Genomic DNA, 64,465 nt, shown 5'->3' on the forward strand with positions numbered 1-64,465 from the left:
TTATTATTATTATTATAAATATCATTATTATAATAATAATAATTATAATAATATCTCTCCCCCTTTTAGACTGTGAGCCCACTGTTGGGTAGGGACTGTCTCTATATGTTGCCAATTTGTACTTCCCAAGCGCTTAGTACAGTGCTCTGCACATAGTAAGCGCTCAAGAAATACGATTGATGATGAAGATGATGACAAGTGGCAGAGCTGGGATTCGAACCCATGACCTCTGACTCCGAAGCCCGTGATCTTCCCACTAAGCCACAGCTGCTTCTGTAGACTGCAAACTCACTGTGGACAGGGAATGTGTCTGTTTTTGTGCTGTACTCTCCCAAGCGTTTAGTACAGTGCTCGGCACACAGTGACTGCTCATAAATACTATTGAGTGAATGAAACTCCTTGCGGGCAGGGAGCAAGTCTACCAAATTGGTTATTTGGTACTCTCCCAAGCGCTTAGTACAGTGCTCCCAACCCTTAGCCCCATACCACTTATGTCCATACCCGTCATTTATCTATATTAATGTTACTCTCCTCTAGACCGTAAGGTTGTTGTGGGCAGGGAGCGTGTCCACCAAATCGGTTCAGTCGGGCCCTCCCAAGCGCTTAGTACAGTGCTCTGCACTCAGTAAACGCTCAGTATATTCATTCAATCATATTTATTGAGCGCTTACTGTGTGCAGAGCACTGTACTAAGCGCTTGAGAAGTACAAGTTGGCAACATATAGAGACGGTCCCTACCCAACAACGGGCTCACAGTCTAGGAGTGGGGGGACAGAGAACAAAACAAAACATGTGGATGGGTGTCAAGTCGTCAGAACAAATAGAATTAAAGCTAAATGCACATCATTTACAAAATAAATACGGTAGTAAATATGCACAAGTAAAATAAAGTAAATAAAATAAATAAATACAGTAAACAAAATAAAATAAAGTAAATACGATTGAATGAGTGAAGCTCGTTGTGGGCAGGGAACGTGTCTACCCAATCGGTTCTATCGTCTTCCCCCAAGCGCTTAGTCCAGGGCTGGGCCCGCAGTAAGCGCTTAGTAAATAGGATCATTGGATGATTGGATGGATGGATGGATGATTGGATGAATGGATGGATGATTGGATGAATGGATGGATGATTGGATTGATGGATGGATGATTGGATTGATGGATGATTGGATGGATGGATGGATGGATGGATGGATGACTTGATGGATGGATGGATGATTGGATGGATGTATGGATGGATGATTGGATTGATGGATGGATGATTGGATTGATGGATGGATGATTGGATGATAGATGATTGGATGGATGATTGGATGGATGATTGGATGGATGGATGGATGGATGATTGGATGAATGGATGATTGGATGGATGGATGACTGGATGAATGGATGGATGATTGAATGGATGGATGAATGGATGATTGGATTGATGGATGGATGATTGGATGGATGGATGATTGGATTGATGGATGGATGATTGGATTGATGGATGGATGATAGATGATTGGATGGATGGATGGATGATTGGATGGATGGATGGATGGATGATTGGATGAATGGATGATTGGATGGATGGATGATTGGATGGATGGATGGATGATTGGATGAATGGACGGATGATTGGATGGCTGTATGGATGGATGATTGGATTGATGGATGGATGATTGGATGATGGATGATTGGATGGATGCATTGATGGATGATTGGATGGATGGATGGATGGAGTGCGGTTGGAGTCCGGAGGACTCAGTCGGGGGTGGGCCGGGGTCCCTCCCCCCGGGCTGAGCTCAACGCCCCTGCCCAGAGCCCGGCACGGAGGAGAGCTTCCTGCTGGAGCTGAGCGGGCTGCTGCGGGAGCTCCACTGCCCCGATCCCGTGCTCACCGCCGGGGAGCCCGCCGTGTGCCTCCGCCAGCCCTGCACCCGACTGCGCCTGCTCCGTGAGTGGCACCGATGGGGGGGCCGGACCTGGGGGGTGGGCAGAGCCCAGGGGCGGGCAGAGCTGTGGGGAGGGGCCTGGGAGATGAGAAGAGCGGGAAGGGAGCGGGGCCGGGGCTGGGGGGGGTGGGGATGGGCAGTGCCAGGGAGGAGGTGGGGCCTGGACCATTGGCAGAGCCAAGGAGGGGGTGGTAATAATAATAATAATGGTATTTGTTAAGTGCTTATTATGTGCCAAGGACTGTTCTAAGCACTGGTGTAGATATAAGATAATCAAGTTGTCCCACGTGGGGCTCACGGTCTTAATCCTCATTTTACAGATGAGGTAACTGAGGCACAGGGAAATTAAGTGGCTTGCCCAAGGTCACCCAGCAGACAAGTGGTGAATAATAATAATAATGATGGTGTTTGTTATGCGCTTACTATGTGCAAAGCACTGTTCTAAGCGTTGGGGGGTACACAAGGTGATCAGGTTGTCCCATTAGGGGCTCATAGTCTTCATCTCTATTTTACGGGTGAGGGAATTGAGGCACAGAGAAGTTAAGTGGCTTGCTCAAGGTCACCCAGCAGACAAGTGGCAAATAATAATAATAATGATGGTGTTTGTTATGCGCTTACTATGTGCAAAGCACTGTTCTAAACGCTGGGGGGTATACAGGGTGATCAGGTTGTCCCATGAGGGGCTCACAGTCTTCATCCCCATTTTACAGATGAGGGAACTGAGGCACAGAGAAGTGAAGTGACTCACCCAAAGTCATGCAACTAAGTGGCGGAGCCGGGATTAGAACCCGTGACCCCTGACTCCCAAGCCTGGGCTCTTTCCACTGAGCCACGCTGTATATATGTATATATGTTTGTACGTATTTATTACTCTATTTATTTTACTTGTACATATCTATTCTATTTATTTTATTTTGTTAATATGTTTGGTTTTGGTCTTCTAGACTGTGAGCCCACCGTTGGGTAGGGACCGTCTCTATATGTTGCCAACTTGTACTTCCCAAGCGCTCAGTACAGTTCTCTGCACACAGGAAGCGCTCAGTAAATACGATTGATTGATTTTCTTCTCTGCCTCCCCCTTCTAGACTGCGAGCCCACTGTTGGGTAGGGACCGTCTCTGTATGTTGCCAACTTGGACTTCCCAAGTGCTTAGTGCAGTGCTCTGCGCACAGGAAGCGCTCAGTCATCATTATCATCATCATCATCAATCGTATTTATTGAGCACTTACTGTGCAGAGCACTGTACTAAGCGCTTGGGAAATACAAGTTGGCAACATATAGAGACAGTCCCTACCCAACAGTGGGCTCACAGTCTAGAAGGGGGAGAAATCAATCAATCAATCAATCAGTTGTATTTATTGAGCACTTACTGTGCGCAGAGCACTGGACTAAGCGCTTGGGAAGTCCAAGTCGGCAACACACAGAGACAGTCCCTACCCAACAGTGGGCTCACAGTCTAGAAGGGGGAGAAATCAATCAATCAATCAATCAATCGTATTTATTGAGCACTTACTGTGAGCAGAGCACTGGACTAAGCGCTTGGGAAGTCCAAGTCGGCAACACACAGAGACAGTCCCTACCCAACAGTGGGCTCGCAGTCTAAAAGGGGGAGACAGAGAACAAAACCAGACATACTAACAAAATGAAATCAATAGAATAGATATGTACAAGTAAAATAAATAGAGTAATAATAATAATAATGGCATTTATTAAGCGCTTATTATGTGCAAAGCACTGTTCTAAGCGCTGGATAATAAGCGCTAAGTAATAAATCTGTACAGACATATATACATATATACAGGTGCTGTGGGGAAGGGAAGGAGGTGAGATGGGGGGGGATGGGGCTAGGGGACTGGCAGGGACCGGGGACGGGGGTGGAGCCGGGTGGCGAGGATGCCCGGATCCAGGGCAGCGCGGTGGGCGGTCCTCTCTTCCCGTCCCTTCCCGTCCCTTCCCGTCTCCATCCCTCCAGGTTTTCTCTGCTCAGAGGTCCAGGCGGCCCGACTGCTCCGTCGCAAGACGCCCCGGGTCCGGTCGCAGGAGGAAGGGGAGCGGCTCTGGAAAACCAGGGAGGAACTGACCCTCATCTGCGAGGCCTTAGGAATGCCCTCTCCCCAGCCTGGCACCGCCCCCAGCCAACTGTTTCAGGAGCTGCTCGCTAAGGTGAGGAGCCTGGACTCGTTCATTTGATCATATCATAATAATAATAATAATGATATTAAGCGCTTACTATGTGCCAAGCACTCTTCTAAGCGCTGGGGAGGTTACAAGGTGATCAGGTTGGCCCACTGGGGGGCTCACAGTCTTCAACCCCATTTTCCGGATGAGGGAACTGAGGCACAGAGAAGTGAAGTGAGCCCACTGTTGGGTAGGGACTGTCTCTATATGTTGCCAATTTGTACTTCCCAAGCGCTTAGTACAGTGCTCTGCACACAGTAAGCGCTCAATAAATACGATTGATGATGATGATGATGAAGTTTATTTATTTATTTTACTTGTACATATCTATTCTATTTATTTTATTTTGTTGGTCTGTTTGGTTTTGTTCTCTGTCTCCCCCTTTTAGACTGTGAGCCCACTGTTGGGTAGGGACTGTCTCTATATGTTGCCAACTTGGACCTCCCAAGTGCTTAGTACAGTGCTCTGCACACAGTAAATGCTCAATAAATACGATTGATTGATTGATTGTCTCCCTGTTCTAGACTGTGAGCCCACTGTTGGGTAGGGATTGTCTCTATATGTTGCCAACTTGGACTTCCCAAGTGCTTAGTCCAGTGCTCTGCACACAGTAAGCGCTCAATAAATACGATTGATTGATTGAAGTGACACAGCTGACAATTGGCGGAGCCGGGATTTGAACCTCTGACCTCTGACGCCAAAGCCCTTTCCACTGCGCTTACTGTGTACTAAGCGCTTGGGAGGTACAACTTTGAGACACATGGAATTGTGCTGTATATTGGCTTAGTTGATGGAGCACGGTCATGGGTTCAAATCCCAGCTCCGCCAATTAATAATAATAGTAATAATTATGGCATTTATTAAGCACTTACTATGTGCCAAGCACTGTTTTAAGCGCTGGGGAGGTTACAAGGTGATCAGGTTGTCCCACAGGGGGCTCACAGTCTTAATCCCCATTTTACAGATGAGGTCACTGAGGCACAGTGAAGTGAAGTGACTCCCCTCGTCCCCCTCTCCATCCCCCCATCTTACCTCCTTCCCTTCCCCACAGCACCTGTATATATGTATATATGTTTGTACAGATTTATTACTCTATTTATTTATTTATTTATTTATTTTACTTGTACCTATCTATTTTATTTTATTTTGTTAGTATGTTTGGTTTTGTTCTCTGTCTCCCCCTTTTAGACTGTGAGCCCGCTGTTGGGTAGGGACTGTCTCTCTATGTTGCCAACTTGGACTTCCCAAGCGCTTAGTACAGTGCTCTGCACACAGTAAGCGCTCAATAAATACGATTGATTGATTGATTGAAGTGACACAGCTGACAGTTGGCGGAGCCGGGATTTGAACCTCTGACCTCTGGCTCCAAAGCCCATGCCCTTTCCACTGCGCTTTCTGTGTACTAAACGCTTGGGAGGTACAACTTTGAGACACATCGAACTGTGCTGTATATTGGCTTAGTTGATAGAGCACGGTCATGGGTTCAAATCCCAGCTCTGCCAATTAATAATAATAATAATAATTATGGCATTTATTAAGCACTTACTATGTGCCAAGCACTCTTCTAAGCGCTGGGGAGGTTACAGGGTGATCAGGTTGTCCCACGGGGGCTCACAGTCTTCATCCCCATTTTACAGATGAGGGAACTGAGGCCCAGAGAAGTGAAGTGACTTGCCCAAAGTCACACAGCTGACAATTGACAGAGCCGGGATTTGAACCTCTGACCTCTGACTCCAAAGCCCATGCCCTTTCCACTGCGCTTACTGTGTGCAGAGCACTGTACTAGGCGCTTGGGAGGTACAACTTTGAGACACATGGAACTGTGCTGTATATTGGCTTAGTTGATAGAGCACGGTCATGGGTTCAAATCCCACTCCGCCAATTAATAATAATAATAATAATGGGATTTATTAAGCACTTACTATGTGCCAAGCACTCTTCTAAGCGCTGGGGAGGTTACAGCGTGATCAGGGTTGTCCCACGGGGGGCTCACAGTCTTCATCCCCATTTTACAGATGAGGGAACTGAGGCCCAGAGAAGTGAAGTGACTTGCCCAAAGTCACACAGCTGACAAGTGGTGGAGGCGGGATTTGAACCCATGACCTCTGACTCCAAAGCTCCTGCTCTTTTCCCACTGAGCCACGCTGCTTCTCTAAGCTGCTTCTCTAAGCGCTAGGGGGGATACGAGGCTCAGTAGGAAGAGCCCAGGCTTGGGAGTCAGAGGTTGTGGGTTCTAATCCCGGCTCCACCACTTGTCGGCTGTATGACTTTGGGAAGGGGCAAGGTTGAAAGACCTCCTCCCCCAATTATAATTATAATTATTATTCAAGATATTATTATTCAAGAGAAGCAAGGCTCAGTAGAAAGAGCCCAGGCTTGGGAGTCAGAGGTTGTGGGTTCTAATCCCGGCTCCGCCACTTGTCGGCTGTATGACTTTGGGAAGGGGCAAGGCTGAAAGACCTCCTCCCCCAATTATAATTATAATTATTATAATTATTAATATCAAAATATTATTATTATTATTATTATTATCATTATTATTCAAGAGAAGCAAGGCTCAGTAGAAAGAGCCCGGGCTTGGGAGTCAGAGGTTGTGGGTTCTAATCCCGGCTCCGCCACTTGTCAGCTGTATGACTTTGGGAAGGGCCAAGGCTCTTGGGGGAGGGAGGCTCTTGGGCTCTTGGGGGAGGGAAAGACCTCCTCCCCCAATTATAATTATAATTATTATTCAAGATATTATTATTATTATTCAAGAGAAGCGAGGCTCAGTAGAAAGAGCCCGGGCTTGGGAGTCATAGGTTGTGGGTTCTAATCCCGGCTCTGCCACTTGTCGGCTGTATGACTTTGGGCCAGTCACTTTCATTCATTCATTCATTCATTCATTCAGTCGTATTTATTGAGCGCTTACTGTGTGCAGAGCACTGGACTGAGCGCTTGGGAAGTACAAGTTGGCAACATCTAGAGACGGTCCCTACCCAACAGTGGGCTCACAGTCTAGAAGGGGGAGACAGACAACAAAACATATTAACAAAATAAAATAAATAGAATAAATATGTACAAATAAAATAGAGTAATAAATACGTACAAACATATATACATATATAGAGGTGCTGTGGGGAGGGGAAGGAGGTAACGTGGGGGGGATGGGGTTCTCTGTGCCTCAGTTCCCTCATCTGGAAAATGGGGAGGAATCAATCCATCAATCAATCGTATTTATTGAGCGCTTACTGTGTGCAGAGCACTGTACTAAGCTCTTGGGAAGTCCAAGTTGGCAACGTCTAGAGACGGTCCCTACCCAACAGTGGGCTCACAGTCTAGAGGAAGACTGTGAGCCCCACATGGGACAACCTGATGACCTTGTATCTATCCCTGCGCTGAGAACTGTGAGCCCACTGTTGGGTAGGGACTGTCTCTATATGTTGCCAACTTGGACTTCCCAAGCACTTAGTCCAGTGCTCTGCACACAGTAAGCGCTCAATAAATACGATTGATGATGATGACAACAGTGCCTGGCACATAGTAAGCGCTTAACAAATACCATCGTTGTTGTTATTTACCCAGATCTCAGAGCTGCTGCCCTTGCTGCCACCTGGACACCTGGCTCCTCTTCTGACCAGCTCCCTGGACTCTGCCCGCTGGGTATGACCCCCCCGGGGACAACCTGACCACCTTGTATCCCCCCCCCAGCGCTTAGAACAGTGCTTTGCACATAGTAAGCGCTTAACAAATGCCATCATTATTATTATTATTATTACAAAAAAGTGATCAGGTTGTCCCACGGGGGGCTTAGTCTTAATCCCCATTTTACAGATGAGGTAACTGAGCCCCTTCCTTCCTCTCCCCCCCGGTCCCCCTCTCCATCCCCTGCCTCTTACCTCCTTCCCTTCCCCACAGCACCTGTATAGATGCATATATGTTTGTACATATTTATTACTCTATTTATTTATTTTACTTGTACCTATCTATTCCATTTATTTTAGTTTGTTAGTATGTTTGGTTTTGTTCTCTGTCTCCCCCTTCTAGACTTTGAGCCCACTGTTGGGTAGGGACTGTCTCTATATGTTGCCATCTTGTACGTCCCAAGCGCTTAGTCCAGTGCCCTGCACAAAATAAGCGCTCAATAAGTACGATTGATTAATTGATTGGTGGTACCCCAGGCTGGAGGGGTTTATCTGGGCTCCGGGGGGGAGGAAGGCGGCCGAACCGAAGGCGGCACAGAGAAGTTAAGTGGCTTCCCCAAAGTCACACAGCTGATAAGCGGCGGAGCCGGGATTAGAATCCACAGCTTCTGTCTCCCAAGCCTATGCTCTTTCCACTAAGCCCCGCCGAAGTGATGTTCATTCATTCATTCGTATTTATTGAGCACTTACTGTATGCAGAGCACTGTACTAAGCGCTTGGGAAGTACAAATCGGCAACATATAGAGACGGTCCCTACCCAACAACGGGCTCACAGTCTAGAAGGGGGAGACGGACAACAGAATAAAACAAGTAGACAGGACTTGCCCAAGGGCAAACAGCAGACAAGTGGCGGATCAGACTGTAATAATAATAATAATAATAATAATAATGATGGTATTTGCTAAGCGCTTACTATGTGCAAAGCACTGTTCTGAGCGCTGGGGAAGATACAAGGTTATCAGGTTGTCCCACATGGGGCTCCCAGTCTTAGTCCCCATTTTACAGATGAGGGAACTGAGGCCCAGAGAAGTGAAGTGACTTGCCCAAAGTCACACAGCTGACATCTGGAAAATGGGGATTGAGATTGTGGGGGGCCCCCCCCGGGGGACAGCCTGATCGCCTTGTAGACTCCCCAGCGCTTGGAACGGCGCTTTGCACATAGTGGGTGCTTGATAAATGCCGTCATTATTGTTATTATTATAAATGCCATTATTATTATTATTATAAATGCCATTATTATTATTATAAATGCCATTATTATTATTATAAATGCCATCATTATTATTGTTGTTATAAAGGCCATTATTATTATTATGAATGCCATTATTATTATTATTAAATGCCATTATTATTATTATTATAAATGCCATTATTATTATGAATGACATTATTATTATTATAAATGCCATTATTATTATAAATGCCATTATTATTATAAATGCCATTATTATTATTATAAATGCCATTATTATTATTATTATAAATATCATTATTATAATAATAATAATTATAATAATATCTCTCCCCCTTTTAGACTGTGAGCCCACTGTTGGGTAGGGACTGTCTCTATATGTTGCCAATTTGTACTTCCCAAGCGCTTAGTACAGTGCTCTGCACATAGTAAGCGCTCAAGAAATACGATTGATGATGAAGATGATGACAAGTGGCAGAGCTGGGATTCGAACCCATGACCTCTGACTCCGAAGCCCGTGATCTTCCCACTAAGCCACAGCTGCTTCTGTAGACTGCAAACTCACTGTGGACAGGGAATGTGTCTGTTTTTGTGCTGTACTCTCCCAAGCGTTTAGTACAGTGCTCGGCACACAGTGACTGCTCATAAATACTATTGAGTGAATGAAACTCCTTGCGGGCAGGGAGCAAGTCTACCAAATTGGTTATTTGGTACTCTCCCAAGCGCTTAGTACAGTGCTCCCAACCCTTAGCCCCATACCACTTATGTCCATACCCGTCATTTATCTATATTAATGTTACTCTCCTCTAGACCGTAAGGTTGTTGTGGGCAGGGAGCGTGTCCACCAAATCGGTTCAGTCGGGCCCTCCCAAGCGCTTAGTACAGTGCTCTGCACTCAGTAAACGCTCAGTATATTCATTCAATCATATTTATTGAGCGCTTACTGTGTGCAGAGCACTGTACTAAGCGCTTGAGAAGTACAAGTTGGCAACATATAGAGACGGTCCCTACCCAACAACGGGCTCACAGTCTAGGAGTGGGGGGACAGAGAACAAAACAAAACATGTGGATGGGTGTCAAGTCGTCAGAACAAATAGAATTAAAGCTAAATGCACATCATTTACAAAATAAATACGGTAGTAAATATGCACAAGTAAAATAAAGTAAATAAAATAAATAAATACAGTAAACAAAATAAAATAAAGTAAATACGATTGAATGAGTGAAGCTCGTTGTGGGCAGGGAACGTGTCTACCCAATCGGTTCTATCGTCTTCCCCCAAGCGCTTAGTCCAGGGCTGGGCCCGCAGTAAGCGCTTAGTAAATAGGATCATTGGATGATTGGATGGATGGATGGATGATTGGATGAATGGATGGATGATTGGATGAATGGATGGATGATTGGATTGATGGATGGATGATTGGATTGATGGATGATTGGATGGATGGATGGATGGATGGATGGATGACTTGATGGATGGATGGATGATTGGATGGATGTATGGATGGATGATTGGATTGATGGATGGATGATTGGATTGATGGATGGATGATTGGATGATAGATGATTGGATGGATGATTGGATGGATGATTGGATGGATGGATGGATGGATGATTGGATGAATGGATGATTGGATGGATGGATGACTGGATGAATGGATGGATGATTGAATGGATGGATGAATGGATGATTGGATTGATGGATGGATGATTGGATGGATGGATGATTGGATTGATGGATGGATGATTGGATTGATGGATGGATGATAGATGATTGGATGGATGGATGGATGATTGGATGGATGGATGGATGGATGATTGGATGAATGGATGATTGGATGGATGGATGATTGGATGGATGGATGGATGATTGGATGAATGGACGGATGATTGGATGGCTGTATGGATGGATGATTGGATTGATGGATGGATGATTGGATGATGGATGATTGGATGGATGCATTGATGGATGATTGGATGGATGGATGGATGGAGTGCGGTTGGAGTCCGGAGGACTCAGTCGGGGGTGGGCCGGGGTCCCTCCCCCCCGGGCTGAGCTCAACGCCCCTGCCCAGAGCCCGGCACGGAGGAGAGCTTCCTGCTGGAGCTGAGCGGGCTGCTGCGGGAGCTCCACTGCCCCGATCCCGTGCTCACCGCCGGGGAGCCCGCCGTGTGCCTCCGCCAGCCCTGCACCCGACTGCGCCTGCTCCGTGAGTGGCACCGATGGGGGGCCGGACCTGGGGGGTGGGCAGAGCCCAGGGGCGGGCAGAGCTGTGGGGAGGGGCCTGGGAGATGAGAAGAGCGGGAAGGGAGCGGGGCCGGGGCTGGGGGGGTGGGGATGGGCAGTGCCAGGGAGGAGGTGGGGCCTGGACCATTGGCAGAGCCAAGGAGGGGGGTGGAATAATAATAATAATGGTATTTGTTAAGTGCTTATTATGTGCCAAGGACTGTTCTAAGCACTGGTGTAGATATAAGATAATCAAGTTGTCCCACGTGGGGCTCACGGTCTTAATCCTCATTTTACAGATGAGGTAACTGAGGCACAGGGAAATTAAGTGGCTTGCCCAAGGTCACCCAGCAGACAAGTGGTGAATAATAATAATAATGATGGTGTTTGTTATGCGCTTACTATGTGCAAAGCACTGTTCTAAGCGTTGGGGGGTACACAAGGTGATCAGGTTGTCCCATTAGGGGCTCATAGTCTTCATCTCTATTTTACGGGTGAGGGAATTGAGGCACAGAGAAGTTAAGTGGCTTGCTCAAGGTCACCCAGCAGACAAGTGGCAAATAATAATAATAATGATGGTGTTTGTTATGCGCTTACTATGTGCAAAGCACTGTTCTAAACGCTGGGGGGGTATACAGGGTGATCAGGTTGTCCCATGAGGGGCTCACAGTCTTCATCCCCATTTTACAGATGAGGGAACTGAGGCACAGAGAAGTGAAGTGACTCACCCAAAGTCATGCAACTAAGTGGCGGAGCCGGGATTAGAACCCGTGACCCCTGACTCCCAAGCCTGGGCTCTTTCCACTGAGCCACGCTGTATATATGTATATATGTTTGTACGTATTTATTACTCTATTTATTTTACTTGTACATATCTATTCTATTTATTTTATTTTGTTAATATGTTTGGTTTTGGTCTTCTAGACTGTGAGCCCACCGTTGGGTAGGGACCGTCTCTATATGTTGCCAACTTGTACTTCCCAAGCGCTCAGTACAGTTCTCTGCACACAGGAAGCGCTCAGTAAATACGATTGATTGATTTTCTTCTCTGCCTCCCCCTTCTAGACTGCGAGCCCACTGTTGGGTAGGGACCGTCTCTGTATGTTGCCAACTTGGACTTCCCAAGTGCTTAGTGCAGTGCTCTGCGCACAGGAAGCGCTCAGTCATCATTATCATCATCATCATCAATCGTATTTATTGAGCACTTACTGTGCAGAGCACTGTACTAAGCGCTTGGGAAATACAAGTTGGCAACATATAGAGACAGTCCCTACCCAACAGTGGGCTCACAGTCTAGAAGGGGGAGAAATCAATCAATCAATCAATCAGTTGTATTTATTGAGCACTTACTGTGCGCAGAGCACTGGACTAAGCGCTTGGGAAGTCCAAGTCGGCAACACACAGAGACAGTCCCTACCCAACAGTGGGCTCACAGTCTAGAAGGGGGAGAAATCAATCAATCAATCAATCAATCGTATTTATTGAGCACTTACTGTGAGCAGAGCACTGGACTAAGCGCTTGGGAAGTCCAAGTCGGCAACACACAGAGACAGTCCCTACCCAACAGTGGGCTCGCAGTCTAAAAGGGGGAGACAGAGAACAAAACCAGACATACTAACAAAATGAAATCAATAGAATAGATATGTACAAGTAAAATAAATAGAGTAATAATAATAATAATGGCATTTATTAAGCGCTTATTATGTGCAAAGCACTGTTCTAAGCGCTGGATAATAAGCGCTAAGTAATAAATCTGTACAGACATATATACATATATACAGGTGCTGTGGGGAAGGGAAGGAGGTGAGATGGGGGGGATGGGGCTAGGGGACTGGCAGGACCGGGGACGGGGTGGAGCCGGGTGGCGAGGATGCCCGGATCCAGGGCAGCGCGGTGGGCGGTCCTCTCTTCCCGTCCCTTCCCGTCCCTTCCCGTCTCCATCCCTCCAGGTTTTCTCTGCTCAGAGGTCCAGGCGGCCCGACTGCTCCGTCGCAAGACGCCCCGGGTCCGGTCGCAGGAGGAAGGGGAGCGGCTCTGGAAAACCAGGGAGGAACTGACCCTCATCTGCGAGGCCTTAGGAATGCCCTCTCCCCAGCCTGGCACCGCCCCCAGCCAACTGTTTCAGGAGCTGCTCGCTAAGGTGAGGAGCCTGGACTCGTTCATTTGATCATATCATAATAATAATAATAATGATATTAAGCGCTTACTATGTGCCAAGCACTCTTCTAAGCGCTGGGGAGGTTACAAGGTGATCAGGTTGGCCCACTGGGGGTTCACAGTCTTCAACCCCATTTTCCGGATGAGGGAACTGAGGCACAGAGAAGTGAAGTGAGCCCACTGTTGGGTAGGGACTGTCTCTATATGTTGCCAATTTGTACTTCCCAAGCACTTAGTACAGTGCTCTGCACACAGTAAGCGCTCAATAAATACGATTGATGATGATGATGATGAAGTTTATTTATTTATTTTACTTGTACATATCCTATTTATTTTATTTTGTTGGTCTGTTTGGTTTTGTTCTCTGTCTCCCCCTTCTAGACTGTGAGCCCACTGTTGGGTAGGGACTGTCTCTAGATGTTGCCAACTTGGACCTCCCAAGTGCTTAGTACAGTGCTCTGCACACAGTAAATGCTCAATAAATACGATTGATTGATTGATTGTCTCCCCGTTCTAGACTGTGAGCCCACTGTTGGGTAGGGATTGTCTCTATATGTTGCCAACTTGGACTTCCCAAGTGCTTAGTCCAGTGCTCTGCACACAGTAAGCGCTCAATAAATACGATTGATTGATTGAAGTGACACAGCTGACAATTGGCGGAGCCGGGATTTGAACCTCTGACCTCTGACGCCAAAGCCCATGCCCTTTCCGCTGCGCTTACTGTGTACTAAGCGCTTGGGAGGTACAACTTTGAGACACATGGAATTGTGCTGTATATTGGCTTAGTTGATGGAGCACGGTCATGGGTTCAAATCCCAGCTCCGCCAATTAATAATAATAGTAATAATTATGGCATTTATTAAGCACTTACTATGTGCCAAGCACTGTTTTAAGCGCTGGGGAGGTTACAAGGTGATCAGGTTGTCCCACGGGGGGCTCACAGTCTTAATCCCCATTTTACAGATGAGGTCACTGAGGCACAGTGAAGTGAAGTGACTCCCCTCGTCCCCCTCTCCATCCCCCCATCTTACCTCCTTCCCTTCCCCACAGCACCTGTATATATGTATATATGTTTGTACAGATTTATTACTCTATTTATTTATTTATTTATTTATTTTACTTGTACCTATCTATTTTATTTTATTTTGTTAGTATGTTTGGTTTTGTTCTCTGTCTCCCCCTTTTAGACTGTGAGCCCGCTGTTGGGTAGGGACTGTCTCTCTATGTTGCCAACTTGGACTTCCCAAGCGCTTAGTACAGTGCTCTGCACACAGTAAGCGCTCAATAAATACGATTGATTGATTGATTGAAGTGACACAGCTGACAGTTGGCGGAGCCGGGATTTGAACCTCTGACCTCTGGCTCCAAAGCCCATGCCCTTTCCACTGCGCTTTCTGTGTACTAAACGCTTGGGAGGTACAACTTTGAGACACATCGAACTGTGCTGTATATTGGGTTAGTTGATAGAGCACGGTCATGGGTTCAAATCCCAGCTCTGCCAATTAATAATAATAATAATAATTATGGCATTTATTAAGCACTTACTATGTGCCAAGCACTCTTCTAAGCGCTGGGGAGGTTACAGGGTGATCAGGTTGTCCCACAGGGGGCTCACAGTCTTCATCCCCATTTTACAGATGAGGGAACTGAGGCGCAGAGAAGTGAAGTGACTTGCCCAAAGTCACACAGCTGACAATTGACAGAGCCGGGATTTGAACCTCTGACCTCTGACTCCAAAGCCCATGCCCTTTCCACTGCGCTTACTGTGTGCAGAGCACTGTACTAGGCGCTTGGGAGGTACAACTTTGAGACACATGGAACTGTGCTGTATATTGGCTTAGTTGATAGAGCACAGTCATGGGTTCAAATCCCACTCCGCCAATTAATAATAATAATAATGGCATTTATTAAGCCCTTACTATGTGCCAAGCACTCTTCTAAGCGCTGGGGAGGTTACAACGTGATCAGGTTGTCCCACGGGGGGCTCACAGTCTTCATCCCCATTTTACAGATGAGGGAACTGAGGCCCAGAGAAGTGAAGTGACTTGCCCAAAGTCACACAGCTGACAAGTGGTGGAGGCGGGATTTGAACCCATGACCTCTGACTCCAAAGCTCCTGCTCTTTTCCACTGAGCCACGCTGCTTCTCTGAGCTGCTTCTCTAAGCGCTAGGGGGGATACGAGGCTCAGTAGGAAGAGCCCAGGCTTGGGAGTCAGAGGTTGTGGGTTCTAATCCCGGCTCCACCACTTGTCGGCTGTATGACTTTGGGAAGGGGCAAGGTTGAAAGACCTCCTCCCCCAATTATAATTATAATTATTATTCAAGATATTATTATTCAAGAGAAGCAAGGCTCAGTAGAAAGAGCCCAGGCTTGGGAGTCAGAGGTTGTGGGTTCTAATCCCGGCTCCGCCACTTGTCGGCTGTATGACTTTGGGAAGGGGCAAGGCTGAAAGACCTCCTCCCCCAATTATAATTATAATTATTATAATTATTAATATCAAGATATTATTATTATTATTATTATCATTATTATTCAAGAGAAGCAAGGCTCAGTAGAAAGAGCCCGGGCTTGGGAGTCAGAGGTTGTGGGTTCTAATCCCGGCTCCGCCACTTGTCGGCTGTATGACTTTGGGAAGGGCCAAGGCTCTTGGGGGAGGGAAAGACCTCTTCCCCCAATTATAATTATAATTATTATTCAAGATATTATTATTATTATTCTTCAAGAGAAGCGAGGCTCAGTAGAAAGAGCCCGGGCTTGGGAGTCATAGGTTGTGGGTTCTAATCCCGGCTCTGCCACTTGTCGGCTGTATGACTTTGGGCCAGTCACTTTCATTCATTCATTCATTCATTCATTCAGTCGTATTTATTGAGCGCTTACTGTGTGCAGAGCACTGGACTGAGCGCCTGGGAAGTACAAGTTGGCAACATCTAGAGACGGTCCCTACCCAACAGTGGGCTCACAGTCAAGAAGGGGGAGACAGAGAACAAAACATATTAACAAAATAAAATAAATAGATTAAATATGTACAAATAAAATAGAGTAATAAATACGTACAAACATGTATACATATATAGAGGTGCTGTGGGGAGGGGAAGGAGGTAACGTGGGGGGGATGGGGTTCTCTGTGCCTCAGTTCCCTCATCTGGAAAATGGGGAGGAATCAATCCATCAATCAATCGTATTTATTGAGCGCTTACTGTGTGCAGAGCACTGTACTAAGCTCTTGGGAAGTCCAAGTTGGCAACGTCTAGAGACGGTCCCTACCCAACAGTGGGCTCACAGTCTAGAGGAAGACTGTGAGCCCCACGTGGGACAACCTGATGACCTTGTATCTATCCCTGCGCTTAGAACTGTGAGCCCACTGTTGGGTAGGGACTGTCTCTATATGTTGCCAACTTGGACTTCCCAAGCACTTAGTCCAGTGCTCTGCACACAGTAAGCGCTCAATAAATACGATTGATGATGATGACAACAGTGCCTGGCACATAGTAAGCGCTTAACAAATACCATCGTTGTTGTTATTTACCCAGATCTCAGAGCTGCTGCCCTTGCTGCCACCTGGACACCTGGCTCCTCTTCTGACCAGCTCCCTGGACTCTGCCCGCTGGGTATGACCCCCCCGGGGGCAACCTGATCACCCTGTATCCCCCCCCAGCGCTTAGAACAGTGCTTTGCACATAGTAAGCGCTTAACAAATGCCATCATTATTATTATTATTATTACAAAAAAGTGATCAGGTTGTCCCACGGGGGGCTTAGTCTTAATCCCCATTTTACAGATGAGGTAACTGAGCCCCTTCCTTCCTCTCCCCCCCGGTCCCCCTCTCCATCCCCTGCCTCTTACCTCCTTCCCTTCCCCACAGCACCTGTATAGATGTATATGTGTTTGTACATATTTATTACTCTATTTATTTATTTTACTTGTACCTATCTATTCCATTTATTTTAGTTTGTTAGTATGTTTGGTTTTGTTCTCTGTCTCCCCCTTCTAGACTTTGAGCCCACTGTTGGGTAGGGACTGTCTCTATATGTTGCCATCTTGTACGTCCCAAGCGCTTAGTCCAGCGCCCTGCACAAAATAAGCGCTCAATAAGTACGATTGATTAATTGATTGGTGGTACCCCAGGCTGGAGGGGTTTATCTGGGCTCCGGGGGGGAGGAAGGCGGCCGAACCGTCTACCCGCTCCTCCCCGTCCCCCCGGCTTGGGGCAGGTGGTGGTCGGCGAGATTGACCGGAGCCTGCGGGCCGAATACGGCTGTCGCCGCCGCATGCTGCTCACCCGGTTGGACCTGACGGCCGCCTCCTTCCACTGGGCCGAGCGGGCACAGGTGAGACCCGGGCAGGTCCGGCCCGCTCCCTCCCCGCCAGCCTTTGAGCCGGGAATCGGGGGGATCCGGGCTCCCGGGGTGGTGGGGGGATGTCCTTCTCTCTGCCTTCTCTCTCAGCCTTCTCTCTGATCTCCCATCCTCATAACTCTCTCCACTTCAATCCATACTTCATGCTGCTGCCCGGATTATCTTTGTCCAGAAACGCTCTGGACATATTACTCCCCTCCTCAAAAATCTCCAGTGGCTCCCAATCAATCTGCGCATCAGGCAGAAACTCCTCACCCTCGACTTCAAGGCTGTCCATCCCCTCACCCCCGTCCTACCTCACCTCCCTTCTCTCCTTCTCCAGCCCAGCCCGCACCCTCCGCTCCTCTGCCGCTAATCTCCTCACCGTACCTCGTTATTCTCGCCTGTCCCGCCATCGACCCCCGGCCCACGTCATCCCCCGGGCCTGGAATGGCCTCCCTCTGCCCCTCCGCCAAGCTAGCTCTCTTCCTCCCTTCAAGGCCCTGCTGAGAGCTCACCTCCTCCAGGAGGCCTTCCCACACTGAGCCCCTTCCTTCCTCTCCCCCTCATCCCCCTCTCCATCCCCCCCATCTTACCTCCTTCCCTTCCACACAGCACCTGTATATATGTATATATGTCTGTACATATTTATTACTCTATTTTATTTGTACTTATCTATTCTATTTATTTTATTTTGTTAGTATGTTTGGCTTTGTTCTCCGTCTCCCCCTTTTAGACTGTGAGCCCACTGTTGGGTAGGGACTGTTTCTACATGTTGCCAGTTTGTACTTCCCAAGCGCTTAGTACAGTGCTCTGCACATAGTAAGCGCTCAATAAATACGATTGATGCTGATGATGATGACCCCAACTCTGACGCCCGACCCCCGCTGGTCTTGCCAACCTGCAGGCCCAGAGTGCCGCCATGGCGACGAGGCTGGCACCCCTGCGGCAGGCGCTGTGCCCGGAGCCCGGGGTCTCCGTCGCCCACCTCCTGGCCGCCCGGGCCGACCTCTCCCGCCTTGTCCCCGCCACCAGCCCGGCTTCCCGCGCTGCCACCAGCTGCCCCGTCAACAAGGTGGGTACGGGCGAGAGCGTCGTGGGCGTAACGGATGGAGCCCGGGGCCTGGCAGTTAGGAGGTCGCGGGTTCTAATCCTGCCTCCGCTGCATGTCTGCTGTGTGACCTTAGGCAAGTCCTTCGCTTCTCTACGCCTCAGTCACCTCACTTGTAATTGGCGACTGAGACTGTGAGCCCCGTGTGGGACAAGGGACCGCGTTCAACCTGATTTGCTTGTATCCGCCCCAGTGTTTAGTGCAGTGCCTGGCACACAGTAAGCACTTGTTTATATATGTATATATGTTTGTACATATTTATTACTCTATTTATTTTACCTGTACATCATCATCATCATCATCAATCGTATTTATTGAGCGCTTACTATGTGCAGAGCACTGTACTAAGCGCTTGGGAAGTACAAATTGGCAACATATAGAGACAGTCCCTACCCAACAGTGGGCTCACAGTCTGAAAGGGGGAGACAGAGAACAAAACCAAACATACTAACAAAATAAAATAAATAGAATAGATATGTACAAGTAAAATAAATAAATAAATAGAGTAATAAAAATGTACAAACATATATACATATATACAGGTGCTGTGGGGAAGGGAAGGAGGTAAGTATCTATTCTATTTATTTTATTTTGTTAGTATGTTTGGTTTTGTTCTCTGTCTCCCCGTTTTAGACTGTGAGCCCACTGTTGGGTAGGGACTGTCTCTATATGTTGCCAACTTGTACTTCCCAAGCGCTTAGTCCAGTGCTCTGCACACAGTAAGCGCTCAATAAATACGATTGATTGATTGATTGCTTAACAAATACCATAATTATTCATTATCATCATGGCCTGGTGGAAAGAGGATGGGCCTGGGATCTAATCCTGACTCTGTCACTGTTTTGGGGGTGTTTGCTTAACAAATACCATAATTATTCATTATTATCATGGCCTGGTGGAAAGAGGATGGGCCTGGGTTCTAATCCTGACTCTGTCACTGTTTTGGGGGTGTTTTAAAAATGATAATTGTTATTTAAAAGCGCTATAAGTGGTAACCGTGGGATAGATTCAAGGTAATCAGGTCAGATGCAGTCCCTGTCCCAAAGGGGACTAAGTAATAATAATAATAATGGCACTTATTAGGTGCTTACTATGTGCAAAGCACTGTTCTAAGCGCTGGGGAGGTTCCAAGGTGATCAGGTTGTCCCATGTGGGGCTCACAGTCTTAATCCCCATTTTCCAGATGAGGGACCTGAGGCCCAGAGAAGTGAAGTGACTTGCCCAAAGTCACACAGCTGACAACTGGCGGAGCTGGGATTTGAATCCATGACCTCTGACTCCAGAGCCTGGGCTCTTTCCACTGAGCCTCGCTGCTTCCCTAAATGAGTGGAGATGCCGGGAATTGAACCCAGGGCTTCGTACATGCGAAGCATGCGCTGTGCCACTGAGCTCCATCCCCTGTTTTAAGTAGGAGGGAGAACAGGCATGGAAGATGAGGATTACGCAGATGAGGAAACTGAGGCACAGAGAAGTGAAGCAGCATGGCCTAGTAGATAGAGCCAAGCCTGAGGCAGATGGACCTGAGCTCTGATCCCGGCTTTGCCACTTGTTTGCTGCGTGACTTTGGGCAAGCCATTTCACTCCAGCGCTTAGAACAGTGCTTGGCACATAGTAAGCGCTTAACAAACGCCATTATTATTTATTTCACTCTTCTGGGCTTCAGTTACCTCATCTGTAAAATAGGGATTTAGACTGTGATCCCCACGTGGGACATAGTCACACGTCTCTTGCCGGTTTCCTTGCCAGTTTCTTGCTTAGGAGGAGCAGCGTGGCTCAGTGGAAAGAGCACGGGCTTTGGAGTCAGAGGTCATGGGTTCAAATCCCGCCTCTGCCAACTGTCCCAACATCCGCCAAGCTAACTCTCTTCCTCTCTTCAAGGCCCTACTGAGAGCTCACCTCCTCCGGGAGGCCTTCCCAGACTGAGCCCCCTCCTTCCTCTCCCCCTCGCCCCCCTCTCCATCCCCCCGTCTTACCTCCTTCCCTTCCCCACAGCACCTGTATATATGTATATATGTTTGTACATATTTATCACTCTATTTATTTTACTTGTACATATCTATTCTATTTATTTTATTAATATGTTTGGTTTTGTTCTCTGTCTCCCCCTTCTAGACTGTGAGCCCACTCTTGGGTAGGGACTGCCTCTCTATGTTGCCAACTTGGACTTCCCAAGCGCTTAGTACAGTGCTCTGCACACAGTCAGCGCTCAATAAATACGATTGATTGATTGATTGTCAGCTGTGTGACTTCGGGCAAGTCTGCACACAGTAAGTGCTCAATAAATACGATTGATTGATTGATTGTCAGCTGTGTGACTCCAGGCAAGTCACTTGACTTCTCTGTGCCGCAGTTCCCTCATCTGTAAAATGGGGATTAAGACTGTGAGCCCCACCGTGGGACAACCTGATCACCTTGTAACCTCCCCAGCGCTTAGAACAGTGCCTTGCACATAGTAAGCGCTTAATACATGCCATTATGATTATTATTATTATTATTATTATTTCCTCATCTGCAAAATGTGGATTCCATGCCTGTTCTCCCTCCCGCTTAGACTGGGATTCTCCTGTGGGACAAGGACTGCATCTGACCTGATTACCTTGTGTCAACCCCAACCCTTAAAATAGCGCTTAACACGTACTACAGATACCACAGAGAAGCAGCGTGGCTCAGTGGAAAGAGCCCGGGCTTAGGAGTCAGAGGTCACGGGTTCAAATCCCGGCTCCGCCGCTTGTCAGCTGGGTGACTTTGGGCCAGTCACTTCACTTCCCTGGGCCTCATCTGCAAAATGGGGATTAAGATTGTGAGCCCCACGTGGGACAACCTGATCACCTTGTATCCCCCTCAGCGCTTAGAACAGTGCTTGGCACATAGTAAGCGCTTAACAAATACCAAAATTATTATTATTATCTCTCTCTTTCGTCCCTTCCAGGTTCTGATGGGCACTGTGCCAGACCGAGGGGGCCGCCCCAATGAACTCGAGGCGCCCATGCCCTCTTGGCAGAGTCGGCGAGAAGGGGGCCAACAGCGCTGGGGCCAGAAGGGCAGGAAGAAGAAAAAGAGGTGACGGGGAAGGAGGCGCAGCCATGCCCCTCTTTCCCCTCAGCGCCCGTTGGTTCAGTCGACCTCCTGCTCCCCTGTTCGTGGCTTAGGTTCTGCCCATGCCCAGTGGAGGGAGGGTCCCGGGCAGTGGTCAGGGCAGGGAGACGAGGACGACGAGAGCCCTGCCGCCAAGGCCTCGATTGCTCCCTTTCCCCGACCGAAAACCGCTGTTCCGTTTCTGGAAAAATAGATTTAATGTATAACGTCCGTGCCTGGTGTGCCAGCCCGTGCCCGCCCCGGGCCTGGCCCAGGGCGTGGCTCCCGTCCGCCGCCCCCTTGGGCCGCCCCCGCCACATCTGCCAGGAGGAGCGTCACCGGGCTCGGGCCGCCCGCCGCTGGCGTCTCCCCGGGGCCCCGGTGCCGGCCCCGCTCGCTCTCCAGGTGGGCATTGGCACAGCGCAGCCCCATGTTCTCCAGCACCAGCCGCTCCCGCTCCTGTGGGCACAGGATGTGTGTATATGGGGGGGTGGGGAGGCAGACCCGCCCCTCCGCGCCCTTTAGACCCCCCCCCCCGCCTTCAGCGAGGGGCAGCGAAGCCGGGTCGGGGCAGAGCCAAGCAGCCTCTCACCTGCTCCAGCTCCTTCATGTGTTGGAGCAGCTTGGCACTGTGCCCTTCAGGGGACAGGGAGCCGGGTGAGAGTGGGTCAGTCTGGGTCCAGGCATGCCGGGTCTGTGTGCCGCCACCCGGCCCTCCCGAGGCGGGGTAGGAGAAGCCGTCCTCTGACCCTGGGCGGGACAGAGGAGGGGCACGTCCGCGAGTGGTCAGGCCTCTGGGCTCTGCCCTAGGGACCCAGGCCCCCCGAGCCCCCCGGACTCACCAGAGCCGGCCAGGGGGGCATGCGGCGTGAGGGGCCCCGGGGGGCCGCCGTCCCCCTTGCCACCTTGTTTCTTGCATTCCACCTCCACCTGGTCTTTGCACTGTCGGTGGCAGCTCAGCCCGCAGTCTGAGGGGACGGGAACGGTCACTGAGTGCCGCTCCTCCCGTGTGACGGAGCCCCCCGACCCTCCCTCCCCAACACGGGGAGCCCGGCCCACCTACCCCGGCAGCGGAACCCCTGCTTGCTGACACCCCAGAGCTGTGGAGAGGAGAGAGGTTACTGATGCCGCCGCCCCCCGCCAACGCCACCCGTTGGGCCGTGCTGCCCAGCCAGTGGGTCTGGGGGCGAACCCCAGCCTGGCCGGCTCTAGCCGGGGCGGGGGGGGAGACAGGGACGTGGTCTCATTTGCAGATAATTCAGGCCCTTAGAGGATGGGGAAAGGTGACGAGGCCTGGTTTAGGGGGTGGATTCGCCGTGGACCGCGGGTATCCTTGGCCACCTTCCCCATCGGCAACGGCGGGACCCCAGAAGCGGGACGAGGCTGTGGGTGGGGGGGGGGTGGGCGACGGGGCTGGGAAGGTGGGGCTCACAAAGCCGTTGCAGCTGTCGCAGAACGTGGGCTTCTTGAAGGTGACCTCGTGGAAGTTGTGGAGGAAGCCCAGGCCCAGCTTGGCACAGATGGCGCTGGCCTTGAGGAAGTAGCCGCTCAGCTCTTCGCGGCTGAAAGGCCCGGCGCTGCCCGGGTCGGGCGGAGAGGGGGGAGCGTTTGGGTTCAGTCGTGGTGGGCTCCACCCCATCCCCAATCCTACCCACTCTGGGTTCCCCCGCCCCCCGGGCTGGGCCGCCCACCTCCCACGGGGGGTTCCCGCCGGTGGGCACGAGGGCGGCTGATGCCTGGCACAGGCTCCCGCCCTCCCCTTCCCCGCAGGTGGGCAGAGGGCGGCTCACTGCTGCTGTGGGGCCTGGTGCAGGTCGTGGCAGGAGAAGGGGAAGCTGGCAGCGATGCGCTCGAAGTCGTCCCGGGACACGTAACCTCGGCCTTCGGGGTCGTAGTTTTTGAAAACCGACTGCAGGAGTGGGCAGGGCAAGGAGCTTAGCTCAGCCGGGCCGTGAGGTCAACTCCCACGTCGCGGTTATTTTGTTGTTGTTTTTTATTAAGCGCTTGCTATCATCAATCGTGTTTATTGAGCGCTTACTGTGTGCAGAGCACTGTACTAAGCGCTTGGGAAGTCCAAGTTGGCAACATATAGAGACGGTCCCTACCCAATAGTGGGCTCACGGTCTATGTGCCAGGCACTCTGCTAAGCACTGGGGACGACACAAGCCAGTCAAGTTGGACCAGTCCCTGTCCCACACGGGGCTGACGGTCTTTGTCCCCCTTTTACAGGTGAATAATGATAATGATGGCATTTATTAAGCACTTACTATGTGCAAAGCACTGTTCTAGGCGCTGGGGGGATACAAGGTGATCAGGTTGTCCCATGTGGGGCTCACAGTCTTCATCCCCATTTTACAGATGAGGGAACTGAGGCTCAGAGAAGTTAAGTAACTTGCCCAAGGTCACACAGCAGACATGTGGCGGAGCCGGGACTCGAACCCATGACCTCTGACTCCAAAGCCCGGGCTCTTTCCGCTGGGCCACGCTGCTTCTCAATAACTGAGGCACAAGAATAATAAAAATCATGGTACTTGTTAAGCCCTACTATGTGCCAAGCACTGTTCTAAGTGCTGGGGTAGATTCAAGTTAGGTTGGACACAGTCCTTGTCCCACACAGGGCTCACGCTCTTAATCCCCATTTTACAGATGAGGTAATTGAGGCCCGGAGAAGTGAAGTGACTTCCTCGAGGTCACCGGGCAGACGAGTGGTGGAGCTGGGAATCGAACCCAGGTCAATCAATCAATCAATCAATCGTATTTATTGAGCGCTTACTGTGTGCAGACCACTGTACTAAGCACTTGGGAAGTCCACGTTGGCAACATCTAGAGACGGTCCCTACCCAACAGTGGGCTCACAGTCTAGAAGGGGGAGACAGAACAAAACCAAACATAGTAACAAGATAAAAGAAATAGAATAGATATGTACAAGTAAAATAAATAGAGTAATAAATCCGTACGAACATCTATACATATATACAGGTGCTGTGGGAAAGGGAAGGAGGTAAGGGGGGGAGGGATGGAGAGGGGGAGGAGGGGGAGAGGAAGGAAGGGGCTCAGTCTGTCAATCAATCAATCGTATTTATTGAGCGCTTACCGTGTGCAGAGCACTGTACTAAGCGCTTGGGAAGGACAAGTTGGCAACATATAGAGACGGTCCCTACCCAACAGTGGGCTCACAGTCTAGAAGGGGGAGACAGAGAACAAAACAAAACATTAACAAAATAGAATAGATATGTACAAGTAAAATAGAGTAATAAATATGTACAAACATATATACAGGTGCTGTGGGGAAGGGAAGGAGGTAGGAGGAGGGGGAGAGGGGGCCCTTGTGAGATACTGTGTGTGTCTGTGTGAGAGACAGTAACATACACCTGTATATATGTATATATGTTTGTTCATATTTATTACTTTATTTTACTTTTACATATCTATTGTATTTATTTTATTTTGTTAATATGTTTGGTTTTGTTCTCTGTCTCCCCCTCCTAGACTGTGAGCCCACTGTTGGGTTGGGACCGTCTCTAGATGTTGCCAACTTGTCCTTCCCAAGCGCTTAGTCCAGTGCTCCGCACACAGTAAGCGCTCAATAAATACGATCGATGGATTGATTGATGCACCAACAGTTCAAGCACACATAACTGTCCCAGTCCCTCAAGTCCCGTCACAGGCCTGAACTGAGACGTGAATTCCAGTCCTCCTGGCTCGAGCCCGTTGTTGGGTCGGGACCGTCTCTTTATGTTGCCAACTTGTACTTCCCAAGCGCTTAGTCCAGTGCTCTGCACACTGTAAGCGCTCAATAAATACGATTGATTGATTGATACACCAACAGTTCAAGCACACGTAACTGGCCCAGTCCCTCAAGTCCCCTCACAGGCCTGAACTGAGACACAAATTCCAGTCCTCCTGGCTCGAGCCCGTTGTTGGGTAGGGACCGTCTCTATATGTTGCCAACTTGGACTTCCCAAGCGCTTAGTCCAGTGCTCCGCACACAGTAAGCGCTCAATAAATACGATCGAATGAATGAATGAATGGCCCCCTCTGTCCTCCTCCCTTACCCTCCTTGCCCTCTGAGCACTCACCTCCACCAGCTGCTCCACGTGGCGACTGAGGGTGTCCCGGTCCGGTTTGGGGGTCACCCCGGGGGCCCACTCCACTACCAGGGGAGGCTTGAAGGGGGTGGGTGGCTGGGAGGAAAGGTCAGAGGTCATTAGGGTCAGGGTGAGGAGGTTGAGGGGGGGGACTGGATGTTGGGGAGAGGGAGGGGTGGAGGCCTCACCAGGCTTTTGGGGTTACGAGGCTCCCGAGCGTACGACAATTCGTAGATCTCGTCCTCCGTGTAGAACAGGTCCAGAGACAGCTAGGGAAAGGCTGGGGGGTCAGTGGGACCCCCAACTTGGGGCCCCGGGATAGGACCCCCCCCTCCCCATCCTCTGCCCAACCCAATTTTCTTGTATCCGCCCCAGCACTCGATACAGTGCAGAAGCAGCGTGGCTTAGTGGCAAGTGCCCAGGCTTGGGAATCAAAGGATTCATTCATTCAATCAATCAATCAATCGATCGTATTTATTGAGCACTTACTGTGTGCAGAGCACTGGACTAAGCGCTTGGGAAGTCCAAGTGGGCCACATCTAGAGACAGTCCCTACCCAACAGTGGGCTCACAGTCTAAAAGAATAATAATGATGGCATTTGTGAAGCGCTTAATATGTGCAAAGCACCGTTCTAAGCGCTGGAGGGGATACAAGGTGATTAGTTTGTCCCACGTGGGGCTCACAGTCTTCAACCCCATTTTACAGATGAGGGAACTGAGGCTCAGAGAAGTTAAGTGACTTGCCCAAGGTCACACAACAGACGTGGTGGAGCTGGGATTCAAACCCATGACCTCTGACTCCAAAGCCCGGGCTCTTATTGGGCAGGGTTTGTCTCTGTTGCTGAATTGTACTTTCCAAGCGCCTAGTACGGTGCTCTGCACACAGTAAGCGCTCAATAAATACGATTGATTGATTAAGTGAAGATGAAGGCTGTGAGCCCCACGTGGGACAACCTGATTACTCCGTATCTCCCCCAGCGCTTAGAACAGTGCCTGGCACATAGTAAGTGCTTAACAAATGCCATTATTATTATATTGTTATAGTATTATAGTATTATTAGTGTTATTATAGTATATCGAGTTGCCAATTTGCACTTCCCAAGCGCTTAGTACAGTGCTCTGCACACAGTAAGCGCTCAGAGGTAAGATGCAGGGGATGGAGAGGGGGACGAGGAAGGAAGGGGCTCAGTTACCTCATCTATAATAATAATAATAATAATAATGGCATTTGTTAAGCGCTTACTATGTGCAGAGCACTGTTCTAAGCGCTGAGGGGGAATACAAGGTGATCAAGTTGTCCCACGTGGGGCCCACAGTCTTAATAAATAAATCTTTATTTATTTATTTATCTTACTTGTTCATTTCTATCCTATTTGTTTTATTTTGTTGGTATGTTTGGTTCTGTTCTCTGTCTCCCCCTTTTAGACTGGGAGCCCACTGTTGGGTAGGGACTGTCTCTATGTGTTGCCAATTTGTACTTCCCAAGCGCTTAGTACAGTGCTCTGCACATAGTAAGTGCTCAATAAATACGATTGATTGATTGATTGATTAATCCCCATTTTACAGATGAGGGAACTGAGGCTCAGAGAAGTGAAGTGACTTGCCCAAGGTCACACACAGCAGACACGTGGCGGAGCGGGGATTCGAACCCATGACCTCTGACTCCAAAGCCCGGGCTCTTGCCACTGAGCCACGCCGCTTCTCTAAAATGGGGATATTCTATAAAATGGGGATTAAGACTAAGCCCCCGGAGGGACAACCTGATCACTTGGTAATAATAATAATAATAATGATGCCATTGATTGATTGATAGGAAGCACTTAATAAATGCCACCATGATTATGATGACGATGCCCAGTCCCCCCGGCCTAAGCCCACCGCGGTGCCCGGCCTCTCGGCCCCTGGGCCGCGGGCCTGGGCCGTGCCCGGGGTTAGGCCGCGCGGCGCTCACTGTGAGAAGATGCAGTAGATCCTTGTTGGCGCTGCAGGGCGGGCACTGGCGCTGGAGCTCCTGCAGCTCCTGCAGCCTCTGATACAGTCCCTGCAGCTTCGGCAGGTGGAGGCGTCCATCGGGTAGCCGGTCGGGCACAGCCTCGTGCAGGGCCACCAGGTCCTTGAGGTGGACGCCCAACACGGGCAGCTTGAAGCCCCCGCACTCGCCGAACGCCCGGCGGTACTGCCCATAGTTGCCGCCCGATGCCAGCAGCTCGGCCAGCTCCAGCAGCGTCTGGGGGAGGACACGGAGTTGGGCCTTTCACTTCCTAGGAGCCCCCCACTCCATAATAATAATAATAATGGCATTTATTTTTAGACTTTTAGACTGTGAGCCCACTGTTGGGTAGGGACTGTCTCTATATGTTGCCAGTTTGTACTTCCCAAGCGCTTAGTACAGTGCTCTGCACATAACAAGCGCTCAATAAATACGATTGATGATGATGATGATGATTTATTAAGCGCTTACTATGTGCGAAGCACTGTTCTAAGCGCTGAAGGGGCTTAGAACCATCTGAGGACCCCAATAATGATAATAATAATGGCATTTATTAAGCGCTTACTATGTGCGAAGCACTGTTCTAAGCGCTGAAGGGGCTTAGAACCATCTGAGGACCCCAATAATGATAATAATAATGGCATTTATTAAGCGCTTACTATGTGCAAAGCACTGTTCTAAGCGCTGAAGGGGCTTAGAACCATCTGAGGACCCCAATAATAATAACAATATTAATAGTAATGGCATTTATTAAGCGCTTACTATGTGCGAAGCACTGTTCCAAGCACTGAAGGGGCTTAGAACCATCTGAGGACCCCAATAATAATAATAATAATGGCATTTATTAAGCGCTTACTATGTGCGAAGCACTGTTCTAAGCGCTGAAGGGGCTTAGAACCATCTGAGGACCCCCTGGCTTCGGGCTCAGGGGACATGCCTGTTATATAATAATAATAATAATGGCATTTATTAAGTGCTTACTATGTGCGATGCACTGTTCTAAGCGCTGAAGGGGCTTAGAACCATCTGAGGACCTCAATAATAATAATAATAATGGCATTTATTAAGCGCTTACTATGTGCGAAGCACTGTTCTAAGCGCTGAAGGGGCTTAGAACCGTCTGAGGACCCCCTGGCTTCGGGCTCAGGGGACGTGGCCGTTATATTGTTCTATCGTAATAAGACATGCCTGTTATATTGTAATAATAATAATAATAATGGCATTTATTAAGCGCTTACTATGTGCGATGCACTGTTCTAAGCGCTGAAGGGGCTTAGAACCATCTGAGGACCCCCTGGCTTCGGGCTCAGGGGACATGGCCGTTATATTGTTCTATCGTAATAAGACATGCCTGTTATATTGTAATAATAATAATAATAATAATGGCATTTATTAAGCGCTTACTATGTGCAAAGCACTGTTCTAAGCACTGAAGGGGCTTAGAACCATCTGAGGGCCCCAATAATAATAATAATAATGGCATTTATTAAGCACTTACTATGTGCGAAGCACTGTTCTAAGCGCTGAAGGGGCTTAGAACCATCTGAGGGCCCCAATAATAATAATAATAATGGCATTTATTAAGCGCTTACTATGTGCAATGCACTGTTCTAAGCGCTGAAGGGGCTTAGAACCATCTGAGGGCCCCAATAATAATAATAATAATGGCATTTATTAAGCACTTACTATGTGCGATGCACTGTTCTAAGCGCTGAAGGGGCTTAGAACCGTCTGAGGACCCCCTGGCTTCAGGCTCAGGGGACATGCCTGTTGTATTGTTCTATCGTAATAAGACATGCCTGTTATATTGTAATAATAATAATGGCATTTATTAAGCGCTTACTATGTGCGAAGCACTGTTCTAAGCGCTGAAAGGGCTTAGAACCACCTGAGGACCCCAATAGTAATAATAATAATGGCATTTATTAAGCGCTTACTATGTGCAATGCACTGTTCTAAGCGCTGAAGGGGCTTAGAACCACCTGAGGACCCCAATAATAATAATAATAATGGCATTTATTAAGCGCTTACTATGTGCGATGCTCTGTTCTAAGCGCTGAAGGGGCTTAGAACCACCTGAGGACCCCAATAATAATAATAATAATGGCATTTATTAAGCGCTTACTATGTGCGAAGCACTGTTCTAAGCGCTGAAGGGGCTTAGAACCATCTGAGGACCCCCTGGCTTCGGGCTCAGGGGACATGCCTGTTATATAATAATAATAATAATAATGGCATTTATTAAGTGCTTACTATGTGCGATGCACTGTTCTAAGCGCTGAAGGGGCTTAGAACCATCTGAGGACCCCAATAATAATAATAATGGCATTTATTAAGCGCTTACTATGTGCGAAGCACTGTTCTAAGCGCTGAAGGGGCTTAGAACAATCTGAGGACCCCCTGGCTTCGGGCTCAGGGGACATGGCCGTTATATTGTTCTATCGTAATAAGACATGCCTGTTATATTGTAATAATAATAATAATAATGGCATTTATTAAGCGCTTACTATGTGCGAAGCACTGTTCTAAGCGCTGAAGGGGCTTAGAACCATCTGAGGCCCCCAATAATAATAATAATAATAATAATGGCATTTATTAAGCGCTTACTATGTGCAAAGCACTGTTCTAAGCGCTGAAGGGGCTTAGAACCATCTGAGGACCCCCTGGCTTCGGGCTCAGGGGACATGCCTGTTATATAATAATAATAGTAATAATAATGGCATTTATTAAGCGCTTACTATGTGTGAAGCACTGTTGTAAGCACTGAAGGGGCTTAGAACCATCTGAGGACCCCCTGCCTTCGGGCTCAGGGGACATGCCTGTTCTATCGTAATAATAATAATAATAATGGCATTTATTAAGCACTTACTATGTGCACAGCACTGTTCCAAGCACTGGGGAACAGTGCTTTTAGACTGTGAGCCCACTGTTGGGTAGGGACTGTCTCTATATGTTGCCAACTTGTACTTCCCAAGCGCTTAGTACAGTGCTCTGCACACACTAAGCGCTCAATAAATACGATTGATGATGATGATGATGATGGGGAGGTTACAAGGTGATCAGGTTGTCCCACGTGGGGCTCACAGTCTTCATCCCCGTTTTACAGGTGAGGGAACTGAGGCCCAGAGAAGTGGAGTGACTTGCCCGAAGTCACCCAGCTGATAAGTGGCGGAGCCGGGATTTGAACCCGTGACCTCTGCCTCCAAAGTCCGGGCTCTTTCCACTGAGCCACGCTGCTTCTCTGCTTCGTACACTCTCCCAAGCGCACAGTGCACACCGTAGGTGCTCAGTACATACGGCTGACTGGCCGAATCAAGGAGAGCAGAGCTTGGGGGAGCTCATTCATTCATTCAGTCGTATTTATTGAGCGCTTACAGTGTGCAAAGCACTGTACTAAGCGCTTGGAAAGTACAATACAGAAATAAAGAGAGACAACCCCTGCCCACGGCGGGCTCGCAGTCTAGGGTGAGGGGAGGACAGAGGTCATTGTGGGCAGGGAATGTGTCTGTCTATTGTTCTAATGTACTTTCCCAAGCGCTTAGTACATTCGTTCATTCAATCGTATTTACTGAGCGCTTACTGTGTGCAGAGCACTGTACTAAACGCTTGGACAAGAAAGTCAGTAACATATAGAGACGGTCCCTACCCAACAACAGGCTCACAGTTGTCTGTCTCCCCCTTTCAGACTGTGAGCCCACTGTTGGGTAGGGACTGTCTCTATATGTTGCCAATTTGTACTTCCCAAGTGCTTAGTACAGTGCTCTGCACATAGTAAGCGCTCAATAAATACGATTGATGATGATGATGATGACTTGTACTTCCCGAGCGCTTAGTACAGTGGTCTGCACACAGTAAGCGACAGGATCACAGTTGTCTGTCTCTCCCTTCATCATCATCATCAATCGTATTTATTGAGCGCTTACTATGTGCAGAGCACTGTACTAAGCGCTTGGGAAGTACAAATTGACTAGACTGTGAGCCCGTTGTTGGGTAGGGACCATCTTTGTTGCCAACTTGTACTTCCCAAGCGCTTAGTACTTGGCTCAGTGGAAAGAGCCCGGGCTTGGGAGTCAGAGGTCATGGGTTCAAATCCTGGCTCCGCCGCTTGTCAGCTGTGTGACTTTGGGCAAGTCCCTTCACTTCTCTGGGCCTTAGTTACCTCATCTGTCAAATGGGGATGAAGACTGTGAGCCCCCCGTGGGACAACCTGATCACCTTGTAACCTTCCCAATCAATCAATCAGTCGTATTTATTGAGCGCTTACTGTGTGCAGAGCACTGTACTAAGCGCTTGGGAAGTACAGGTTGGCAACATCTAGAGACAGTCCCTACCCAACAGTGGGCTCACAGTCTAAAAACTGTGGGCTCACAGTTCCCAGCGCTTAGAACAGTGCTTTGCACATAGTAAGTGCTTAATAAATTCATTCATTCATTCAGTCGTATTTATTGAGCGCTTACTGTGCGCAGAGCACTGTACTAAGCGCTTGGGAAGTACAAGTTGGCAACATAGAGAGACGGTCCCTACCCAACAGTGGGCTCACAGTCTAAAAGGGGGAGATGGGTGACCAAACCAAACATATAAACCAAATAAAATAAATAGAATAGATACGTACAAGTAAAATAAATAGAGTAATAAATATGTACAAACATTATATACATATATACAGGTGCTGGGGGGAGGGGAAGGAGGTAAGATTGTGAGCCCACTGTTGGGGCTCACAATAAATGCCATTATTATTAGTAGTAGTAGTACAGTACTCTGAACATAGTAAGCGCTCAATAAATACGATTGAATGGATGAATGAATGGAAAGGGGAGACAGACAACAAAGCAAAACATGTAGACAGGTGTCAAAGAGTGTGCTGCGCACAGTAAGTGCTCAATAAATAATAATAATAATAATAATGATGGCATTTATTAAGCGCTTACTATGTGCAAAGCACTGTTCTAAGCGCTGGGGAGATACAAGGTGATCAGGTTGTCCCAGAGGGGGCTCACAGTCAGTCCCCATTTTACAGATGAGGGAACTGAGGCACAGAGAAGTTAAGTGACTTGCCCAAAGCCACACAGCTGGCAGTTGGCAGAGCGACAATGCATGAGACGAGAGGGCATGGGGGGCACCAGGGTGGGTAAGGAAGAGGGGTACTAATGCCGGGGGCGCGGGCGGTTGGCATAGAGGCCTGGGCTGGGGGGGAATTTAAGGGGGCGATAAAGGGGGCGAGCCAGGGGGTGAGGAGGCGGTGTGACCTTGGTGCTGTCAGGGCTGAGCAGGGCGTGCGAGTCCTTGAGGCGGGAGATGGCACTATGGCACAGGCCGCCCGTCACCGCCATCAGCGTGTTGAAGTTGTGTAGATGCCGGAGCTTCTGTAGGGGAGAGCGCCAAGCTGGCACCGGGCGGGCACCGGGCCCCATCCAACCCCTCCCCTGGCCTGGGGGGTGAAGGGAAGGGGTAGAGCCGGGGGTAATAATAATAATAGTGATGGCATTTATTAAGCGCTTACTATGTGCCAAGCACTGTTTTAAGCACTAGGGAGGTTACAAGGTGATCAGGTTGTCCCATGGGGCCTCCCAGTCTCCATCCCCTTTTTCCAGATGAGGTCACTGAGGCCCAGAGAAGTGAAGTGACTGGCCCAAAGTCACAATTGTGGAAAGAGCAGGGGCTTTGGAGTCAGAGGTCCTGAGTTCAAATGCCGGCTCCACCAACTGCCCGCTGTGCCCAAAGTCACAACTGTGTGGCTCAGTGGGAAGAGCAGGGGCTTTGGAGTCAGAGGTCCTGGGTTCAAATCCCGGCTCCACCAACCGTCCGCTGTGCCCGAAGTCACAACTGTGTGGCTCAGTGAGAAGAGCAGGGGCTTTGGAGTCAGAGGTCCTGGGTTCAAATGCCGGCTCCACCAACTGTCCGCTGTGTGACTTTGGGCCAGTCACTTCACTTCTCTGGGCCTCAGTGACCTCAGCTGGAAAATGGGGATGAAGACTGGGAGGCCCCATGGGACAACCTGATCACCTTGTCACCTCCCCAGCGCTTAGAACAGTGCTTGGCGCATAGTAAGCGCTTAATAAATGCCATCATTATTCTTCTAGACTGGGAGCCCGTTGTTGGGTAGGGACCGTCTCTATATGTTGTCAACCTGTACTTCCCAAGCGCTTAGTACAGTGCTCTGCACACAGTAAGCGCTCAATAAATACGATTGAAGGAATGAATGAATTGGCGGAGGCGGGATTCGAACCCATGACCTCTGACTCCCGAGCCCGGGCTCTTTCCACTGAGCCACGCTGCTTCTCTAAGCAGGGGGGGCTGAGGAGGAGGGGGCCGGTGACGTAAGGGGGCGGGGCCTGCGGGGGCGGGGCCTGCGGGGCGGGACAGATGACATAAAGGGGGCGGGGCCTGAGGGGGCGGGGCGGGGGCGGAGCAACTGAGGGGGCGGGGCATGTAGGGGATTGTAAAGGGGCGGGGCCTGAGGGGTGGGCGGGACAGATTATTGTAAGGGGGCGGGGCCTGAGGAGTGGGGCGGGGAGGTGACCTAAGGGGGCGGGGTCGGGGGCTGAGGAGGCGGGGCAGGTGACGTAAAGGGGCGGGGCGGGGGGCCTGGGGTGGTGGGGCCGGTGACGTAAAGGGGCGGGGCTGGGGAACTGATGGGAGGGGCCAGAGGAGGTGGCGTGTGACGTAAGGGGGCGGGGCCTGGAGGGATGGCGTAAGGGGCGGGCCGGGGAACTGAGGGGACCGGGCGGGAGCTGAGGAGGCGGGGGCAGGTGACGGAAAGGGGCGGGGCCGGGGAACTGATGGGAGGGGCCAGAGGAGGCGGAGCCGGTGACGTAAAGGGGCGGGGCCGGGGAACTGAGGAGGCGGGGCCGGGATAGGTGATCTAAAAGGGTGGGGCTGGGGGGACTGGGGCGGGGCCTGAGGGGTGGGAGGGGCAGCTACCGAAAGGGGCGGGGCCGGAGAGGTGGGGCAATGCGGGTGACGTAAGGGGGCGGGGCCGAGGGTGGGCCCGGGGTCTGAAGAGGCGGGGCCGGTGACGAAAGGGGCGGGGCCGGGGAACTGAAGGGTGGGGCCTGAGGAGGCGGGGCCGGGATAGGTCATGTAAAGGGGTGGACTGGGGAGGGGCCTGAGAGGGCGGGGCAGGTGCCGTAAGGGGGCGGGGCCTGAGGAGGCGGGGCAGGCGACGTAAGGGGGCGGGGCCTGAGGAGTGGGGCGGTGGCAGGTGCCGTAAGGGGCGGGGCCTGAGGAGGCGGGCAGGTGACGTAAATGGGCGGGGAGGGGTGTCGGGGGCGGAGCCTGGGGCTGAGGAGGCGGGGCAGGCGACGTAAAGGGGCGCGACCGGTGAACTGGGGGTGGGGCCTAAAGAGGCGGGGCCGGTGACGTAAAGGGGCGGGGCCTGAGGAGTGGGCAGGGCAGGCGAAGTAAGGGGCGGGACCCTGAGGGGTGGGGTGGGGGAGGTGGTGCAAGGGGGCGGGGCCTGAGGCATGGGCGGGGCAGGCGATGTAAGGGACGGGTCCCTGAGGAGTGGGGCGGGGCGTGTGACGTATGGGGGCGGGGCCTGAGGGGGCGGGTCGGATGACGTAAAGGGGCGGGGCGGGGGATCTGAGGGTATGCGGGGGGAGGGGCGCGGTCTGAGGGGACGCGGGGGCAGGAGAATAATAATAATAATAATAATAATGATAATAATGGCATTTGTTGAAGCAGCGTGGCTCAGTGGAAAGAGCCCGGGTTTTGGAGTCAGAGGTCATGGGTTCAAATTCCGCCTCTCCCAATTGTCAGCTGTGTGACTTTGGGCAAGTCACTTCACTTCTCTGGGCCTCAGTTACCTCATCTGTAAAATGGGTTTTAAGACTGTGAGCCCCCGCCCCGTGGGACAACCTGATCCCCTTGTAACCTCCCCAGCGCTTAGAACGGCGCTTTGCACACAGTAAGCGCTTAACAAATGCCAACATTATTATTATTCAAGGGAAGCAGCGTGGCTCAGTGGAAAGAGCCCGGGCTTTGGAGTCAGAGGTCATGGGTTCAAATTCCCGGCTCCGCCACTTGTCAGCTGGGTGATTTGGGGCGAGTCACTTCACTTCTCTGGGCCTCAGTGATCTCACCTGGAAACTGGGGATGAAGATGTGAGCCCGCCCGTGGGACAACCTGACCACCTTGTAACCTCCCCAGTGCTTAGAACAACGCTTTGCACATAGTAAGTGCTTAACAAATGCCAACATTATTATTATTATTATGTGCAAAGCGCCACTTGTCAGCTGGGTGATTTGGGGCGAGTCACTTCACTTCTCTGGGCCTCAGTGATCTCACCTGGAAACTGGGGATGAAGATGTGAGCCCCCCGTGGGACAACCTGACCACCTTGTAACCTCCCCAGTGCTTAGAACAGCGCTTTGCACATCGTAAGTGCTTAACAAATGCCAACATTATTATTATTATTATGTGCAAAGCGCTGTTCTAACTGCTGGGATAGAGAGGGGGAGAGGGAGGGGCCGGAGATTGGATTGGGGCGGGGTCTGAGGGGGTGGGGCCGGGGATGGAAAGGGGTGGGTCATTCATTCATTCACTCATTCATTCATTCATTCAATCGTCTTGATTGAGCGCTTACTGTGTGCACAGCACTGGACTAAGCGCTTGGGAAGTCCAAGTTGGCAACACCTAGAGACGGCCCCTACTCAACAATGGGCTCCCAGGCTAGAAGAGAGGGCAAGGCCGGGGGATGGAGAAGGGCGGGTCATTCATTCACTCAATCAATCAATCAATCAATCAATCAATCAATCGTATTTATTGAGCGCTTACTATGTGCAGAGCACTGTACTAAGCGCTTGGGGAGTCCAAGTTGGGAACATAGAGAGACGGTCCCTACCCCACAACGGGCTCCCAGGCTAGAAGAGAGGGCGGGGCTGGGAGATGGAGAAGGACGGGTCATTCATTCAATCGTGTGTGCAGAGCGCTGGACTAAGCGCTTAAATTGGCAACATAGACGGTCCCTACCCCACAACGGGCTCCCAGGCTAGAAGAGAGGGGGGATAGGGAGTAGCTAGGGGATGGAGAAGGTCAGGTTATGGGGAGGGGAGGGGACGGGGGTCTGGGGGTTGGGGTCATGCCCCCTCTGACCTGGGCCACGTGGATGAACTTGGTGAGCACCTCGGCCCGCTGCTGCGGCGTGGGCCTGCTGAGCACCATAACCTGCACCCACTGTGAGACGCTGTTACACAGGGCCACGGAGCGCTCCAGCGCTGGGTTTTCCCGCACCGAGCCCTGCAGCACATAGCTGCGCAGCTCCGACGCCTGGATGGGCAGTTCACGCCATGGGCAGGCCTCCCACCACGACCCCCCACAGCAGAGGGTCATGCCCTCCCTGATACCCGGGCCTCGAGGTCGGTCCTGGGCCCGTCACCCCCCTCCCCAACACCCCGGGAGCTGAGGGTCGGCCCAGGGTCTCCCTCTCCCCCGCACTCACGGTGATGCTGCAGAAGGCCTTGAACTCCAAGTAGGTCAGATGCTCGGCCAATTCCCCCGTCTCCAGGTGGTCAAAGAGCAGAGAAACCTTCCGCTTCTTCCCGCAGCTCGGGCTGCTCAGCTGCTGGGGCTGCTGGAGTCCTAAGGGGCTCAGGCTGGGGGAATGAAGCAGGCCATAATAATAATAATAATCACATTTATTAAGCGCTTACTATGTGCAAAGCACCGTTCGAAGCGCCGGGCAGGTTACAAGGTGATCAGGTTGTCCCATGTGGGGCTCACAGTCTTCACCCCCCCTTTTACAGATGAGGGAACTGAGGCCCAGAGAAGTGAAGTGCCCAAAGTCACGCAGCTGGCGATCGGCAGAGCCGGGATTTGAACCCAAGACCCCTGACTCCAAAGCCCGGGCTCTTTTCAACTGAGCCACGCTGCTTCTTAGGCCATCAACCTAAGGGTATTTATTGAACGCTTACGGGAGACGGGGAGGCAGGGAGACCCCACCGGGGGACGACTCACTGGTTGGCGGAGTCGACCAGCCGGCGCTGGGCCGCATCCCCTTCGAGCTTCACGGTGTTCCAGAAGCTGCTGACCACCTCGTCCAGTTGTGGCTCCAGGCGGAAGGCTTCGGGGAAGTGGTTGACCCAATACCTGGTGGGGTGGGGGGGGTGTGGACGGCATGGGGAGTAGCCCAGTACACTCCGGGGGTCCACGAGGAAGGGTCAAGCGCATTTATGGAGCGCTTACGCTGCATAGAGCTCTGTAGTAAGCGCTTGGGAGAGGACAATGTGCTAGGATGGGTGGTTAGACACTCTCCCTGCCCTGGAGGAGGGCCCAACTTGTACTTCCCAAGCGCTTAGTACAGTGCTCTGCACGCAGTAAGCGCTCAATAAATACGATTGATGATGATGATGGAGGAGCTCACAGTCCAGTGGCGGAGACAGACACTAAAATAAGGAGCGTGGCCTAATGGAGAGAACGCAGGCCTGGGAATCAAAAGGACCTGGGTTCTAATCCTGACTGCCAATTTGCAAGCTGCGTGACCGTAGTCAAGTCACTTGGCTGCTCTGTGCTTCCATTTCCTCAACTGTAAACTGGAGGTACTTTTTTTATTTTTATAATGACATTTATTAAGCGCTTACTATGTGCAAAGCACTGTTCTAAGCGCTGGGGAGGTTACATGGTGATCAGGTTGTCCCCCCGGGGGCTCACAATCTTAATCCCCATTTTACAGATGAGGGAACTGAGGCCTAGAGAAGTTAAGTGACTTGCCCAAAGTCACACAGCTGACAATTGGCGGAGCAGGGATTCGAACCCATGACCTCTGACTCCAAAGCCCATGCTCTTTCCACTGAGCCACACTGCTTCTCAAGGTACTTGTTCATTCAGTCATTCAATCTCATTTATTGAGCGCTTACAGTGTGCTGGGCACTGGACTAAGCGCTTGGGAAGTACGTCGGCAACATATAGAGGCGGTCCCAACCCAACAATGGGCTCACAGTCTAGAAGGGGGAGACAGACAACAAAACAAGACTTTCTATTTAGGCTGTGAGCCCCATGCGAAACAGGGACTGTGTCTAATTCGTAACGACTCCTGCACTTGAAACAGTTTTTACCGCATAATAAGCGCTGAACAAATTCCATAAAAAATGTTTCAGGTAGGAGGAAGCGAGAGGTGAAGCGGGGGGCGGCCGGGCTTGGGATCCTCACCTTACTAAATTACAGATCCGCAGGCGTCTCTGCCCCTGTTTCTCCCCAGTGGCTTCCTGGTATGTAGTTGGAGTCAAGGTCATCATCATCATCATCAATCGTATTTATTGAGCGCTTACTATGTGCAGAGCACTGGACTAAGCGCTCGGGAAGTCCAAATTGGCAACACATAGAGACAGTCCCTACCCAACAGTGGGCTCACAGTCTAAAAGGGGGAGACGGAGAACAGAACCAAACATACCAACAAAATCAAATAAATAGGATAGATATGGACAAGTAAAATAAATAAATAAATAAATAGAGTAATAATAAATAGAGTAATAGGTCCTCTCCTGTCTGTCTGTTCGTGGGATGAGGGCCTGGGGATGGGGATAGCCATCCCCTCCCCGCCACCAAGCCCCCAGCCCCGGTCCCTGGGATGCTCCCTGATGGAAAGGATATAGGGCGAGCAAACGGCGGGCAAATTCGGTGGAGGGCAGGACCCAGCTATGCATGGTCAGTGCCATGTTGACCGTATTGTCGCTGCAACAGAGGCTGCCATCCGGGTCTGTAGGGGACGGAGAGAGTCAGTCGTGCCCGGAATTGTGCCCCGAACTGCACTCCGCCCACCCGCCTGCCCCGACTTGGGCCCATCGGGTCCCTGCACTTTCAGCCCCCAGAACGGAGCTGGAATCAAAAATGGGATGAGAGGTAAGTCTGGGTCGAAGGTCGGGGGATCAGAAGATGGTTTGGGGGTGGCGATGGACAACAGGATGGGCGCTCTCGAAGGCCCCAGTTAGGTGGAGTCCGGATGAGGTCGCGGGAGGGACCTCAGAGAGGTCAGAAAAGCATTCATTCATTCATTCAATCGTATTTATTGAGCGCTTACTGTGTGCAGAGCCAAGTGCTTGGGAAGTACAAGTTGGCAACATATAGAGACGGTCCCTAAAGAATGAGGTCAAAGGTCGGAGGATCACACCCCGAGAGTGAGGAGGTCAAAGGTCGGAGGATCACACCCCGAGAGTGAGGAGGTCAAAGGGAGAGAGGGGCAGGGAGCAGAGTAAAATGGTAGACTGTACACTCGTGGTGGGCAGGGAATGTATCTGTTGTTAATAGTGGACTCTCCTAAGTGCTAAGTACAGTGCTCTGCACACAGTAAGCGCTCAATAAATACGATTGAATCAATCAATCAATCAGTCGTATTTATTGAGCGCTCACTGTGTGCAGAGCACCGTACTAAGTGCTTGGGAAGTACAAGTTGGCAACATATAGAGACGGTCCCTAAAGAATGAGGTCAAAGGTTGGAGGATCACACCCCGTGAGGAGGTCAAAGGTCGGAGGATCACACCCCGAGAGTGAGGAGGTCAAAGGAAGAGAGGGTCAGGGAGCAGAGTAAAATGGTAGACTGTAAACTCGTTGTGGGCAGGGAATGTATCTGTTGTTAATAGTGGACTCTCCTAAGTGCTAAGTACCGTGCTCTGCACACAGTAAGCGCTCAATAAATACGATTGAATCAATCAATCAATCAATCGTATTTATTGAGCGCTCACTGTGTGCAGAGCACCGTACTAAGTGCTTGGGAAGTACAAGTTGGCAACATATAGAGACGGTCCCTAAAGAATGAGGTCAAAGGTCGGAGGATCACACCCCGAGAGTGAGGAGGTCAAAGGTCGGAGGATCACACCCCGAGAGTGAGGAGGTCAAAGGTCGGAGGATCACACCCCGAGAGTGAGGAGGTCAAAGGAAGAGAGGGTCAGGGAGCAGAGTAAAATGGTAGACTGTAAACCCGTGGTGGGCAGCGAATGTATCTGTTGTTAATAGTGGACTCTCCTAAGTGCTAAGTACAGTGCTCTGCACACAGTAAGCGCTCAATAAATACGATTGAATCAATCAATCGTATTTATTGAGCGCTCACTGTGTGCAGAGCACTGTACTAAGCGCTTGGGAAGTCCAAGTTGGCAACATATAGAGACAGTCCCTACCCAACAGTGGGCTCACAGTCTAAAAGGGGGAGACAGAGAACAAAACCAAACATACTAACAAAATAAAATAAATAGAATCAATCAATCAGTCATATTTATTGAGCGCTTACTGCGTGCAGAGCAGTGTACTAAGTGCTTGGAAAGTACAAGCTGGCAACATATAGAGACAGTCCCTACCCAACAGTGGGCTCACAGTCTAGAAGGGGGAGACAGAGAACAAAACCAAACACACTAACAAAATAAAATAAATAAATAGAATAAATAAATAAATAAATAGAATAGATAGGTACAAGTAAAATAAATAAATAGAGTAATAAATATGTACAAACATATATACATATATACAGGTGCTGTGGGGAAGGGAAGGAGGTAAGATGCGGGGGATGGAGAGGGGGATGAGGGGGAGAGGAAGGAAGGGGCTCAGTCTGGGAAGGCCTCCTGGAGGAGATGAGCTCTCAGTAGGGCCTTGAAGGGAAATAGAATAGATATGTACAAGTAAAATAAATAGATTGAATGAATGAATGAATTGTTTTCTGACCTCTCTGAGGTCCCTCCCGCGACCTCATCCGTACTCCACCTAACTCTGGGGTCTTCAAGAGCAGTAAGCGCTCAATAAGTAGGACGGACTGACTGACTGAATAAACGAATGAGTTAGGGGATCGGTGAACCTGGAACCCACAGCTCAAAGGACGAGGGTGCTGGGTTTGGAGAGGGACCGGGGGCCGGAGGAGTCAGGGACCGGGCAGGGGGCTGGGGGCGAGGACGTTCCCCTCACCGAAGGAAAGGATGCATTTCTCCAGCAGCTCGTCCAGACTGCAGCCCTTGCTGACGGGCCCCAGCACCATGGTGGCCATGACCTTGGTGATCTCCCGGGGGTTGGGGCAGGTCATGCGTCGCCGATTCTGCCTCAGTCGCCCCTTCCCCACCGCCCCCAGGGTCGCGGACATGCCTGGTCCCTGGCATTCTAGCTGCGACTTCCTGTGGGGGCAGAGAAACCCGCACGACTTCCTCGATGAGCACTGTCTGATGCGCCTCCCACCCCCCGCCACCCCATCCTGCTCCCTTCTTCATCATCAATCGTATTTATCATCGATCGTGTTTATTGAGCGCTTACTATGTGCAGAGCACTGTACTGAGCGCTTGGGAAGTACAAATTGGCAACATATAGAGACAGTCCCTACCCAACAGTGGGCTCACGTCATCATCATCAATCGTATTTATTGAGCGCTTACTATGTGCAGAGCACTGTACTGAGCGCTTGGGAAGTACAAGTTGGCAACATCTAGAGACAGTCCCTACCCAACAGTGGGCTCACAGTCTAAACGGGGGAGACGGAGAACAAAACCAAACATGCTAACAAAATAAAATAAATAGAATAGATAGGTACAAGTAAAATAAATAAATAAATAAGCAGAAGAGAAGCAGCGTGGCTCAGTGGAAAGAGCCCGGGCTTGGAGTCAGAGGTCATGGGTTCGAATCCCGGCTCCGCCACATGTCTGCTGTGTGACCTTGGGCAAGTCACTTAACTTCTCTGAGCCTCAGTTACCTCATCTGTAAAATGGGGATTAAGACTGTGAGCCCCACGTGGGGCAACCTGATCACTTTGTATCCCCCAAGGGCTTAGAACAGTGCTTTGCACATAGTAAGCAATTAAATGCCAACATTATTATTATTATTATTATATGTACAAGTAAAATAAATAAATAAATAAATAGAGTAATAAATATGTACAAACATATATACATATATACAGGTGCTGTGGGGAAGGGAAGGAGGTAAGAAGGGGGGATGGAGAGGGGGGCGAGGGGGAGAGGAAGCCCAATGACCTTGGGGGGACTCTCAGGCGCCAGAAGGAAGCAAGGAGCTACAGTGGGAACTCTGAGTGTGAGGGCCGGGCGGATCGCCACACGTGCACCCCCCAACTTCCCGGGATTCCGTGGGAGAACCATTCCTGCTTCATCCCACCCTGTCTGCCCCTCTCCTCCTGGCCCCCCGTGCTGTAGCCCTTCCTCCTTGGAGGGGAGGAAGGGGATAAACCTGCAGCAGAGGGTGGGTTTCTCCTCCCCTTCAACCCCCTCCCTCCTTTCCCCTCCTCTCCTTTGCCTTCTCTCCTCCGCTCTGGCCTTTTCTCCCTACTTCCCTCTCCGGGGGCTAGGTTGAGACCCCCTGGGGCCAATAGCTTCAAGGAAAGTTTAAAAATAAAATCCCTGAAGTCCCTGAAGACGAGGAGGAGGAGAGGGAGCGAGGTCATGCGACGCTGTTCACACGCTCACCCACTACCATGCGTTAGCACAAACAGACCCACAAGCCACTGACACAGATTACAAATACACAGACCCACGTAGGGACACTATCCCTGGCACACCTCCACATTGAATGGTCACCAAAGGTAAGTGGATTTACCTTGTGTGTACACACCTCACCCAAACTCACCTGAAAACAAGCACACACCCTAGAAGGGACATGTTTACAGAGATACCCACTTCCCTTCTCAGAGGTACACACCATTACCTTGCAAGTCTTGCACAAGCATTGATGCAACTGTAGAAACACACAACACAGAGACGGGCGCCCCGTACACATCCCTCAGTCAATCAGTCATAGTTATTGTGCACTTACTGTGTGCCAAGTGCTGTACTGAGAGCTTGGGAGAGTGCAATATAACTGAGTTGGTGGACATGTTCACAGTGGCATAGTCTCACATTCATTGATTCATTCATTGATTCATTGATTCATTCATTCATCCATCCATCCATCCATCCATCCATCCATCCATCCATCCATTCATTCATTCATTCATTCAATCAATCGTATTTATTTATTCATTCATTCATTCAATCGTATTTACTGAGCGCTTACTATGTGCAGGGCACTGTACTAAGCACTTGGGAAGTCCAACTTGGCAACATATAGAGACGGTCCCTACCCAACAGCGGGCTCACAGTCTAGAAGGGGAAGACAGAGAACAAAACAAAACATATTGACAAAATAAAATAAATAGAATAAATATGTACAAATAAATTCATTCATTCATTCATTCGTATTTATTGAGCGCTTACTGTGTGCAGAGCACTGGACTAAGCGCTTGGGAAGTCCAAGTTGGCAACATATATTTATTGAGCGTTTACTTACATTCACACACAAGTGTTCCTGAAAACCGTAATCTCTTTTGGTGTCCCTCTGTGTCTTCCCACCTGCCTCCCCAAGGGATTATAAATCAGTACCTCCAAACCACTCTTTTTTCCTGAACTAACCATAAATTCTCTCTCCCCATCTACCCCTTCTGGGTGAGATAAGGGGAGTTCCTCTACGGGCTGCGTCTCCATCTCCATGCCCCCGGCCCTCCCATCGCCCCAAACGCATCCATACACACACAAATCCGAGAACGGAGTCAAGATCTACTCTTCCAAGCGCTTAGTACAGTGCTCTGCACCCAATAAGCCCTCCAGAAATACGAATAAATGAATCTGCAGAGAGGAACTGGGTAAAACGGATTGGGATTGAGGACCGGGGAGCCCTTAAAGGGTTGGGGACAGGGCCGACTCACCGGAGCAGGGCACGGGGCAAACGGGAGGTCCTGGACCCTTCTCCCCTCACCCAGCCAGGGGCATCAGGGCCTCGGGCGTGACTCGGGCACGGCTGGGGCATCTCTGCCCATGCCCCCGCCGACCCACGTGGGCTCGGTTGTGACGCACGGACCCAGTCCCCAGAGCCACCCTTTCCACCAGTCTCCCAGGAGGTCAGGACCCCCCCCCTTCCTCTGGGCTGGAAGGGTTGTGGTGTGTGTGTGTGTGACACAGTTGGGAAGCAGGGGGATTGTGTGTGTGTTTGTGTGTGTGTGTGTCACAGTTGGGGGGCAGGGGGACTGCCCAGATCTCCAGCATTTTCGCTTCCTGTTTCTCCCACTCCCCAGATGGAGAAGCAGCATGGCTCAGTAGAGAAGCAGCATGGCTCAGTGGAAAGAGCCCGGGCTTTGGGGTCAGAGGTCATGGATTCATTCATTCATTCATTCATTCAGTTGTATTTATTGAGCGCTTACTGTGTGCAGAGCACTGGACTAAGCGCTTGGGAAGTCCAAGTTGGCAACATATACAGTCCCTACCCAACAGTGGGCTCACAGTCTAAAAGATTTATTGAGCGCTTACTGTGTGCAGAGCACTGTACTAAGCGCTTGGGAAGTCCAAGTCGGTAACATATAGAAACGGTCTCTACCCAACAGTGGGTTCAACTCCCGGCTCCGCCAATTGTCAGCTGGGTGACTTTGGGCAAGTCCCCTCACTTCTCGGTGCCTCAGTTCCCTCGTCTGTCAAGTGGGGATTAATAATAATAATAATAATAATGATGGCATTTGTTAAGCGCTTACTATGTGCAAAGCACTGTTCTAAGCGCTGGGGAGGATACAAGGTGATCAGGTTGTCCCACGGGGGGCTCACAGTCTTAATCCCCGTTTTACAGACGAGATAACTGAGGCCCAGAGAAGTTAAGTGACTTGCCCAAGGTCACACAGCTGACAGTTGGCAGAGCCGGGATTTGAACCCAGGACCTCTGACTCCCAAGCCCGTGCTCTTTCCACTGAGCCACGCTGCTTCTAAGATTAAGACTGTGAACCCCACGTGGGACAACCCGATCACCTTGTCACCTCCCCAGCGCTCAGAACAGTGCTTCGCACATAGTATGCGCTTAATAAATGCCATCATTATTATTATTTATTATAGTAGCCGGCCTCCCAGCCTCTGCTCCTGTCCACCCACTTCTCTCCTAGGAGCTGCAGGGGACCCACGCGTCCGGCCACCCGGCCCCTCCCAAGTCGGGGATGAGAAGGGGAAGTTCCCTTCTTTGGAAATCCCCCCAACGCTCCCCTAGAGAAGCAGCGTGGCTCAGTGGAAAGAGCCCGGGCTTTGGAGTCAGAGGTCACGGGTTCAAATCCTGCCTCCGCCAAATGTCTAGGCAAGTCACTTCTCTGGGCCTCAGTACCCTCATCTGTAAAATGGGGATTAAGATTGTGAGCCCCACGTGGGACAACCTGATCACGTTGTATCCTCCCCAGCGCTTAGAACAGTGGTTTGCACGTAGTAAGCGCTTAACAAATACCATAATTATTATTAGTTGGCCTCAATCTGCTCTTCCTTCCTGTTCCTCCGGGAAATCCACCCCGTCTCTTACAGATTTCCGGCTGATCTGCACCGGCGGCCGCGACTCCCTTCCCTTTTCCACCCGAGCCGCTCTCCCTGCTAGAGGCAAAACCAGGACTGGATTAAAGTGGATTGGAATCCCGGGTTCGTGCTGGCCTTCCGGACCAGAGGTTCTTCCTTTTTTTATTTTCTATTTTAAAACAGGGTATTTGTTAAGCTCTTACTGTGTCCCAGACACTTTACTAAGCGCTGGGGGAGATACAAGATTCATTCATTCATTCAATCGTATTTATCATCATCATCAATCGTATTTATTGAGCGCTTACTATGTGCAGAGCACTGTACTAAGCGCTTGGGAAGTACAAATTGGCAACATTTATCCAGCGCTTACTGTGTGCAGAGCACTGGACTAAGCGCTTGGGAATAAATAACTAAATAATGATAGTACTTATAAAAATAATGATAAAGATGACATTTATTAAGCGCTTACTATGTGCAAAGCACTGTTCTAAGCGCTGGGGAGGTCACAAGGTGATCAGGCTGTCCCACCGGGGGCTCACAGTTTGAATCCCCATTTTACAGATGAGGGAACTGAGGCCCAGAGAACTGAAGTGATTTGCCCAAAGTCACACAGCTGACAGTTGGTGGAGCTGGGATTTGAACCCGTGACCTCTGACTCCCAAGCCCGGGCTCTTTCCACTGAGCCACGCTGCTTCTCCAGGGACAAGAGCCCTGGCTTGGGAGCTGGAGGTCGTGGGTTCTAATCCCGGCTCCACCACTTGTCAGCTGTGTGACTTTGGGCAAGTCATTTCACTTCTCTGAGCCTTAGTTCCCTCATCTGTAAAATGGGGATGAAGACTGTGAGCCCCACATGGGGCAACCTGATCACCTTGTAACCTCCCCAGTGCTTAGAACAGTGCTTTGCACATAGTAAGCGCTTAATAAATGCCATCATTATTATTATTATTATTAAGTACAAGTTGGCAACATAAGGAGATGGTCCCTACCCAACAACGGGCTCACAGTCTAGAAGGGGGAGACAGACAACAGAACAAAACATATTAACAAAATAACAGATTGGACACAGTCCCTGTCCCTCATGGGGTGCACGGTTTTATTTGCAGGGCCTAGCGGCAAGAGCTCCATGTGCCCGTGGAAAGAGCACGGGCTTTGGAGTCAGGGGTCATGGGTTCGAATCCCGACACTGCCCATTGTCAGCTGTGTGACTTTGGGCAAGTCACTTCACTTCTCTGAGCCTCAGTTCCCTCATCTGGAAAAGGGGGATGAAGACTGTGAGCCCCCCGTGGGACAACCTGATCCCCTTGTAACCTCCCCAGCGCTTAGAACAGTGCTTTGCACGTAGTAAGCGCTTAGTAAATGCCATCATTATTATTATTATTATTATGTGGGTAGGGACTGTGTCCAACCTGATTACCTTGTATCTACCCCATTCATTCATTCATTCAATGGTATTTATCCCTTCCCCACTGCACCTGTATATATGTATATATGTTTGTACGTATTTGTTACTCTATTTATTTATTTTACTTGTGCATATCTATTCTATTTATTTTATTTTGTTAGTATGTTTGGTTTTGTTCTCTGTCTCCCCCTTTTAGACTGTGAGCCCACTGTTGGGTAGGGACTGTCTCTATATGTTGCCAACTTGGGCTTCCCAAGCGCTTAGTACAGTGCTCTGCACACAGTAAGCGCTCAATAAATACGATTGATGATGATTTATTGAGCACTTACTATGTGCAGAGCACTGTACTAAGCGCTTGGGAAGTACAAGTTGGCAACATAGAGAGACGGTCCCTACCCAACAACAGGCTCACAGTCTAGAAGGGGGAGACAGACAACAAAACAAACCATGTGGACAGGTGTCAAGTCATCAGCATAAATAGAAATAAAGCTAGATGCACATCATTAAGAAAATACATAGAATAGTAAATATGTGCAAGTAAAATAAATAGAGTTATAAATCTGTACAGACATATATACAGGTGCTGTGGAGAGGGGAAGGAGGTAGGGCGGGGGGGATTGGGAGGAGGAGAGGAAAAAAGGGGCTCCCCAGTGATTAGAATAGTGCTTGGCACATTCATTCATTCATTCATTCAGTCATATTTATTGAGCGCTTACTGTGTGCAGAGCACTGTACTAAGCGCTTGGGAAGTACAAGTTGGCAACATATAGAGACGGTCCCTACCCAACAACGGGCTCACAGTCACATAATTAGCACGGGCTTGGGAGCCAGAGGTCATGGGTTCTAATCCCAGCTCCGCCACTTGTCAGCTGTGTGACTTTGGGCAAGTCACTTGGCTTCTCTGGGCCTCAGTTACCTCATCTGTAAAATGGGGATTAAAACTGTGAGCCCCACGTGGGACAACCGGATCACCTTGTACCCCCCCAGAACTTAAAACAGTGCTTTGCACATAGTAAGCGCTTAACAAATGCCATCATCATCATTATTATTATTATTATAAACACTTAATAAGTATCATTATTATTATTAATCCTCACTTTACAGATGAGGTGCAGTCCCGGGAGTCAGAGTACCTGAAGTCTAAACCTGGCCCTATCACTTGTCTGCTGTGTGACCTTGGGCAAGTCACTTCACTTCTCTTTGCCTCCATTTTCATATCTTTGAAAACGGGTATTTAATCTTACTCCCTCCTACCTAGACTGTGAACCCCGCTCATTCATTCAATCTTATTTCTTGAACGCTTACTGTGTCCAGAGCACGAAACTAAGCGCTTGGGAAAATACAACACAATAATAAACAGTGATATTTCCTGCCTGCAGTGAGCTTACAGTCTAGAAATTGCTTACAGTCTAGAAAGTAGCTTACAGTCTAGAAAGTACTTACAGTCTACAGTCCCTTCAAAGCCCTACTGAGAGCTCACCTCCTCCAGGAGGCCTTCCCAGACTGAGCCTCCTCCTTCCTCTCCCCCTCCCCATTCCCCCTGCCCTACCTCCTTCCCCTCCCCACAGCACCTGCATATATGTTTGTACAGATTTATTACTCTATTTATTTTACTTGTATCTATTTACTATTCTATTTATTTTATTCTGTTAATTTGTTTTGTTTTGTTGTCTGTCTCCCCCTTCTAGACTGTGAGAGCCCGCTGTTGGGTAGGGACCGTCTCTCTTTGTTGCCAACTTGGACTTCCCAGGCGCTTAGTCCGGTGCTCTGCACACAGTAAGTGCTCAATAAATAAGATTGAATGAATGAATGAATGACTTGTCCAAGGTCCCACAGCAGGCAAGAGGCAGAACTGGGATTAGAACCCAGGTCCTTTGACTCTGAGGTCCAGGCACTCCCCTTAGGCCTCGCTGCTTCCCAGTTGTTGTGTGAGGGCCCAACCCTGCCCGCCAGGCCCCGGCGAATGGATATTCTGGCCGGGGAATTCGGGAGGTGAGAAGCAGCGTGGCTCAGTGGAAAGAGCCCGGGCTTTGGAGTCAGAGGTCATGGGTTCAAATCCCGGCTCTGCCAATTGTCAGCTGGGTTACTTTGGGCAAGTCAACTTCTCTGGGCCTCAGTTCCCTCATCTGTAAAATGGGGATTAAGACTGTGAGCCCCCCGTGGGACAACCTGATCACTTTGTAACCTCCCCAGCGCCTAGAACAGTGCTTTGCATGTAGTGAGTACTTAATAAATACTATTATTATTATTATTATTATTATTATTAACTGGGTAAAGGGTTCCAGGCAACAACCATGCTGGGTATCATGAAGGAGCAGGAGGGGAGATATATCTATTCACCTGTACATGTCTATTCTATTTATTCTATTTTGTTAGTATGTTTGGTTTTGTTCTCTGTCTCCCCCTTTTAGACTGTGAGCCCACTGTTGGGTAGGGGCTGTCTCTATATGTTGCCAACTTGGACTTCCCAAGCGCTTAGTACAGTGCTCTGCACACAGTAAGCACTCAATAAATACGATTGATTGATTGATTGATTGATTGATTGAGAGGAGGGAGAGGAAGCATTACACTACAGCGTGACAGTGATACACTGATACTACAGCAGGACAAGGAGCGTGGTCTAGTGGATAGACCACGGTCCTGGGAGTCGGAAGGACCTGGAATACCTTACACTGATACTACAGCAGGACAAAGAGCGTGGTCTAGTGGATAGACCACGATCCTGGGAGCCAGAGGTCATGGGTTCTAATCCCGGCTCCACCACTTGTCTGCTGGGTGACCAGGGGCAAGTCACTTAACTTCTCTGGGCCTCAGTGACCTCTTCTGTCAAATGGAGAATAAGCCCCATTGGGGACAGGGACTTTGTCCAACCTGATTATCTTGCATCTACCCCGGTGCTTGATGCATACTGAGCGCTTAACTAATACCCTATTATTATTCTTACTGTTAACAGCGCATTAACACTGAGTCATATTGAAAGAGTGACACCCATGCAAGAACACAAACACACAGCCCACCCACATGGTGATACAATCACACACACACCCTGTGGTCTGATGTTATATTGACACTGCTGTAGAGACACACAGTGTCACAGTTTCAATCAGATGTACCGTCTGATCCAATATTATATTGACACAGAGGTATAGAGATGTATAATGTCACAGTGACAAATACACAAGAGCACAGGCATGTTGTTAGTCACAGCATCCCCACACTGTGATAGCCTCACATACACTTTCTAAGACACTAACACGATGGAACAGTTCCATTCATTCATTTAATCATATTTATTGAGCGCTTACTGTGTGCAGAGCACTGTATTAAGTGTTTGGGAAAGTACAATACAACAATAAATGGTTCATTCATTCAACTGTATTTATTGAGCACTTACTGTGTGCAGAGCACTGTATTAAGCGTTTGGGAAAGTACAATACAACAATAAATGGTTCATTCATTCAACTGTATTTATTGAGCACTTACTGTGTGCAGAGCACTGGACTAAGCTCTTGGGAAGTACAAATTGGCAACATATAGAGAGATGTGATGTGACCTTGGGCAAGTCAATTCCCTTTTCTGTGCCTCAGTTACCTCGTCTGTAAAACGGGAATTAAGACTGTACAGAGAGTATGGGCTTGGGCGTCATAGGACCTGGATTCTAATCCCAGCTCCCCCACTTACCTGTTGTGTGACTGTGGAAAAGTCATTTCACTTCTCCCTCTTACTTTGAATGTGAGTTCCAAGACTGTGAGCCTATTGTTGGGTAGGGACCGTCTCTATATGTTGCCAACTTGTACTTCCCAAGTGCTTAGTACAGTGCTCTGCACATAGTAAGCGCTCAGTAAATACGATTGAATGAATGAATGAATGTCCCTACCCAACAACGGGCTCACAGTCTAGAAGGGGGAGGCAGACAACAAAACAAAACATGTGGACAGGTGTCAAGCCATCAGAATATAAAGAATTAAAGCTGAATGCACATCATTAACAAAATAAATAGAATAGTAAATATGTATGAACGGTTACATTCCCTCCCCACAATGAGTTTATATTCTAGAGTACGGGGAGACAGACACCCGTACAAATAAATTAAATGGTCTATATGGACGTAAGTGCTTTGGGGCTGGGAGGGAGGAAGAGCAAAGGGAGCAAGTCATGGTGACAAAGAAGGGAGTGGGAGATGAGGAAAAGTGGGGCTTAGTCTGGGAAGGCCTCTTGGAGGAGATGGGCTTTCAATAAGGCTAGGGTGGGGGGGGAGTTACAGCCACACAGGAGCAAAGACACATGCTGTCAATCACACTCAGTGATACAGTCACACACGCATCCTCTGATCCAGTATTGCTTGGACAATGAGACATAGACAGTCAATCAATCAATCAGTCCGTATTTATTGAGCGCTTACTGTGTGCAGAGCACTGTACTAAGCGCTTGGGAAGTCCAAGTTGGCAACATATAGAGACAGTCCCTACCCACCAGTGGGCTCACAGTCTAAAAGGGGGAGACAGAGAACAAAACCAAACATACTAACAAAATAAAATAAATAGAATAGATATGTACAAGTAAAATAAATAAATAAATAGAGTAATAAATATGTACAAACATATACATATATAGACACACACAGGAACGCAGACACAACTGTCAGTCACACCCATACCATGATAACAGTCACCCACTGATTCAGTAGTGCTTGGACAATGAGACATAGACGCACACAGGAACGCAGACACAACTGTCAGTCACACCTGCACCATGTTAACAGTCACCCACTGATTCAGTAGTGCATCCACACTGCGGCAGACAAAACACCAGAACTGTCGACTTGTACTTCCCAAGCGCTTAGTGCAGTGCTCTGCACACAGTCAGCACTCAATAAATATGATTGAATGAATGAATGAACTGTCCTACATACACAGCAGCACAGACTTTCAATGTCAGTCACACCCACAAAGGTATACCTTCACAACTACAGGATGATACAATCGCACACACTGAGACAGTAGAACACTGACAGATGCAGGCTGTCTCCCCACTGCCAATCAATCAATCATATTTATTGAGCACTTACTGTGTGCAGAGCACTGTACTAAGCGCTTGGGAAGTACAAGTTGGCAACATAGAGAGACAGTCCCTACCCAACAGTGGGCTCACAATCTAGAAGGGGCAGACAGAGAACAAAACATATTAACAGAGTACGAGCCATAGTGCCAGAGTAGGAACTCGCTGTGGGCGGGGAATGCATCCGTTTGTTGTTGTATTGTACCTTCCCAAGTGCTTAGTACAGTGCCTTGCACACGATAAGCGCTCAATAAATACCAGTGAATGAAGGCACACGGGCATTGAAAGTTACCCACACACAGGGGCACAATCACACACCGTCACCCACAGCCCACCCATATAGTGACCGCAGTTACACGCACCCACTCACCGATCCAACATCGCCCTGATCATCATCATCATCATCAATCGTATTTACTGAGCGCTTACTGTGTGCAGAGCACTGTACCAAGCACTTGGGAAGTACAAGTTGGCAACATATAGAGACAGTCCCTACCCAACAGTGGGCTCACAGTCTAAAAGGGGGAGACAGAGAACAAAACCAAACATACTAACAAAATAAAATAAATAGAATAGATATGTACAAATAAATAGAGTAATAAATATGTACAAACATATCATCATCATCATCAATCGTATTTATTGAGCGCTTACTGTGTGCAGAGCACTGGACTAAGCACTTGGGAAGTCCAAGTTGGCAACACGTAGAGACGGTCCCTACCCAACAGTGGGCTCACAGTCTAGAAGGGGGAGACAGACAACAAGACAAAACATATTAACAAAATAAAATAAATAGAATAAATATGTCCGAGTAGAGTAATAAATCTGTTCATTCCTTCATTCAATCGTATTTATTATCAATTGTAGTTATTGAGCGCTTACTGTGTGCAGAGCACTGTACTAAGCGCTTGGGAAGTACATGATGGCAACATCTAGAGACAGTCTCTACCCAACAGTGGGCTCACAGCCTAAAAGGGGGAGACAGAGAACAAAACCAAACATACTAACAAAATGAAATAAATAGATACGGACAAGTAAAATAAATAAATAAGTAAATAGAGTAATAAATACATACAAACATATATACATATGTACAGCGCTTAGAACAGTGCTTTGCACATAGTAAGCGCTTAACAAAATGCCATCGTTTATATGCAGGTGCTGTGGGGAAGGGAAGGAGATGCTGACGCAGATCCGGCTGATAGTCACACACGCACCGACCCACTGTCACACTGAACTTGCGACACACGCTCTGGTCCAGGGGGACACGAGACAAAGGGGCAACCGCACTGACCCGGCGACACACACGCACTCAGTTCTCCCCGCCCCTGCCCTCCCACCCTCTCTCCCTCTCGCCCCCACCCCACCCCACTGGTCCATCTCTCCCTCCTCAGTAGGGCCTTACTTTTCTCCCCCTCTCTCCCTTCCCAGTCCCCCCCCAAGAGCAAGGAAGGAGTCCAGAAAGGAACCCGCCATCAGACCTCCCTACTCCTCACCCCCACCCCTTCTTACTCCTTCCTTCTTCGCCCGGCCCCCCGCCTCTGCTGGATTTCCTCATCTGCCCGCCCAGAGCTGCCCGGTCTTTCAACACTCCCAGGAAGGGAAGGCCTGGTGACCCCTCTCCCCGGCCCAAGCAGCCCCCGGGACCCTCGACGGGTCTTCCCTTCACCCCCCCAGCATCCGGGCCCATCCAGACCCCCGAAGTCTTGTTTCCCAGGCCCCCCTGATGCCTGGTCGGAGGACCGGAGTGTCCGCAGAGGATTGGGGGTCTTCCTGGGAGGGTAGGGGTGGGTGGGTGGAGAGGGACTCAGGGGACAGAGGGGTCACAGAGGGGTCGGGGGAGAGGTGGGCCCACCTTTTGCTGTCTCGGCGGCTCATGCTGCCCTGGGTCCCCGCAGTCGAATTGAATCTGGGTGTCCAGACGCCGGAGCCTGTTTGGGTGCTGAAGGCCCCTCACCGCCTCCCCCAGCACCCAGGGGGGCGGGCGGCTGGTGGGGAGGTGAGGGGCTTTTGGAAGGAGGCACAGGGAGGAGAGACCTCCCCCCCCTCCGGCCCCTTCCTGGCTCTCCAGCTGTGCCCCTGCCCCTCCAGCACCAGGCCCTTTCGCACCGCCGCGGCCTCTGAACGTTTTCCGTCCCGCGAAAGAGGAACTGCCTCCTCCTCCTCCCCCGGCGGGGTCGGTGCCAGGCGGGGAGATCTCTGGGTGCTGAGGGAGGAAAGTAGGGCGGGGGTGGGGGGGTGGGGGAGGTCACCCTGCCCGCCCCCGCCCCGCCTACGGGACTCCGGACTCGGTTGGCAGGGCCAAGCGGGCATCCCGCGCGCTAGGCCTGAAGCTCCCCGGGCACCTGGTTTCTGGCTCTGCTGCCAGCCTGGGTGCCCCCCCCAACTTTCCCCTCCATCAGCCTCCCCTGTGCCAGGGTGTCGTGCACCTGGGGAGGGGGTTCCCGAGCCCAGGTGGCCCAATGCCAGCTGCGCCCGCGGTTCCAGGTGCGAAGGCGAACGGCTCGCGTGTCTGTGCGTGACCCCTAATAATACTGGTGGCATTTGTTAAGCGCTTACTATGTGCAAAGCACTGTTCTAAGCGCTGGGGGGGCTACAGCTGCTGGGGGGAGAAGCAGCATGGCTCAGTGGAAAGGGCATGGGCTTTGGAGTCTTCTAGACTTCTAGACTGTGAGCCCACTGTTGGGTAGGGACCGTCTCTATGTGTTGCCAACTTGTACTTCCCAAGCGCTTAGTACGGTGCTCTGCACACGGTAAGCGCTCAATAAATACGATTGATCAATTGATTCGAATCCCGGTTCCGCCACTTATCAGCTGTGTGACTTTGGGCAAGTCACTTCACTTCTCTGGGCCTCAGTTCCCTCATCTGTAAAATGGGGATTATGACTGTGAGCCCCCCGTGTGACAACCTGATCACTTTGTAACCTCCCCAGTGCTTAGAACAGTGCTTTGCACATAGTAAGCACTTAATCATCATCATCAATCGTATTTATTGAGCGCTTACTGTGTGCAGAGCACTGTACTAAGCGCTTGGGAAGTACAAGTCGGCAACAAATAGAGACAAATAGAGACAGTCCCTACCCAACAGTGGGCTCACAGTCTAAACTTAATAAATGCCATTGTTAATTAATTATACAGGTACATATAGACAAGTCAACCACTGTTCTAAGTGCTGAGGTCGATTAGAGGTCCCACATGGGGCTCGCAGGTCTAGCTAGGCAGGAGGGAGAACAAGCATTGAATGCCCATTTTGCAGTTGAGGAAATTGAGGCACAGAGAAGTTAAATGACTTGCCCAGAGTCATTCCCCGGGGCCTGGAATGCCCTCCCTCTGCCCATCCGCCAAGCTAGCTCTCTTCCTCCCTTCAAGGCCCTACTGAGAGCTCACCTCCTCCAGGAGGCCTTCCCACACTGAGCCCCTTCCTTCCTCTCCCCCTCGTCCCCCTCTCCATCCCCCCCATCTTACCTCCTTCCCTTCCCCACAGCACCTGTATATATGTTTGTACATATTTATTACTCTATTTATTTTACTTGTACATATCTAGTCTATTTTATTTTGTTAGTATGTTTGGTTTTGTTCTCCGTCTCCCCCTTCTAGACTGTGAGCCCACTGTTGGGTAGGGACCGTCTCTATCTGTTGCCAATTTGGACTTCCCAAGCGCTTAGTCCAGTGCTCTGCACATAGTAAGCGCTCAATAAATACGATTGGTGATGATGATGATGATGATGACAGCACGCCAGGGCCTCTGGCTTTATCAACTGGGCCGCACTGCTTCCCTTGCTCTCTCCACTGGACCACAGGGCCTCCCTCTCTGTCCTGGGGCAGACATCGTCATCTAGATGACTTGGTCACTTAGTGAGCGCCCCTTCCCCGGGGAGGGAGGCACTGTCTCTTTAAGCAGCGGCAGAGGTGAAGGCAGATGCGGTGAGGGGAACGGAAAACCGCGGCTTTCCTGAGCTCTGTCATGCAGGCGCTGGGAGGGAACCTTCCTCCGACCCTTCTCCTCTCCATTTCTCCGGCCCCCCAGCTACAACCAACTCGCCAAATTTCCCGCCTTTCCCCCCTCCTGCCCACAGTGTCTCACGAGGCTCCGGTTTACGTCGAGTTTGGGGTTTCATTTGCGCCTACTGTTGAGTAGGGACCGTCTATGTTGCCAACTTGGACTTCCCAAGCGCTTAGTCCAGTGCTCTGCACACAGTAAGCGCTCAATAAATACGATTGAATGGATGGATGAATGAACAACGCTTTAGGAGGAAAGTGTGGGAGCGTTATGGGAGAGGGGCCGGAGGCCGGACGGGGATGGGTCATCCCCCTGGCCTAGAATGCCCTCCCTCCACACATCCTAGACTGTGAGCCCACTGTTGGGTAGGGACCATCTCTATATGTTGCCAACTTGTACTTCCCCAGCGCTTAGTACAGTGCTCTGCACACAGTAAGCGCTCAATAAATACGATTGAAAGAATGAATCCGCCAAACTAGCTCTCTTCCTCCCTTCAAAGCCCTACTGAGGGCTCACCTCCTCCAGGAGGCCTTCCCACACTCAGCCCCCTCCTCCCCATCCCCCCTCACCTCCTTCCCCTCCCCACAGCACTTGTATATATGTTTGTACAGGTTTATTACTCTATTTTACTTGCACATTCATTCATTCAGTCGTATTTATTGAGCGCTTACTGTGTGCAGAGCACTGGACTAAGCGCTTGGGAAGTCCAAGTTGGCAACATCTAGAGACAGTCCCTACCCAACAGCGGGCTCACAGTCTAGAAGGGGGAGACAGACAACAAGACAAAGCATATTAACAAAATACAATAAATAGAATAAATATGTACCAATAAAATAGAGTAATAAGTACGTACAAACATACTCATTCATTCATTCAATCGTATTTATTGAGCACTTACTGTGTGCAGAGCACTGGACTAAGCGCTTAGGAAGTACAAGTTGGCAACACATAGAGACGGTCCCTACCCAACAGCAGGCTCACAGTCTAGAAGGGGGAGACAGACAACAAGACAAAACATATTAACAAAATAAAATAAATAGAATAAATATGTACAAATAAAATAGAGTAATAAATACGTACAAACATATACACATATATACAGGTGCTGTGGGGAGGGGAAGGAGGTTCATTCATTCATTCAATCGTATTTATTGAGCACTTACTGTGTACAGAGTACTGGACTAAGCGCTTGGGAAGTCCAAGTTGGCAACATATAGAGACAGTCCCTACCCAACAGCGGGCTCACAGTCTAGAAGGGGGAGACAGACAAGAAGACAAAACATACTAACAAAAGCAAATAAATAGAACAAATATGTACCAATAAAATAAATAAATAAATAGAGTAATAAATACATACAAACATATATACATATATACAGGTGGTGTGGGGAGGGGAAGGAGGTAAGGTGGGAGGGATGGGGAGGGGGAGTAGGAGGAAGTAAGCACATATTTACTATTCTATTTATTTTGTTAATGATGTGCATTTAGCTTTAATTGTATTTGTTTTGTCGTCTTGACACCCGTCCACATGTTTTGTTTTGTTGTTTTGTTGTCTCCCCCTTCTAGACTGTGAGCCCGTTGTTGGGTAGGGACCGTCTCTATATGTTGCCGACTTGTACTTCCCAAGCGCTTAGTCCAGTGCTTACTAGTCTATTTATTTTGTTAATGATGTGCATTTAGCTTTAATTCTATATGTTCTGACGACTTGACACCCGTCCACATGTTTTGTTTTGTTCATTCATTCATTCATTCAATCGTATTTATTGAGCGCTTACTATGTGCAGAGCACTGTACTAAGAGCTTGGGAAGTACAATGTCTGTCTTCCCCTTCCAGACTGTGATCCCGTTGTTGGGTAGGGACTGTCTCTATATGTTGCCAACTTGTACCTCCCAAGCGCTTAGTACAGTGCTCTGCACACAGTAAGTGCTCAATATTACTCTATTTATTTATTTATTTATTTTGCTTGTACATAGCTATTCTATTTATTTTATTTTGTTAGTATGTTTGGTTTTGTTCTCCGTCTCCCCCTTTTAGACTGTGAGCCCACTGCTGGGTAGGGACTGTCTCTATATGTTGCCAATTTGTACTTCCCAAGCGCTTAGTACAGTGCTCTGCACATAGGAAGCGCTCAATAAATACGATTGATGATGATGATGAATAAGTACGATTGAATGAATGAATGAATGAATGAATGAATGAGAGGGACTGGGGCCCGGACGGGGGCGCTGTAGGAGAGGGACCAGGGGCGCTGTGATGATGAAGCGCTTACTATGTGCAAAGCACTGTTCTAAGCGCTGTGGAGGTTACAAGATGATCCGGTTGTCCCACGGGGGGCTCACAGTCTTAACCCCCATTTTCCAGATGAGGGAACTGAGGCCCAGAGAAGTCAAGTGACTTGCCCAAAGTCACACAGCTAATTGGTGGAGACGGGATTTGAACCCATGACCTCTGACTCCAGAGCCCGGGCTCTTTCCACTGAGCCACGCTGCCCGGACGGGGGCGCTGTGGGGAGAGGGGCCGGGGGCGCTATGGGAGAGGCGCTGGGGTCCGGAAGGGGGCGCTGTGGGGAGAGAGAGCCCCGACGGCGGCGCTGTGGGGAGAGGGGCCGGGGCCCGGATGGGGGCGCTGTGGGGAGAGGGGAGGGGGGCGCTGTGGAGGGAGTCTTTTACAGTCACAGTCACAGTTACAGTCACAGTCTTTTAGACTGTGAGCCCACTGTTGGGCAGGGACTGTCTCTAGATGTTGCCAATTTGTACTTCCCAAGCGCTTAGTCCAGTGCTCTGCACACAGTAAGCGCTCAATCAATACGATTGATAATGATGATGAGAGAGGGACTGGGACCCGGACGGGGGCGCTGTGGGAGAGGGCCCGAGATCCGGACGGGGGCGCTGTGGGGAGAGGGGCCGGGGGCCGGACGGGGGCGCTGTCGGGAGAGAGCCCCGACGGCGGCGCTGTGGGAAAGGGGCCGGGAGCGCTGTAGGGAGAGGCGCTGGGGCCCGGACGGGGGCGCTGTAGGAGAGGGGCCGAGGGCCGGACGGGGGCGCTGTGGGAGAGGGGCTGGAGGCGCTGTGGGGAGAGGGGTTGGGGCCCGGTTGGGGGCGCTGTGGGGAGAGGGGCCGGGGCCCGGACGGGGGCGCCGTGAGGAGAGGGACTGGGGCCCGGACGGGGGCGCTGTGGGGAGAGGGGCGGGGGGCGCTGTGGGAGAGGGGCCGGGGGCGCTGTGGGGAGAGGGGCTGGGGCCCGGACGGGGGCGCTGTGGGGAGAGGGGCTGGGGCCCGGACGGGGGCGCTGTGGGGAGAGGGGCGGGGGGCGCTGTGGAGAGAGGGGCTGGGGCCCGGACGGGGGCGCTGTGGAAGAGGGGCCGGGGCCCGGACGGGGGCGCTGTGGAAGAGGGGCCGGGGTCCGGACGGGGGCGCTGTAGGGAGAGAGCCCCGACGGCGGCGCTGTGGGAGAGAGGCTGGGGGCGCTGTGGGGAAAGGGGCTGGGGCCCTGATGGGGGCGCTGTGGGGAGAGGGGCCGGGGCCCGGGCGGGGGCGCTGTGGGGAGAGGGACTGGGGCCCAGACGGGGGCGCTGTGGGAGAGGGACCGAGGTCCGGACGGGGGCGCTGTGGGGAGAGAGCCCCGACCGCGTCGCTTTGGGAGAGGGGCTGGGGCCCGGACGGGGGCGCTGTGGGGAGAGGGGCGGAGGGCGCTGCGGAGAGAGGGACTGGGGCCCGGACGGGGGCGCTGTGGGGAGAGGGGCCGAGGGCCGGACGGGGGCGCTGTGGGGAGAGAGCCCCGAAGGCGGCGCTGTGGGAGAGGGGCTGGGGGCGCTGTGGGGAGAGGGGTTGGGGCCCGGACGGGGGCGCTGTGGGGAGAGGGGCGGGGGGCGCTGTGGAGAGAGGGACCGGGGCCCGGACGGGGGCGCTGTGGGGAGAGGGGCGGGGGCCCGGATGGGGGCGCTGTGGGGAGAGGGGTTGGGGGGGCTCTGTAGGAGAGGGGCCGGGGGCCGGACGGGGCCGCTGTGGGAGAGGGGGACAGTACAGTAAGCGCTCAATAAATACGATTGATTGATTGATTATTAATTAATTTATTTTATTTTATTTTTATCTCCTCCGTTGTTTTTATTTCGAGTCACCGGGTCAGAGCGGCCGGTGAGCCCCCTGTTGGGTAGGGACTGCAGAAGCAGTGTGGCTCAGTGGAAAGAGCCCGGCCTTTGGAGTCCAGAGGTCAGGGGTTCAACTCCCGACTCCGCCCACTGTCAGCTGGGTGACTTTGGGCGAGTCACTGCACTTCTCTGGGCCTCAGTTGCCTCACCTGTAAAATGGAGATGAAGACTGTGCGCCCCCCCCATGTGACAACCGGATTACCTTGTAAGCTCCCCGGCGCTTAGAACAGCGCTTTGCACATAGTAAGTGCTTAATAAATGCCATTATTAAATGACGGTCTCTATAGGTTGCCATCTTGTACTTCCCAAGCGCTTAGTACAGTGCTCTGCACACAGTCAGCGCTCAAAAAATACGAGTGATTGATTGATTGATTGATTGATGGAGGTTGGGTCCCCAGGGCGCCCCCTAGCGCCCCCGAGTCCGACGGCAGGCCGCGGATGCGCGCGCACTCGCCCCGGGGCGCCCCCTAGCGGCAGGGGCCGGGCGCCTCCAGCCGCGTGGGCGAGAGGGGGAACACGCAGAGGAGTCATTCGTTCGTATTTACTGAGCGCTGCACATAGTAAGCGCTTAACAAATGCCATCATTATCATTCCCTCATTCAGTCGTATTTATTGAGCGCTCACGGTGTGCAGAGCACTGTACTAAGCGCTTGCAACAGACAGAGACAACCCCTACCCAACAGCGGGCTCATGGTCTATAATAATAATGATGGCATTTGTTAAGCGCTTACTATGCGCCGAGCACTGTTCTAAGCGCCGAGGGGGATTCAAGGTGATCAGGTTGTCCCACGTGGGGCTCACAGGCTTCATCCCCGTTTTACAGACGAGGAAACTGAGGCCCAGAAAAGTTCAGTGACTTGCCCAAAGTCACACAGCTGACAAGTAGAGAAGCAGCGTGGCTCAGTGGAAAGAGCACGGGCTTTGGAGTCAGAGGTCAGGGGTTCGAATCCCGGCTCCACCACAAGTCTGCTGTGTGACCTTGGGCAAGTCACTTAACTTCTCTGAGCCTCAGTTCCCTCATCTGTAAAAATGGGGATTAAGACTGTGAACCCCACGTGGGACGACTTGATCACATTGTATCCCCCACCCAGCGCTTAGAACAGTGCTTTGCACATAGTAAGCGCTTAACAAATGCCATTATTATTATAAGTGGTGGAGCCGGGATTAGAACCCATGACCTCTGGCAGGGGGAGACAGACAACAAAACAAAGCAAGTAGAAAGGCGTCAATACCAACAAAGTAGATATAATAATAATGGCATTTATTAAGCGCTTACTATGTGCAAAGCACTGTTCTAAGTGCTGGGGTGGTTACAAGGTGATCAGATTGTCCCACGGCGGGGCTCACAGTCTTAATCCCCATTTTCCAGATGAGGGAACTGAGGCCCAGAGAAGTGAAGTGACTTGCCCAAAGTCACCCAGCTGACAATTGGCGGAGCCGGGATTTGAACCCACGACCTGGAGAAGCAGCGTGGCTCAGTGGACAGAGCCCGAGGTCATGGGTTCAAATCCCGGCTCCCCCACTTGTCAGCTGGATGACTTTGGGCAAATTACTTAACTTCTCTGCGCCTCATCTGTAAATGGGGATTAAAACTGTGAGCCACCCGTGGGACAACCTGATCACCATGTAACCTCCCCAGCGCTCAGAACAGTGCTTTGCACATAGTAAGCGCTTAATAAATGCTATCATTATTATTATTATTATGACCTCTAACTCCGAAGCCCCTGCTCTTTCCACGGAGCCAGAGCAGTGTACTAAACGCTTGGGTAAGTACAATATAGCAATAAAGATAGACAATCCCTGCCCACAACCAGTCAGCGTCCCCGACCGGGGTGAAGGGAGGAGGTGCCAGTTTGGGAGGGCGCTGATGGAGAGTCGGGGGGCAACGCTGCCCCGGCTGTGGAGGCATCTAAATTACAAATCCCGGTGGAAGGGCTATCCGGTGGACTCCCCCCAACCCCCCAGCTAGGGCAGACGGGAGTGGGATGGTCCAGATCGCAGCCTCCATTTGGGGTAAGGAAGCACCATGGACTACTGGATAGACCCCGGGCCTGGGAGACAGAAGGATCTGGATTCTAATCCCAGCTCTGCCACTTGTCTGCGGGTGACCTTGGATGAGTCACTTGACTTCTCTGGGCCTCAGTGACCTTGGACGAGTCACTTGACTTCTCTGGGCCTCAGTGACCTTGGACGAGTCACTTGACTTCTCTGGGCCTCAGTGACCTTGGACGAGTCACTTGACTTCTCTGGGCCTCAGTGACCTCATCTGTAAAATGGGGATTAAGGCTGTGAGCCCCATATAGGACAGGTACTGTGTCCAAACTGACTGCCTTGTATCCACCTCAGCGCTTAGAAGAGTGCCTGATGCTTAATAATAATAATAATAATAATAATAGTGGTATCTGTTAAGCACTTACTATGTGCCAGGCACTGAACTAAGCGATGGGAGGAATACAAGCGGATCGGGTCGGACACAGTCCCTGTCCCACTCGGGGCTCACAATCTCAATCCCCATTTTACAGATGAGGTAATTGAGGCCCAGAGAAGTCAAGTGACTTGTCCAAGGTCACACCGCAGTTTAAGAAATACCTTTTTTTTCTTTTAAAAAAAAAGGACCCAGCTGTCGGTCCCCTCCTTCCCACATGCCCGCTCCCCCCGCCTCTTCCTCATCCCATCCCGGGCCGGGGCCCCGACTGCTGTAGTAGCCCCCACCCTGCCTGCGCACCCTTAGGGAAGGCTTAGAGAAGCAGCATGGCTCAGTGGAAAGAGCCCGGGTTTAGGAGTCAGAGGTCATGGGTTCTAATCCCGGCTCCGCCACAAGCCTGCTGTTTGACCTTGGGCAAGTTATTCATTCATTCATTCAATCGTATTTATTGAGCGCTTACTGTGTGCAGAGCACTGTACTAAGCGCTTGGGAAGTCCAAGCGGGCAACATATAGAGACGGTCCCTACCCAACAGTGGGCTCACAGTCTAGAAGTCACTTAACTTCTCTGTGCCTCAGTTCCCTCAGCTGTAAAATGGGGATGAAGACTGTGAGCCCCACGTGGGACAACCTGATAACCTCGTATCCCCCCGCCGGCGCTCAGAACAGTGCCTGGCACATAGTAAGCGCTTAACAGATACCATCCTTATTATTATTATTATTTGGACAAGTCACTTCACTTCTCTGGTCCTTAGTTCCCTCGCCTGTAAAATGGGGATGAAGACTGTGAGCCCCCCGTGGGACAACCTGATCCCCCGCCGGCGCTTAGAACAGTGCCTGGCACATAGTAAGCGCTTAACAAATACCATCCTTATTATTATTATTGTTATTTGGACAAGTCACTTCACTTCTCTGGTCCTTAGTTCCCTCATCTGTAAAATGGGGATGAAGACTGTGAGCCCCACGTGGGACAACCTGATCACCTCGGATCCCCCCGCCGGCGCTCAGAACAGTGTCTGGCACATAATAAGCGCTTAACAAATACCATCCTTATTATTATTATTATTTGGACAAGTCACTCACTTCTCTGGTCCTTAGTTCCCTCGTCTGTAAAATGGGGATGAAGACTGTGAGCCCCACGTGGGACAACCTGATCCCCCGCCGGCGCTCAGAACAGTGCCTGGCACTTAGTAAGCGCTTAACAGATAC

The 64,465-nt window shown here is 50.5% G+C and overlaps 3 protein-coding genes across 3 annotated transcripts; 2 read left to right on the top strand and 1 right to left on the bottom strand.

The window, feature by feature from the left end:
- Positions 1 to 1,716: 1,716 nt before the first annotated feature.
- Positions 1,717 to 7,777, top strand: LOC119946213 (protein FAM98C-like). The gene is made up of 4 exons (XM_038767665.1): positions 1,717 to 1,726; positions 1,784 to 1,936; positions 3,907 to 4,097; positions 7,674 to 7,777. Exons 1-4 carry the CDS (start codon positions 1,717 to 1,719, stop codon positions 7,755 to 7,757), a joined length of 438 nt encoding a protein of 145 aa, XP_038623593.1. The 3' UTR covers positions 7,758 to 7,777.
- A 3,188-nt stretch (positions 7,778 to 10,965) lies between these two features.
- LOC119946214 (protein FAM98C-like) lies at positions 10,966 to 22,120 on the top strand. The gene is made up of 7 exons (XM_038767666.1): positions 10,966 to 10,978; positions 11,060 to 11,194; positions 13,161 to 13,351; positions 16,900 to 16,977; positions 17,581 to 17,697; positions 18,611 to 18,778; positions 21,744 to 22,120. Exons 1-7 carry the CDS (start codon positions 10,966 to 10,968, stop codon positions 21,876 to 21,878), a joined length of 837 nt encoding a protein of 278 aa, XP_038623594.1. The 3' UTR covers positions 21,879 to 22,120.
- Positions 22,083 to 54,689, bottom strand: RASGRP4 (RAS guanyl releasing protein 4). The gene is made up of 17 exons (XM_038767415.1): positions 54,541 to 54,689; positions 41,848 to 42,050; positions 39,553 to 39,658; positions 39,112 to 39,174; positions 37,921 to 38,052; positions 37,406 to 37,559; positions 37,060 to 37,233; positions 33,214 to 33,330; positions 27,929 to 28,204; positions 26,166 to 26,246; positions 25,969 to 26,073; positions 23,680 to 23,798; positions 23,322 to 23,466; positions 22,953 to 22,989; positions 22,732 to 22,857; positions 22,482 to 22,639; positions 22,083 to 22,348 (listed from the first exon to the last, which is right to left on the bottom strand). Exons 1-17 carry the CDS (start codon positions 54,561 to 54,563, stop codon positions 22,106 to 22,108), a joined length of 2,262 nt encoding a protein of 753 aa, XP_038623343.1. The 5' UTR covers positions 54,564 to 54,689; the 3' UTR covers positions 22,083 to 22,105.
- Between the last annotated feature and the right edge of the window lie 9,776 nt (positions 54,690 to 64,465).

This window comes from Tachyglossus aculeatus, chromosome 26, assembly GCF_015852505.1.
Source record: "Tachyglossus aculeatus isolate mTacAcu1 chromosome 26, mTacAcu1.pri, whole genome shotgun sequence".
Classification (NCBI taxonomy): Eukaryota; Metazoa; Chordata; class Mammalia; order Monotremata; family Tachyglossidae; genus Tachyglossus; species Tachyglossus aculeatus.

Coding starts and splice junctions, on each gene's coding strand:
- LOC119946213 (XM_038767665.1), top strand. Junction 1,937..3,906: donor CACCCGACTGCGCCTGCTCC/GTGAGTGGCACC, acceptor CCATCCCTCCAG/GTTTTCTCTGCTCAGAGGTC. Junction 4,098..7,673: donor TTCAGGAGCTGCTCGCTAAG/GTGAGGAGCCTG, acceptor TTATTTACCCAG/ATCTCAGAGCTGCTGCCCTT.
- LOC119946214 (XM_038767666.1), top strand. Junction 11,195..13,160: donor CACCCGACTGCGCCTGCTCC/GTGAGTGGCACC, acceptor CCATCCCTCCAG/GTTTTCTCTGCTCAGAGGTC. Junction 13,352..16,899: donor TTCAGGAGCTGCTCGCTAAG/GTGAGGAGCCTG, acceptor TTATTTACCCAG/ATCTCAGAGCTGCTGCCCTT.
- RASGRP4 (XM_038767415.1), bottom strand. CDS start 54,563: ATGAGCCGCCGAGACAGCAAAAG. Junction 38,053..39,111: donor CGGATCTGTAATTTAGTAAG/GTGAGGATCCCA, acceptor CCACCCCACCAG/GTATTGGGTCAACCACTTCC. Junction 23,467..23,679: donor CACCAGGCCCCACAGCAGCA/GTGAGCCGCCCT, acceptor CGACCCGGGCAG/CGCCGGGCCTTTCAGCCGCG.